General features: G+C 47.7%; 1 protein-coding gene across 1 annotated transcript; it reads right to left on the reverse strand.

Annotated features, from left to right (window-relative positions):
- Positions 1–1902: 1902 nt before the first annotated feature.
- Positions 1903–30589, reverse strand: LOC121871568. Its single transcript, XM_042374005.1, has 13 exons — positions 30472–30589; positions 23752–23876; positions 18416–18510; positions 16911–17127; positions 15885–16089; positions 14522–14602; positions 13021–13135; positions 11266–11377; positions 6095–6186; positions 5516–5626; positions 5271–5380; positions 4244–4419; positions 1903–3508 (listed from the first exon to the last, which is right to left on the reverse strand). The coding sequence occupies exons 1-13, from the start codon at positions 30575–30577 to the stop codon at positions 2249–2251; spliced, it is 2805 nt and encodes a 934-aa protein (XP_042229939.1). The 5' UTR covers positions 30578–30589; the 3' UTR covers positions 1903–2248.
- Between the last annotated feature and the right edge of the window lie 41500 nt (positions 30590–72089).

Genomic DNA, 72089 nt, shown 5'->3' on the forward strand with positions numbered 1-72089 from the left:
TGGGGGACTTTAACTATGGCGACATCGACTGGAGAAACGAGTTCACGCCAAATGACTTACAGTAAATACCCCGCTACTCTTTTTGTCGAAACTCTGAGATACTTTTCTGTTCCAACATGTTAAAGACCCGACACACAAAGGAGTAAACACCCAAGCCACTAGACCTCATCATAACAAACGAGGAGGGTATGGTGGCCAAGTTGGAATACCTAGCCCCCGTTGGCACCAGTCACCATGTAATGTTGTCATTCAGATTTAACTGTTACTTAGTTCATGACAAAACCAGGCTAAGGTGCAAATATTACAAGAGAAATTATGACAGGATGTGGGGTATCCATTGGCCTGACTCACTAAGGCATAAGAATGTTGACATTACTCTGAATATCATAGCTAGTAAAGTGAACCATTTGATCGAGAAATATATACCAAAGATCAAACCCAGTGCCTCTAGGAATACAAAGAGACCCCTACTCTGGTGGTCACCCATCCAACAACACCCTCACCCTGGTGGTCACCCATACAACCACACCCTCACCCCGGTGGTCACCCATGCAACCACACCCTCACCCTGGTGGACACCTATACAACCACACCCTCATCTATTGGTCAACCATACAACCACACCCTCACCCCCAAAATTAGTCTACGAATTTTACAATGAACAAAATTAATGATGGGAGGTTGTGTCTCGCGGGGCAGAAATACTCATGACTTGGCTGTTGTCGGTAAATTAGAGGAGGGAGGACTGTAAAAGAGGAGCGGAAACGTGCTTAGCCTCTACAACACCACCCACCTCTAGTGTACACGACGGTCAACACCAGCGAGTTAACTGCGGGGTGGTGGTGAGGGATGGTGGTGAGGAGTGATAATACGGGATGGTGGTGAGGAGTGATAGTGAGGGATGGTGGTGAGGAGTGGTGGTGATACATCCCCAGAGACACACACACACACGCAGTAAACTGGTACTTACACTTGCCTTTTACATACTGTATAAATACTTACCTGGAAGAGCCCCTGGGAATGCAACCGCCCCTTGCAGGGTCCCTGGGGGCTCCACCCCTTCTCAGAAGGCCGCTGGGGACGTCGATGACCCTGGTAGGGCCCCTCGGGGAGCCACCCCCCCCCCCCTCCCCCGGGAAGGGCCTCTGAGAGCGCCACTGTCCCTGGGGGAGCCTCTGTCCATGGGAGGTCCCCTGGAGGCGCCGCCATCCCTGGCAGAACCTATGGGGCACCCGCTATCCCTGGGAGGGCCCCTAGGAACGCCACCGTCCCTAGCAGGGTCCCTGGGGGCGCCACTGCTCCTGCGAGGGCTCCTGAAGATGCCGCCATCCCTGGCATGGCTAAGTGCGGTGGCGCTCCCATGGGCCCTCCCAGAGACAGAGGCTCCCCCAGTGGCCCTCCCAGGAACAACGGCGCCCTCAGAGGCCCTGGCAGGGGCGTTGGCTCACCCAGGGACCCTCTCATTGGCGGCGGTGCCTCCAGGAGCCCTGCCAGGGCCGGTGGCGCCCCCAGGGGCTCTTCCAGGGACAACGGCACCTCCAGGGGCCCTGCCAGGAGCGGCGGAGCCCTCAGGATACAGTGTTACAATGTAGGATACAGTGTTACAATGTAGGATACAGTGTTACAGGGCAGGATACATTGTTACAGGGCAGGATATAGTGTTACAGGACGGGATATAATGTTATAGCGTAAGATATAGAGTTACAGGGCAGGATACAGTCTTTCAGGGCGGGATATAGTGTTAGAGGGCGGGATATAGTGTTACAGAGCAGGATAAAGTGTTACAGGGCGGGGCCTAATGTTACAGGGCAGGATACAGTATTACAGCGAAGGATAGGGTGAAGGTACAGGTGACGGGTAATAAAAGTCCAGTGAAGATAAAAGAGTTTTATTCAAAGCTGACGTAGGTGTTGGGAAGGTTACCTCTCCGTCAGGCTGCTCCTACCTGCTGACGTGACGCTCCAGCAGGTCGCCATCGTCAGCAAGGTAGCGGTCCCAATGAGAAGTAATTTTCCGATCACGTTAACAATATCGCCAAAAAATATTGGAACAGGAAGATCTGGTGAGGGATGTGAGTCTTGGTATGATATAACTCATAAAGGTATATTACTCATAAGGTCCCTGAGATGATTATGAGCAACGGTGACGCCTGAGAGAGGAGAGCAGTGATGAGGGTTAATGAGTGTGACTAGTGAGTACAATGCTGAAACATTTTGGAAGCGTGAGATATAAAGTAGAGAGGTGAGGCTCAGAAGAGGGGGGCGTGGGGGTCGAGGAAGCGTCTGAGGAGTGGGGGTGAGGTGGGGAGGGTGATGGGGGGGCGGCGGGGGCTGGCCTGCCACCTGGGGATGGCCACGTTCTCCCGGTACCCGCCGATGGTCAATTGATTAACGTCGATCATCCTTATTCCCCGGGGGGTGGGGAGCCTCGCCCCCGCCTCCCCGCGGGGCGGCGTCGCCATGCGTGTCACATTAAAACCTCCACCCGCCACCATCCGCCGGGGCCGCGCCCGCTCAGGGGAGGAGGCAGGAGGCGCGAGGTTGTGGTGGGCGTGGGACACAGGATTGTGGTGGGCGTGGGACACAGGATTGTGGTGGGCGTGGGACACAGGATTGTGGTAGACGTGGGATGCAGGATTGTGGTGGACGTGGGACGCAGGATTGTGGTAGACGTGGAACGCAGCATTGTGGTGGACGTGGGACGCAGGATTGTGGTGAGTATGGGAAGTCGAATTGTGGTAGGCGTAGGGCGCCGGAATGTGGTGGGCGTGGTGACTGGCTTTACTCCGGCGCTGGGCGCGAGCGCGGCTGGGGGAGCGACTCTTAGTTTTCCTCTTGCGGCGCCTCTTGCGGGGCCGCGTCAGACGCCGGAAGTCGTAGTACCTGTAGGAGAGTTTGATGTCCCGGCGCTGGAGGGGCTGTTGTAGGTCCTGCCAAACCAGGGTGGTAGGCCGCGCCCGGGGGGCCATCACAGGAAACGTAGAGCGATGGCGGCGTTCGTGTGTCGTCCGCAGCGTCGGCAGTGACGCCGTCAGCGACGGCAGATCAGGCAGGCTACGTGTGTCGTCGTCAGAGCGTGACGGGTGGTGGATCTGCTGTCCGGGGAACAGCGTCATGTACGTCGTCCTGGGCTGTCGTGTGTTGCGCCCCGTCCGTCGTCTTCCCTCCAGCGCGTTGGAACCAGAGTCTCGTGGCCGCGCCCCTGGCAGACGGACGCTCCTCTCAGTACGGTCGTGGCCGTAGCGCAGCGTGTAGCCCACGTCGTCCTCATCGGCAGAGGCGGCCTTCTGCTTGATCCTGACCATAAGGCCGCTGGTATCGCTGAGGCCCTCACTGTCGCTGCTGACGGATGAAGCTTCGTCAGAGCTGACACTAGGTGCCGTATCCGTGGCCGCTGCCTCACTCCCGCCGGGCTCCTTTACATCCGGGGGCTCGGCCAGGGCTCGAGAGCTCTTCATCTTGGTGGTGTTGGACCACTTACTTCTGACGGAGCGCTGTGGTGGCCTTGCCTGCAATGTGACCAAGGTTGTAGCTACACTGTCAACAGGTGTTAGAGGAAATGTTATTCTACAACACCTGCCCCGTCACGGTGGGGAGGCCAGCGTGTACTGTACACTCTTAATGTACGGTGAAACTATCATTCTTAAATAAGAAACAATATTCAATGTATTTAAGTCTTATAAAGTGTAGACATCTTACTCCCTCAACTAGCCTCTCCCCCACTCTATCCTGTCTGCCTCGACATAAAATACATGCTGTGTTTTAGCTTCTATTTTCTCTCAGACGCTACACACTGTACTTAATATTCATCAGCTGCCTCGCACGTAAACATCGCTGCCAGTGTCGGGTGAGCCGCAGAAAATACAAATACATTCTCAGGTGAGGCTGCGTTCCCTAGCGTTCTAAAACATCACTCACGGTGGTGTTTCATATTTATCTAGCCTCAGCCTGAACGCGCCCGATTTTACTCTCCCTTGAATTATAGGTGGCAGATGGTAGGCGGTCCCAGGTGTGTTGTGAGCCTGCCTGGCTGTATGGATAGAAGAGGCTAAGGCTGGGACTATGCTATTACGTGACTAGGAGCCCACCATAGGCTCTGTTGTACTTAGTTCAGGCTCTATTATACACCACAGGCTCCATAATACTATACATAACATGCTCCTTTATGCATGCACACACACACACACACACACATACACACACACACACACACATATATGCTAGACACTCATATATTTACATACCTGCTGGACAGACAGGTGTAGGCGGGAGTGACGGGTGTGTAGAGGAGGGCTGGCTGGACCCTTACCCCTGGGCAGGTCATGTAAGGGCTGGGCTGAAGGGCTAGTGTAAGGTATCAGACCCAAAAACTGGTAATAGTCCAACACAGCCCTCACTATGTTACTGCCGGTACGTAGGTCTGAACACTGTCAAGGAACATTACTACTGCCTCTATAATGTTACTGTATTGTTACTAAACTGTTACTTAAGATCTGAACACTGTCAAGGAACATTACTATTGCTCTTATGCTGTTACTTTATTGTTACTTAAGGTCTGAACACTGACAAGGAGCATTATAACTGCATCATATACTTTACTGTTACTTTACCGATACTTTGTTAATAATTTCCTGGTGCTTTACTAATACTTAATACTTTACTGCTACTTACCTGATACTATAGGTACCCAAACACTGCTACTTATTATTGTTATTATTATTATTGTTATTATTATTATTATTATTATTATTATTATTATTATTATTATTATTATTATTAATTCTACTACTTCTAATCATCACTATCATCACTATCATCATCATCGTGATTCAATATCATTATCATCATCATCACCATCATCACCATTATCATCATCACTATCATCATCATCACTATCATCAGCATCATCACTATCATCATCATCATCATCACTAACATCATCATTATCACTATCATCATCATCATCATTATCATCGTGATTCACTATCATACTCATCATTATCACTATCATCATCATCATCACTATCATCATCATTATCATCATCATTATCATCATCATTATCATCATCATCACTATCATCACTATCATCATCATCACCAATATCATCGTCATTATCATCACTATCATCATCACTATCATCACCATTATCATCACTATCATCATCACTATCATCATCATTATCATCACTATCATCATCATCATCATTATCATCGTCATTATCATCACTATCATCATCATCATCATCATCATCAGTAGTAAGTAAAGGATACAGAGCTCTTCAGTATAGGGAACCACCTGGCCACGATGGTTCCTGTACCCGTAGATGGAAGTGTTGATAGAGTACACGTTGGCTGAGTCCTTCAGGTTATTACACAGCCACCTGCAACAGAGGTCATGGGTCAAGGGTCAGAGGTCAAGGGTCAGGATATAGAGGTTATTGGGGTGATTAGTATTATTATTTGGGGTTTATGTTACTGCAGCTCACTACACTACAGCAGGTGGGGGTCTTGGTTACCTGCGGGCGGTGTTAGCCTTGGCCGGGTCCTTGTTGTAGATGGTGTTGTAGTGGTTGTAGTCCTCACAGGCATGACTCAGCATCTTCGGGAACACTATGTGGCGCTCGTGTCTGTAGGAGGGGCAATAGGTGGTGGTGTTAGTGAGGGTCGTGTCTGTAGGAGGGGCAATAGGTGGTGGTGTTAGTGAGGGTCGTATCTGTAGGAGGGGCAGTAGGTGGTGGTGTTAGTGAGGGTCGTGTCTGTAGGAGGGGCAATAGGTGGTGGTGTTAGTGAGGGTCGTGTCTGTAGGAGGGGCAGTAGGTGGTGGTGTTAGTGAGGGTCGTGTCTGTAGGAGGGGCAGTAGGTGGTGGTTGTGGTGGCAGTAGAAGGTGATGTTAATGGTCGTGTCTGTAGGAGGGGCAGTAGGTGGTGGTGTTAGTGAGGTCGTGTCTGTAGGAGGGCAGTAGGTGGTGGTGTTAGTGGGGTCGTGTCTGTGGGAGGCACTGAAGGAGTGATGTTAATGAGGTCGTGTGCTGTGGGGTGTGGGGTTGGTGGTCTGTAGGAGGGGCAGTAGACGTTATGGTAGTAGTAAAACTCACCTGTAGACGTCGTCGTAGGAGTTACCGTAGATGAAGGTGCCGAGGAGGGAGGAGTGGGCGTGGAGGTCGAGTACGAGGTCCAACTCACACCACTGTGGAGGAGGACGAAGAGGTCAAGATCGTTTATAATGAGGTCAATTATGAGGGTCCAGGAGGAGGAGGACAAGGAAGAGGAGGAGGAGGATAAGGAAGAGGAGGAGAAAGAGGACAAGGAAGAGGAGGAGGAGGAGGATAAGGAAGAGGAGGAGGAGGAGAAAGAGGATAAGGAAGAGGAGGAGGAGCAGGTATAAAGACAACACAAACGGGTATACAATTTTCAATGTATAAGCAGAAAATACAGGTATATAAACAATGGTAAACAGTAAGGTAATTCGACCAATTCCCATTTGTGTATGAGAGAGAGAGAGAGAGAGAGAGAGAGAGTTAGAACTGCTTTAGTACCTCCACACCAGAGATTTCAATCAGTACCCGCTACCTAATCACAGAAAACGGAAGCCCAACAGAACATGGAAGTAACTCTAGCAGCCCTTTCACCCCGCCCCACTGCCCTCCACCCGCCCAGTCCCGCCACCCTGGTTGAAAATATATGATAAGTTTCGCTCAGATTTGCATAGGTATTGGGTCTTTTGTCTAAACTAATGGCGGACGCCGGCCATAGCGTCATATCGGAACACAGCCAAATATTAGCGCAAACACCGTGCTTGTTGCTGCTGGGGGAGGGAGCGACCCCGACACTGCTGAACCAGGAGAAGTTTGTTGCAAGACACGTCATATTGCCACACCCAACAAACGTATCCCAGGAAGAATGGCGAACAACAAATGTACAGTGACAGTAAACACACACACACACACACACACACACACAATACATGCTTGACAGAGTACAAACAGTGTACAGTGACGACAAACAAACACTCTGCCACGAGACGCAGTACACAGAGTTTGGCTACAGTAGTTTACTCACCGGAACAACCAAACAATGTTGTTTTGTTTAGCCAAAGAAAGTGTTTCGCATCGTCAAATAACGTTAATCGAAGAGGAAACAAACAGTAAACAGAGCGGATAACACAACCTGCAAACAATAAACCCAAACAAATTATTCCTACCTTTGTAAACAAGGCAATTCAACGACAAAATCTTTTATTTTACTTCTGAAAACAAGACACTTTAGACTGGAGAGCTAAATATCGACTGTAAACAAAAGCTGCAAACAACAACAGTGTTTATATTGCCATTGAAGTTGAAGTAAACAGATGATACGTAGCAGCGGCAAACAAGAATAATCATATATAAACAAGGCAAACAGGATGACCAAACAATCTCTCTCTCATTAAACTTGGAATGAAACAATTGGCGGAATGAACTAATACAAACAAGAGCCGCAAGCGTCAACCCAAACAATCATTCATACATACATACATACATACATTCTTCCCAAACATACGGTCATTCTCCCTAACATACGTCAAACCAAATATACGAACATACAACCATTCTTTACCAAACACACAAACATTAAAACCAAACACACAAACATTCTCCCTAAAACAAAGCAGAGAGGAAAATAGCCCGATACGCAATAACGCCCAAAACACGCCAATTCCAGCCCGCCAAACAAAGGCTCTCACGGCGGGAAATAGCGCGCGCCAAATCGTGTTCGCGAAATCGTGTATTGAGAGACGTGGAAGGGAGTGGTGCTGTGTATGCTAGGCGAGTCGTCAACCAGCCACTACACGCTAATCAATTGACTACCCCCTCTCCTCCCTCCCCCCCCCTGACCCCCTTACCTCTTACCCCTCATCTCTCACTTCCCCATCCTCCTCATCCTCACCTCCCATCCCTCCCTTCACATCCCTTCACCTCCCCTTCCCCATTCTCACCACCCACATCCTGTGATAATGTGAAAGTTGACGGGATTCTGTCAGAGAGAGAGAGAGAGAGAGAGAGAGAGAGAGAGAGAGAGAGAGAGAGAGAGAGAGAGAGAGACGCATAATAATTTCTCACATCTTAAAATGTATTTCTGTATCTTCGAATAACCTCCGTGATCCTATAGCATACTTAACCTATCCTTCCTATGACCTAGCCTTGTCATGACCTATCCTCACACCAGACCTACAAAACCGTCTTTAACAGTAAGCAGTAAGAGTTAATGTACAGCAGCACGAAGCGACGTAGCCAATAAACGCCTCATTTGCCTTGTATTACACCCATAAACGGAAGCTTGATCACGGAACTGTCTTTAACGAGAGAGAGAGAGAGAGAGAGAGAGAGAGAGAGAGAGAGAGAGAGAGAGAGAGATAATCACAAGATGAAGGGAAGAATGAAAAAATAATAAAACAAGGAATTAGGAATAAAGTGGAAAACAAAACAAAACAAAGAAACTACCAATAAAGTTGTTTAACAGATAAATAAAATGGGGTGTAAAATAGCCAGAGACTTTACCTTAACTAGACAGGTTCTGGGGGAGGGGGGAAAAGGGGGGGGGGATGATGAACGAGGTCTGAGAAGCCGAAGATCTCAATTGCATTCCTGAGGCGCCATAAACGTGGGGAGGGGAGCTTACTTATTACTCCCACCACCACTACCAGCAGCAGCAAACCTCCAACACCATCACCAACACGCCTCCAGCAGACCACATTATGTACACATCATGACCAACACACATCCAACACACCATCACCAACACACCATCACCAACACACATCCAACACACCATCACCAACACACATCCAACACACCATCACTAACACACCAACACCAACACACATCCAACACCATCACCAACACGCCTCCAGCAGACCACATTATGTACACATCATGACCAACACACATCCAACACACCATCACCAACACACCATCACCAACACACATCCAACACACCATCACCAACACACATCCAACACACCATCACTAACACACCAACACTATACCTTCACCACATCACACCAACATACTTCTAATACATCTCCAGCTCACCACCTACAACACACATCAATAAATGGGCAGCCACTGTTCAAACTGAACTAATACTCACACCCCTGACACTTGTTGAAGACACTGCTACTGATAGTCTCATCATCACTGACTCCTTATCCTCACTACTTGCTCTTGGTACCCGCTTGTCTCTGAAGTTAGACACAAGCAATATGTGTCTTGCTGACGGGGGTCAGGATCAAGCTGCTGTGGCCCCCTCTCACACAGGCCTCAGGCAACAAGTGTTGATGCCCTCACCAAACTCGCGTCTAACAAAGACACTGTTGAACATAATTTAAGACTGTCAAACAGAATCCTAAAATCTGTAATCAGGAAAGAACTTGTTGATGAATTTGAAGCCAGCAGACAAGTGCAAACAGGCATAAGACAATCCATTGTTTACCATGATGCGATGTATCAAGTAAAACATGTATATGAAGCAAGTAACAAGATCACTAGATTACAAGATGTTGTAATCTAGTGATGTTAAACTCAAAACCTTTCGAGGGCCAATTCTTATTTTAGTTACCCTCTTCAGGACCAACACAAGTGCTATATCACATATTTGTAGGACTGAAGTTTACAGCTTCACACATTGCCTTACTTGGCTTACCAGGAATACCCCATTTGGGTTTTTCTGATCTTAAGTATGTAAAATTAATTTTACTTAATAAATATAAAAAGCTAATATATATATATATATATATATATATATATATATATATATATATATATATATATATATATATATATATATATATATATATATATATATATATATATATATATATATATATATATATATTATTTTGGGGCTACAATTTATTATACAATTCCACTGATGTTTTGAAACTTAAGAGCTCAACCTTGTTATGACAGTTGTGTTATGTACACGCAGAACAAGAGCCAACATACAACTCACAACTTTGATCTCATTTTCCACTGCACTACAAGCGTTTTTCTTCCACATGTTTTTCTATATTTGGCTGCAAAGGTGATATTCCGAGTCGGAGAATAGCACCCAAGTCGGAGGACGGCAATACGGGTTCGGTATTTAAGATTTATTTATCTTCATCCGAGAGAAGAACTGTTCACACCCATAAGAACTTCCAAACTGAACAGCCCAAAGGCACACATTGTAATGAATGTGTGGTAATGGCTGCGGCTTAGTTTTTCAATTCTTTAGTGATTTCGATTTATAATCATTTCCCCTCTACAATAGTGTTATTACTAGCATTAACAATATAAATTCAATTATTGCCACAATGATTTAAAGATCATTTAGGAGTTTACTGACTCATTCATATCTGAATTTTTCTCTTCATATCTATTTCTATCATAATTTCAAGGGTTGATAAATTTTGCCGTCATCCCGCGGGCCACACCTGACCATTCCAAGGGCCACAATTGGTCCGCGGGCCATGAGTTTGACACCCCTGCAGGCCGGGCTGAGCGGCTAGAATAAGGTTAGGATATAAGTACCTCTGGCAGTATATCCCTCAAGCAGATGTGAACAACACTAAATGTAGTGTGTGGCCAGACATATGGCCACACACTCCAACACTACGTCTTAGACAGTGGAAAAAATATAACTTTTAGGAACAGATCAAGCACACTGTGTACAATGGTTCAGCACTTTACCTCTGATGACAAGATACAGTAAGGCCGCGTACACACTGAGAGATACATTGTTGCGCGACTGTTTCTAGACAATGTATCTTGGTGTGCACGAGGCATAACCGATAATATATTAAAACTGTATCCACGTCTTGCACCCACTGTATAATAGTAGCTAAGTCATCTCTTTTATCCCGAACTAAACAAACAATGCACAGGAAATACTCTGTAACATTCAACGCCACAATATCCTGACCACTCACTGGGGTATGATAAACTGACCTCTACTCTGTGAGCCTTTTTGTGCTAACGCTTACAGGATGTGTGAGGTACACAATAAACTAGCTGCTGTCAAATCAACACGCCCCCAACACCTCTACTACCACCATCACCAACACACCCCCAACATACCACCACACATCCCTAACGCCACTACAAACACTCCCAACACCATCACCAACACACCCCCAACTCACCACCACTCACACACCCCCAACACAGCACCTCCCCCACACCACGTCACCAACTTAAGGAGAACACCTCTTGAACAAGGCTGAGACAGAGGCAAACAAAGGACTTACCTGGGCGTGGTCAAGGTGTAAGAGGAGGTCCCTGGCGGCGTGGATGGTTGGGTGGCCCCACGGACTCGCCTCACCCCACGCTCGGTTCAGGTCGAATCCCATTAATGAAGACCTGACCAAAGGCAAGTTGATAGGGGTAAGGGAAAGAGGAGAGAGAAAGGTCATGTCTTAATATCTTAATATACCTGAAATTCAGTTAAGATTCATGAAAGAAAATTTGAACTACCTGAGTATAATTTTGTGCTAATGTAAGAATACAGGTAAAGTTATACTAATGAAACCTACCTGTAATTAAGGAGATACACACCAATACATTACCTATAGCTATTCATAGACACATTACCTATAGCTACTCAGATAGACACAATGCCTATACCTATTTAACCTATTTAGACACATTACCTATAGCTACTGAGATAGACACATTACCTATAGCTACTGAGATAGACACATTACCTATAGCTACTGAGATAGACACATTACCTATAGCTACTGAGATAGACACATTACCTATAGCTACTGAGATAGACACATTACCTATAGCTACTGAGATAGACACATTACCTATAGCTACTGAGATAGACACATTACCTATAGCTACTGAGATAGACATATTACCTATAGCTACTGAGATAGACACATTACCTATAGCTACTGAGATAGACACATTACCTATAGCTACTGAGATAGACACATTACCTATAGCTACTGAGATAGACACATTACCTATAGCTACTGAGATAGACACATTACCTATAGCTACTCAGATAGACACATTACCTATAGCTACTGAGATAGACACATTACCTATAGCTACTGAGATAGACACATTACCTATAGCTACTGAGATAGACACATTACCTATAGCTACTGAGATAGACACATTACCTATAGCTACTGAGATAGACATACATTACCTATAGCTACTGAGATAGACACATTACCTATAGCTACTGAGATAGACACATTACCTATAGCTACTGAGATAGACACATTACCTATAGCTACTGAGATAGACACATTACCTGTAGCTACTGAGATGAGCCATTACCTATAGCTACTGAGATAGGCACATTACCTATAGCTACTGAGATAGACACATTACCTAGCTACTCAGATAGACACAATGCCTATACCTATTTAACCTATTTAGACACATTACCTATAGCTACTGAGATAGACACGTACCTATAGCTACTCCAGATAGACACAGTACCTATAGCTACTGAGATAGGCACATTTACCTATAGCTACTGAGATAGACACATTACCTATAGCTACTGAGATAGACACATTACCTATAGCTACTCAGATAGACACATTACCTATAGCTACTGAGATAGACACATTACCTATAGCTACTGAGATAGACACATTACCTATAGCTACTGAGATAGACACATTACCTATAGCTACTCAGATAGACACATTACCTATAGCTACTCAGATAGACACATTACCTATAGCTACTGAGATAGACACATTACCTACAGCTACTCAGATAGACACATTACCTATAGCTACTGAGATAGACACATTACCTATAGCTAGTGAGATACACATTACCTATAGCTACTGAGATAGACACATTACCTATAGCTACTGAGATAGACACATTACCTATAGCTACTGAGATAGACACATTACCTATAGCTACTGAGATAGACACATTACCTATAGCTACTCAGATAGACACATTACCTATAGCTACTCAGATAGACACATTACCTATAGCTACTGAGATAGACACATTACCTATAGTTGCCGATATAGACGCCGTCGGGGTTGACCATAGGTACGATGATAAACACAATGTGTTCTCTGATTGTGTTGGCTTCACTACCTTGTCCCTGAAGCAGTTCTATCATACCTGTCACATACACACAGGTATACCTTAATTAACACATAGGTAAACAGGTAAACAAATAAACAAATACTAACAAACAGGTAAACAATTACTATAACCTAGGTAAAGAAGTAAATAAACAAATAAATAATATCTAGCAAACAGGTAAACAATATCTGGCAAACAGGTAAACAATATCTGGCAAACAGGTTACCAAATAAACAATAACTAAGAAACATGTAAACAAATAAACAATAACTAACAAAGAGGTAAACAACTAAACAAGGACAGAAATTGATTGAGTGAGTGAGTGACTAATCAGACAGTTAAGTGGATATATTAATGACGGGTGACGGGGATGATGGGTGACGGGTGATGGCTGTCCTGGGTGACGGTTGACTGAAGGACACGGTAGTGGTGGTGGTTGACTGGACACTGAGGGACAAGGGAGTAGCAACTCGATGGGAAATGGTACGTGTAATGGTCACTACAAAAGGTTAATGACATGTTACGTGTCCAATGTATTGCTAAAGTTTTAAATGTGGGAATTAAATGGAAAGCAGAGGTAGTAGTGTGGTGGTGTGGTATGGTGGTGTGGTATGGTGGTGTGAGTGTTGTGTTGTGGTATGGTGGTGTAGTAAGGTGGTGTGGTGTTGTGGTGGCGTGATAGTGTTGTGTTGTGGAGGTGTGATAGTGTTGTGGTGGTGGTATGCTGGTGTGGTGGTGGTATGGTGGTGTGGTGGTGTTGGTTTGGTGTTGTAGTGGTGTGATAGTGTTGTGTAGTGGTGTGGTAGTGTAGTGGTTTAGTATGGTGGTGGTGGTGGTGTGGTAGTGTAGTGGTTTAATATGGTGGTGGTGGTGGTGTGGTAGTATGTTGGTGTGGTAGTATGTTGGTGTAGTAGTATAGTGCCGGTGTAGTATGGTGGTGGTGGTGCTGTGGTGGTGATAGTGTGGTGGTGTAGTATGGTGATGTAGTGTGGTAGTGTGGTGGTGTAGAAAAGTGGTGTGGTGTTGTGGTGGTGTGATAGTGTTGTGGTGTAGTATGGTGGTGGTGGTAGTAAGGTAGTATGATAGTGTGGTGGTATGGTGGTGGTGTAGTATGGTGGTATCAATATCGTGGTGGTGTGGTAGTAGCATTGTGGCGTATTAAGGTGGTAGTGTGGTAATGACAGTAGTAGTAGTAGCGAATAAAATGATAATAAAGTACAATAATAACACCTATACTAATTAAATAAACAAAAATAACAAGACAATTAACCTGACACTAATAACATACACTTAAGAGAATGTATCATTATTATCTACGTAATTATCCACTACAGAACTAATTTAAGATGTTGAAAGTAAAAAAAAAAATAATGTATTGAAATTATCACTCAAACTCGTTACCACTAGCCACCGACGACTGACCCTGCACGATGAAGGAGGTGGGTGACTCGCCGCCGTGTACTCTGGCCATCACCACCACCACACGCCGGGGCAAACGAGTTCCTTCAGGATAATAAGACTGAGGTTAAACGTAGCTTGTAGCCTATATGACATTACGAATATACACACCATATACACACATGTCTAATTGTATGATTAATAAGTCATAGTTTAGATACGACAAATACACACACACACACACACATGACTCGCTAGTATACACACCATATGACAGGTGTACCAACAGGTGAGCGGCCATAACTACCTCGCCTGTACCTGTTTAATTATTTCATTAACATTAAAAGGTCATCACAGGTCAGAGTCTGAAGGTATACTCTGGCTGGAAGTGTGAGTGTTTGTTACCTCGTTAACGTCAGCTCAAATGTCAGGCACCTCGTCAGCTTGTCAGTTCTTGGTTTAGTTGGACAAATTTCTCAAGAGGTTTTAAACGGTAGAGTAACTCAGGTGTACAGTGTTACCTGAGTTACCTGGAATAATTATTACTCCAATCCTTCTTTATTTTTCTATATATTTGTGAGAAGAGGGGAGGGGAGGAGAGGGAGGGGAGGAGAGGGGAGGGAGGAGAGAAGAGGGGAGGAGGGGGGGGAGGGGGAGGAGAGGGGGTGGGGAGGAGAGAAGAGGGAGGAGGGGGAGTGGGGAGGAGGGGAGGGGAGGAGAGGGAGGGGAGGAGGAGGGGGGAGGGGGGAGGAGAGAAGAGGGGAGGAGGGGAGTGGGAGGAGAGGGGAGGGAGGAGAGAAGAGTGGGGGAGGAGGGGGGAGTGGGGAGGAGAGGGGGAGAAGAAAGGGGGGAGAGAGAAGAGGGGGAGGAGGGGAGTGGGGAGGAGAGGGGAGTGGGGAGGAGAGGGGGAGGGAGGAGAGAAGAGTGGGGAGGGAGAGGGGGGAGGGGAGGAGAGAAGAGTGGGGAAGAGAGGGGAGGGGGGAAGAGAGGGGGAGCGGGAAGAGAGGGAAGTGGGGATGAGAAGGGGAGGAGATGAGGGTGGAGAGCAGGGGGGGTGAGGTGGAGAAGGGGTGAGGTGGGAGGACAAGAGGAGGGAGGGGGGGTGGAGGAGGAGAGGGGTGAGGAGGAGAGGGGGGTGAGGAGGAGAGGGGGGTGGAGGAGGAGGAGGGGGGTGAGGGGAGGAGAGGGGTGAGGAGGAGGGGTGAGGAGGAGAGGGGGTGAGGAGGAGAGGGGTGAGGAGGAGAGGTGAGGAGGAGAGAGGGGTGAGGAGGAGAGAGGGGTGAGGAGGAGAGAGGGGTGAAGAAAAGCTTCAGTAGCAGAAGTAGAATGAAGAGAACATGGGCACACGTCAGCTGCTGTGTGGTGACGGTGTCTTTGAGGGACTTACTCAGTGGGACGGGGACGTGATCTTCGTCCTCGTCCTCGTCCTCGTCCTCGTTCTCGTCTTCGTCGGGGCGCTGAGGTGTTGGTAGGGAGGTAGCCGCCTTAGTAGCAGCCTCCACCGCCGCCCCCCGAGCCTCCACCAGGGCCTGCACGGGGCCTCGGTAGTTCTCGGGGCTGGTGATGGTGAGCAGGTCACACCTCCGCTTCATCTGTACACACACACACACACGTCAGGTACCTCCTAGTTAATTAACACCCCGTCCGGTAATTACTAGCTACACACACCTGCGTCACGTAATTACTAGCCACACACATACACCCGCGTTAGATAATTACTAGCCACACACATACACCCGCGTTACATAATTACTAGCCACACACACCTGCGTCACGTAATTACTAGCTACACACACACCTGCGTCACGTAATTACTAGCTACACACACACCTGCGTCACGTAATTACGAACAATACACCACTAATTCCGGTATTTAAGCAATAAAACACTTTGGATGGATAAATTGTTGAAATACTGTATGTTAATCAATGGACAAGTTTTCTCCTCACACAAGAGCACTTCAGCCAACACATCACACAGCTGGCAACATACACGTACAATGAACTAAACTAAACTGTCATTGTATTCAGTATAGCTTGAAAACCAACACCCAAATTTTGTTGTATTTAAACTAGAGACATAATTCAACTTTTCACGTATCATTTTATGTTAACTGTCTCATTTAACGTGGGATTATTATGTGTAATTTTAGTCAACGATACATTAACATACTCAGTGACGTCAGAAGTCGCCATATTGTTTGTTTACATTCATTGTCATTCCTGGTGAAACACGACCCGGTAAGTATTGTTCTTTAAATCCAGCTTGTGTTACCACGTTTATATACCTGTTGGAATATTATCCCGAGGTTTTATGATTTAGCCACACAATATAACCCGGAAAAAATAGTTTGATATTTAACACAATAAAACCTAAAAAAGGGTCGCATAGTTGATCAGAGGACCCGACCTACCACAGTATACGCCAAAGTGTGTCTCCAGTAGAAGGGTAGGTTCTTCTCGTCGTGCAGGCTGAGGAAGGCCTGTAGGCGGGCGTAGGAGTAAGGGTAGGTCAGGGAGAACTGGTACACGTCCTGCTCCACGTCGAAACACATAGCAAAGCTGAGGATGTAGTGACCACGGTGCTCCTCTGATCTATAGTAGTACACGTTCTCTGGCGGCAGTCTCGTCCTGCGCCAGGGAGAGTAACACAGGGTGAGGCAGGGAGAGTAACACAGGGTGAGGGAGGGAGAGTAACACAGGGTGAGGGAGGGAGAGTAACACAGGGTGAGGCAGGGAGAGTAACACAGGGTGAGGCAGGGAGAGTAACACAGGGTGAGGGAGGGAGAGTAACACAGGGTGAGGCAGGGAGAGTAACACAGGGTGAGGGAGGGAGAGTAAAACAGGGTGAGGCAGGGAGAGTAACACAGGATGAGGAGAGAGAGTAACACAGGGTGAGGCAGGAGAATGCTGAGGGTGAGGGAGGAGGCAACACAGGGTGAGGCAGGAGAGTAACACAGGTTGAGGAGAGAGAGTAACACAGGATGAGTAGGGAGGAGTAACACAGGGTGACACAACACTGACTCACAGTTTCCCTCACACTACACACTAAGGTCACCCTATCTACCCCCAGTACTGAAGCAACACCTGTCTACCAGTACTGAAGCAACACCTATCTACCAGTACTGAAACAACACCTGTCTACCAGTAAGAGAAGCAACACCTATCTACCAGTACTGAAGCAACACCTATCTACCAGTACTGAGCAAGCACCCTATCTACCTGTACTGAAGCAACACCTATCTGCAGTACAGAAAGCAACACCTGTCTACCAGTACTGAAGCAACACTGTCTACCAGTACTGAAGCAACACCTATCTACAATGCAAGCAACACCTATCTACCTGTACTGAAGCAACACCTATCTACCTGTACTGAAGCAACACCTATCTACCTGTACTGAAGCAACACCTATCTACCTGTACTGAAGCAACACCTATCTACCTGTACTGAAGCAACACCTATCTACCTGTACTGAAGCAACACCTATCTACCAGTACTGAAGCAACACCTATCTACCTGTACTGAAGCAACACCTATCTACCTGTACTGAAGCAACACCTATCTACCAGTAGTGAAGCAACACCCATGAAGCAACACCTATCTACCTGTACTGAAGCAACACCTATCTACCTGTACTGAAGCAACACCTATCTACCTGTACTGAAGCAACACCTATCTACCAGTACTGAAGCAACACCTATATACTGAGAGACAGACAACTGAATATATAAATACGAAGACTTAAAGATAAATGGATACTCAGATAAACAGGTAAATAAATGCATAGATAGATAGATAGATAATGAGAGATAAACAGATAGATACATAGACAAAATAGTGAGACAGGCAGACAGATACAGTGAAATATAAAGAAACATACAGAGAGAGAGAGAGAGAGAGAGAGAGACCATACTCACCATCTGGGGCGGGAGGTGGAGCGGACGAGAGGAGTGAGACCTTCACAGAACAGGTTACGGCTCTTGTGTATGTTGACCAAGTTGAAGATAGCACGCTGGGGGGTACAGGTGTTAATGACAGGTAATTAGTACATCACAGGTGTTAATGGCAGGTAATTAGTGTATGGCAGATGTTAATGAGAGGTTAATTAATATATCACAGGTATTTATGATAGTTAATTAGTGTACGTCAGGTGTTAATGACAAGTAATTAGTACATGACAGGTGTAAGTACAGCAAAAATACATCACCTTGCACCTGTCTACACACACACTACTCTGTACTCAATCATTTCTGCAATCTTCACCATGTTCTCTGTAACCTAGACTGTACCTTCCTCCAGGGACTGTAAAAAACCAAACCTATCCTAACCTAACCTAACACTAACCTAACCTAACCTTCCTCCGGGGACTGTAAAAAACCTAACCTAACCTAACCTAACCTAACCTAACCTAACCTAACCTAACCTAACCTAACCTAACCTAACCTCCGGGGGACTGTAAAAAAAACAAAAGTTAATCTTGTGTAAAATAACTAAAAAAAAAAAAAACACCGTAAAAGTTTAAGTAGTGGTAATCATAGAGTTAAATGGTGTAATTATGCTGGGGCGCTCAACGACGGGCTTCTGTGTGTATAATTTATGTATAGTTAACTTGACCTTACTCACATATTATAGAGAAATACACCAACGTTCATACACTTACACAGTAACAATGTCAACACCTGTATGTAGCTACACCTTTTTAATTAACGTACAGGTGTTATTAAGGCTTAGGTTAGGTTAATTAGGAATCTAAGTTAGGTTAGACAGAATCTAATTGGTTACACACACGTATGTTACTAATTCTCTACAACCAACCACAAGCCACCATTCAAGGCACGGCTAAGCGCTCATTGTGGCATTGTGTGGGCGGCACTGGGCGGTTTTGGGTACGAAACGCTCATTGTGGCATTGTGTGGGCGGCACTGGGCGGTTTTGGGTACAAAACGCTGGGTGTTTTGGCGAGAACGGTCAAAACAAAAAATATTGGCATTATTACATACACAACCACCCTCTGTGTAATACTGTATAATGTGAGGAGCACCTGGAGGCCACCTCAAGGGTCACCTCAAGGGCCACCTCAAGGGCCACTCACAAAACAACAATGGTCATTAACGTGTAATCAAGTCTCCTTTGACCCGCCAATTACTCCTATTTTACTCATAATTATCACAATGTTTACCTATGGTCCACACACACACTTCCACACGAGTCGTTGCTGTCCATGTTACAACTGATCCATGTTACACCAGGACCGTGTTACACCAGGACCGTGTTACACCTGACCCGTGTTACACTTGACCCGTTACACCTGGCCCGTGTTACACCTGGCCCGTGTTACACCTGGCCCGTGTTACACCTGGCCCGTGTTACACCTGATCCATGTTACACCTGACACGCATTACACCTGGCCCGTGTTACACCTGATCCATGTTACACCTGACACGCATTACACCTGACCGTATTTCACCTGGCCCGTGTTACACCTGACCCGTGTTACACCTGGCCCGTGTTACACCTGACCCGTGTTACACCTCCTCGTCACAACTATACAACAAATATAACACACGGAGGATAATATACGCATATAATGAGTTGAAGAGACGCATATAACGAGTATAATGGCGGTATATCACGAACTTTTAACACTCGTATTATAAGTATACTTGTTATGTTTATTCCCACTTAAACCACTAATGCAGACTTAAATACGAACCAGGATGTTATAAACTGTTGGACGTTACATGGTCGAGAAAAACTGTAAGGTAGGGAGAGGTAGATAGGTAGATTAAGGTAGAGATAGGTAGAGACAAAGAGATAGTGAGGTAGGTCCACACACGTTGATAGTGGGGAGCGTAAGTGAGTTTTGGGAGGCAGATGTTCTATAAAATGGGATTGAAACATAAAAGGCTTGGCCCCTGACAGCTGTTCTTGATGGAGGGCGTGTAGTGGTGGTTGGGCTCAGGACAGATGGACTATGACGGTCAATGGACAATGTTGGAAATTTTCAAGTAAGGTAATTTTTTTTCCCCTTGATTGTTTTATTTATTTATTTTTCTTTTTTTTTTGGCAGTGACTCAACACACACACCCAGCCCACAGTACACCCAACACCACACACCCAGCCCACAGTACCCCAACACCACACACCCAGCCCACAGTACCCCAACACCACACACCCAGCCCACAGTACACCCCAACACCACACACCCAGCCCACAGTACCCCAACACCACACACCCAGCCCACAGTACCCCCAACACCACACACCCAGCCCACAGTACCCCAACACCACACACCAGCCCACAGTACCCCAACACCACACACCCAGCCCACAGTACACCCCAACACCACACACCCAGCCCACAGTACCCCAACACCACACCCAGCCCACAGTACCCCAACACCACACACCCATCCCACAGTACCCCAACACCACACACCCAGCCCACAGTACCCCAACACCACACACCCATCCCACAGTACCCCAACACCACACACCCAGCCCACAGTACCCCAACACCACACACCCAGCCCACAGTACCCCAACACCACACACCCAGCCCACAGTACCCCAACACCACACACCCAGCCCACAGTACCCCAACACCACACACCCAGCCTACAGTACCCCAACACCACACCTAGCCCACCAAAATTCTGGCAACACCATACCCATGCCCATAAAATTCCCCAACACCACACACCCAGCCCACAGTACCCCTAACACCACACACCCAACCCACAGTACACCCCAATTGTATAGTATTATTGATCTTAATGGACTAATATGTTTTATTTTGTTGTTACTTGAAGGAAAACCAATGTGGACGCTGCCCACACAGGTATATATATTTCTAAGATATTCACCTGTATAGAGAGACAGGTATTGATGGCTTCGTGGGGTTACACACACACACACACACACACACACACACACACACACACACACACACACACACACACACACACACACACACACACACACACGCACACACACACACACACACACACACAGATAATAGAGAAATAAGTAACAGGTAACAGGGAAATAGGTGAGAGATAAATTGGAACTGTGAGGGATAATTGGCTGGTTAGTGAGAGATAATTGGGGTATTGGTGAGATTGTAGTTTACCTAATCTAACACTAACCTAACCTAACCTAACCTAACCTAACCTAACCTAACCTAACCTAACCTAACCCAAGGGAAGACCAAGGAGCAAGGCCCAACCAAAGCACAGAATAAAGACCTTGGACCAATCAGACTCCCTGTTCTGAAGTGAAGACCAATCATAACATAGGATAATAAGCAAGGCCGAGGACTAGGCCCAATCAGAGCAAAGGATAACGAGGAATAAGGTGACAACCAATCAACACTCGCCATGCCCGGAAACGAGTGGATTTTCTCTACACCCTTTTTTTTTAGCTCCGGCGCGTTGTGTGCGATAAATATGAAGCTCCCCAGACTACATAGCTCACCTGGTTAAGATATATACCTGAGTTATGTCTCCCTCACCCCCCTCCCCTTCTCCTTCATCCCCCTCCCCTCCCCTTCTCTCCTCTCCCCACCCAGGCCGCGGGGCGCTAACTTATTGTGGGAGATACGGCGGTGTGGGACAGAGGAGGAGGAGGAGGAGGACAAGAAAGAACGGAGGAGGCGAGAGGAGGAGGAGGGATGAGGAGGAGATATCAGAAGGTTGGAGGATGAAGGGAAAGAGGAGGAGGAGGAGAAGGTAAGAATGATGGAAGGAGGAAGAAGAAGGAGGAGGGGTGTAGGAAGAGGATGACGGAAGGCAGGAATGGGGGGAAGAGACAGAAGGTAGATGGGGGGGGAGAATGAAGAAGGAGGAGGAGGTGGAGGAGGAGGAGGGAGGAATAGTGGAAGGAGGAGGGGGAGGAGGAGGAGGAGGGGAGGAGGGAGAGAAAGGAGGTGTGAAGTCTATTCTTTCATTATTCTTATTTATCATTATTTATCGTCTGTCTGTTGTATCATTTTATTTATCTATCCTGTTGTGCTGTGTGGTGTTGTGTGGTGTGTGTGTTGTGTGGTGTGGTGTTGTGCTGTGTGGTGTTGACAGCTAGGCATGTTGTGTTGTGTTGTAGGTAATACAGTGTTGTGGTGTGTGGTGTTGCAATGTTAATAATAGTGGTAATATTTATTAGTAGTGTGTTGTGTGGTGTTGTGTGGTGTGTGGTGTTGTGTCGTGTTGTCAGACCCTCAAACATACTCAACTAGTAACATGCTTTCTAAGACAATAATTACTCCGCCTCGTCTGACCTCACTGATGAAACCATTTCGTGTGTGAGGGATGTGTGTTTTTAAGAACATGTATGTGTATCTGTGTAGGTATATGTACAGTCGCCTACACTTACACCTGGTACAGTGGTTGGCACATTTTGTGAGATGTGGCAAGTCTGTGTTTGTTTACAGTACATGTCTCAGAATGGCCCTAAGAAGTCTGGCAATAGTAGAAGCTAGATAATCATTCCACAGTGTTGCCACATCTCACAAAATGTGCCAGCCACGGTACCAGGTGTAAGTGCAGGCGAGTGAACATGTTTAAGGTGACTGTACAGGAGTTGAAATAATAAGATTTTAACCACCTGAACTTTTATCCCCCTAACTTATTTCACCTGAGGATTTAACACCTTACTGTTACCTGGGGATTAGGTTAGGTTAGGTTAGGTTAGGGTAGGGTGGTTAATCTTCAGGTGATCCTTACCTTCAACACACACACTCTAGCATTACATCTATTTATTAGTGGTGAGTCCCGAGGGTCCAGATTGGTCTTAATTATATCCAGTAATTACCACCAACCCACAGAGTTGAGTGTGTCATTATATATTCACGAGATTCTCACCCCTCCGGCACCTCTCGTACACCGTGTTGCCTCATGCGTGATGATAATGCTATGCAACTAAAGCTGAAACTACCATGAAAAGATTATGAGATTCTCGCCTCTTAGTCAATCGTACATGTACCGTATTGCCTAACCCCCAGATCTGTCAGTAAATGGTCACCTGGTTATATCCTCACCTGTCATATTCTCTCATACCCTCACCTGTCATATCCTCACCTGTCATACCCTCACCTGTCATGTCCTCACCTGTCATACTCTCACCTGTCATATCCTCACCTGTCATACCCTCACCTGTCATATCCTCACCTGTCATACCCTCACCTGTCATATCCTCACCTGTCATACCCTCACCTGTCATACCCTCACCTGTCATATCCTCACCTGTCATACCCTCACCTGGTCAGCCTTGGCATTATCGACGGTGAAGTTGAACCAGAGTCTGCAGCGCGGGTTACAGGTGTCAGGTCGTATGAACAGGTCGTAGTCGTACTCGGCCGCAAAGTCTATCCGGCCAAGGTTACCTGTGGAGAGTGACCTGGGGTTTACCTGAGTCATACCTGGACCTGGAAATGTGAGTATTGCGCACAGGTAATGAGCACCACAGGTAATACTGAGTAAAGGTGGTATTGAGCACAAGTAGTAATTGAGCACCATAGGTAACAATTGAGCACGACAAGTAGTATTGAGCACAGGGAGTATTGAGCACTGTAATAATTGGTATCCTATCTTCACTAGATTAATTATTGAGTAAGGATCTTGATTACAGATTAGAGATTACAATAATAGGGAGAGCTAATGATTAGAGCATTGAGATGATTGTGACTTACAATCCTAGTTAGGACTGGGTACTAGGAGGTAAACAAGAGGGCATTAAAGGAGGGTAAGATTGTAAAATTAGACCTAAACACCGAAAAAATTAAGGATTGTTAGATGAATCAGTCTGAAACAGGCTAATCGATGACCCCCTGACCAGGATTAGAATAGGATTATTATTACTAAAAATTCGCTAATCAGATAAATAATCACTTTTGCAGTACGATAGTTTGGGTCGAGTGAGATTGTGGAGTCGTCCATCTGATAACTACTGGCGGGCGTATGACTTAATTTTCACCCCCTCCCCCCCCCCTTAGATATAACTCCTTATTATTGTCACACCCCCTTAACCCCTTTGAACCATTAAGGGTATGCATCTCCCCACATACCAAGTTTGAAGGTCGAGCCAAGGGTGTAGGAGCACAAGAGAGAGAGTTACTTAATTCCGATGACTGAAAAAAGGCGAAAAAATAATTAAAAGAATGAAAACTAGAGATGAGGGAAAGAATTTGAGATCGAAGAAGAAGAAAGAAGAATGAAAGGATTGAATGAAAGAATGAAATGAAAGATGGGAGTTGAGGAAAAGTCGAAGGTCCACTGATTGTAAACCATGATTGGAAGGCTCAGGGATTAGGAGCCCCGTGGATTAGAGGTTGGGGTTGTGACTTGGTTGTTAAGCCCGATGATTAGAGGATTGGGCGACTGTGAATCACTAGTCTTGAGTGATTGGATGTGTTGATGTGATTCGACATGTACATTTTGATTAGAGGAGAGAAAAATACATACACACACACACACACACACACACACGTCACACACACACACACACACGTGTGCGTGTACACACACACACACACACACACACACACACACACACACACACACACACACACACACACACACGCACGCAAATGCATACAAACACACAGAAGCAAGCAAGCAAGAGACAATTAAGGGTAGAGACAGCAGGGAGGGAGAGTTAGGCAGGAGATAAACATTGTGATGGGGAGAGAGAGACACGGGGAGAGATTACAATAGTGTCTCTCTGATCACCAAGACGAACGACCACACACACACACACCTACTAACTGTCAACTGGGAACTCTCTTAACAACACTCCTATGACCATTTACTGTTCTAATACGTAATACAACATCAGACTAAGACACTGGTACAATGTTGTGGTAGTGTGTGACAAGTATTGTGTCGGTAAACATTAGGTGGTAAAGAGAGACTTAGATATACTGTAGATGGTAATGGTGTCTTGTCAACTTATTCTCGCCTTGATGACACATATGTTAGTGAGGCCAATCCTACGCCTGACTACTCGTGTTGTGAACTGTGTGTGTGTGTGTGTGTGTGTACAGTCACCCAGGTTCAGACTCGTGAACCCGAAGCCGTAGACACTGATTATTCTGTCCATAAATGCTTCGGATTCACGAGTCTGAATCTCCGGGTTCGTGGTTCAGGAGGTGAGGCAACAGGACTTTTGTGGTGTGACTCTACAGCCTCTGAAACCTTGCCTCTGTCACTGTGTTTCAGTATGTGATGTTGTTAAGTATTCTACGCGTACTGGAACACTGTGTTGTGGGTTGTGTGTTGTGATGACTTTGAAGTTACTGAATGAAGACATACCTGAAGTATATTCTATTTTTACCTCATACCTCCTACTTCAGGTCACTTAACGCTCCCCACATAGTCTACCTGTATAGCCACCTGGCGGGCGTGTCAGGTGTTACTCATATCATCTTAACTACCTGAGACCCACCTTCTGTACATCAGTGGACGGAACAATCGTACAGACCAATCAACAACCTTCTCCCCATACACGTGCACCTCACCAAACATAACACCTTCACGCCGGCTGTGTTTTGATGTACCCACGACCACCGGAATAAAAATGTTGGCATCTGTTTTTTTACTAACATGAACGACACGAAAAGTCCAACAGAATTTCAGACCTATAATCCAGTTTAACAATAACGGAAGCCCGAGCCGAAATGTAATTTTGTAATTGCGTTTAACTTGTGCGAAATGGCGGCCGTCAGGTCACAATTGTGAGGATCTCCATTAGATTACGACACCAAATTGTCCTGAGCTGACGCAGGGAATGAGCGGCGTGGAGGAGCACACCCGAGTGATGTATGGTGAGGCCGCCTTGGGGGGATACCTCGCCACCTACCACACACCATGTACCACACCTACCATACCTCCCACGACTACCACACACCATGTACCACACCTACCATACCTCCCACGACTACCACACACCATGTACCACACCTACCATACCTCCCACGACTACCACACACCATGTACCACACCTACCATACCTCCCACGACTACCACACACCATGTACCACACCTACCATACCTCCCACGACTACCACACACCATGTACCACACCCACCATACCTCCCACGACTACCACTAATACCAATGTAACACCTACTATACCTCCCACGACTACCACACACCATGTACCACACCTACCATACCTCCCACGACTACCACACACAACCATGTACCACACCTACCATACTCCCACGACTACCACACACCATGTACCACACCTACCATACCTCCCACGACCACACACACCATGTACCACAACCCACCATACCCCACGACTACACACACAATATATACACACCTACCATACCTCCCACGACTACTAACTATGAATTCACACCTACCATACTCTCCCGACTACCACAAACCATGTACCACACCTACCATACCTCCCACGACTACTACACACCATGTACCACACCCACATCTCCCACGATACCAACCAACACCCACCATATCTCCCCACTACCAACACCATGTACCACACCCACCATACCCCACGACTACCACACACCATGTACCACACCTACCATACTCCCAGACTACCACACACATGTACCACACCTACCATACTTCCCACGACTACCACACACCATGTACTACACCTACCATACCTCCCACGACCACCACACACCATGCACCACACCTACCATACCTCCACCCACCACACACCATAACCACACCTACCATACTCCCACACCACCACACACCATGTACCCACCACACCCACCATACCCACACACCCACCATATCGCCACCCACCACACACCATGTACCACACCCACCACGCACCCACCACACACCATGTACCACACCCACCATACCACCTACCACACACCATGTACCACACCCACCATACCCGCCACCACACCACATGTACCACCCACCATACCTCGCCACCCACCACACACCACCACACCCACCATACCTGCCACCTACCACACACCATGTACCACACCTACTCTATCACACCCCACATACACTAATAACACCTATGGTGGAGTAGCATGAAGGACCCTGGCTACAGCCTCCTCCCCTGGAGTCATGTGTGTGGTGGAGGACCTGCAGGCTACCAGAATACGCCCCTGGAAGAAGATAGCTGGGGCTCTGGGGAGGTAGGGGCCTGTCTGGGGGCTCTGGGAAGGGTATGGGCCTGCCTGGGGGCTCTGGGAAGGTGGAGGCCTGACGGGGAGCATGGAAGTCTGGGGACCTAGAGGGAGAGTGTCCCATGAGGATCGTCGTGCCGTGATGAACCTGACACACTGGAGCTGGCGAGGGTACATCACCCCTAGTGTGTGTGTGTGTGAGAGAGAGAGAGAGAGAGAGAGAGAGAGAGAGAGAGAGAGAGAGAGAGAAGGTATATATGGTTCAACTCTCGTTTGGACCATAACTTCAGGAAAGAGTTGGAATCACGGGATCTGAACTTTGCTCATAAATCGGCGGCTGACTTACGATGTGATAATTTACCGGCTGAGAATATGCAGGAGGTGGCGGCCACACCCTGCACCAGCATACTGATGAGTAACCCTGCCTGCCTCAGTCCCCATGAGTCCCCCTGCCTGTCTGCTCCAGTCCCTGTCTGTTTGAGTATCCCTGCCGACCTAAGTCCCTTATCTGTGACTCTTGAAAGAAGGAGATAGAGAGGTGGAAGAAAAAGAAAAGATTGAAAGAGAAGGAGTTGAAGAAGGAAACAGGAGAGAGAGGAGGAGGAGGAGGAGGAGGGAGGAGGAGGAGGAGGAGGAGGAAGACGTGTATCATGCAGCGTGAGGCAGGACACATTAGGTAAACAAGTATGGTGTCTGTGTTCATGTTGGTCCTGGATTATAAACTTACAACCTAATTACGGGAGGTGACCCAGCTGTCCCCCCCCCTCCCTCTCTCACCCTCCCTCATTCCTCTTTTCTTCTTCCCTCACTCTCTCACCATTCCTCACCTACTATCCTCCCTCACCTCCTTCACTCCACACTTCCTCACTCCACATCTACCCACACCTCTCACCCTCCTCAATCCACACCTCACCCCTACCTCCTTTCACCCGACACATCCCCCTCACCACCCCTACCTCTCCCTCCCTTCACCTCCATCACCTCACCTCCTCATCTCCGCTCACCTTCCTCAACCCTCCCCTCAACCCCCAGCACCTCCCCTAATATCACCGGCAGGAGGAACTTGTGGGTCTTATGGCCTGTGTTGGTATTTTTAGAAGGGGCCTTCTTTCCTCTTCTCAATCTTTCCGTCTCCTGCTTCTCTCTTTTCTCAACCCATCTCTCACCTGTCTCTCTCTCCCGTCTCTCACCTGTCTCAAAGGAGGCATCAAAACACAGGTGTCCTCTCTCTCACCCTACTTATCTCTCACCTGTCTCACTCCGTCTCTCACCTGTCTCAAAGGAGGCATCAAACACAGGTGTCCTCTCTCACCCCTACCTATCTCTCACCTATCTCTCCCTCCGTCTCTCATCTGTCTCAAAGGAGGCATCAAAACACAGGTGTCCTCTCTCACCCTACTTATCTCTCACCTGTCTCACTCCGTCTCTCACCTGTCTCAAAGGAGGCATCAAAACACAGGTGTCCTCTCTACCCTACTTATCTCTCACCTGTCTCTCACCCGTCCTCACCTGTCTCAAAGGAGGCATCAAAACACAGGTGTCCTCTCTCACCCTACTTATCTTCACCATCTCGCACTCCGTCTCTCATCTGTCTCAAAGGAGGCATCAAAACACAGGTGTCCTCTCTCACCCTACTTATCTCTCACCTGTCTCTCACTCCGTCTCTCACCTGTCTCAAAGGAGGCATCAAAACACAGGTGTCCTCTCTCACCCTACTTATCTTGACTTGAATTGAAACAGTTTATTTAGCCAGAAAAACACAGATACAGAGTGGATAACAATAACAATATTAACATGGCTGAGCCAGTTGAGAACATGAGCTCTCCTGTAGGCACCTGATATATACTATACATTTATCTCAAGGAAGTATTGTGTAACATTTAGTAACACCTGGAATAGTACAATAGCATGGTGGTAAAAAGAACATCTCATAATGTTACCACGGTTATCACTTCAATATTTATTTATTTTATTTACAGTAGAATTGAAAAACATAAGTATGATGGGGAGCAGTACAACCTGGGTCGTACAGTAATAAGGTTGAACAAGAGGACAGAGCTGTCAGGATTATGTCTAGTTGGCAAATGTGTTTATTGCAATGGTAATTTATTATCTATTTACATGATAATTTCAGACAAAACGGTTTTGATGGTACAATAAAAGAAGGTACTGTAAATATAGGAGGTGTTACAATAAATATTAATACTTAGACAATAGATATTTTTTAAGAGATGATTTAAAGGAAGGGAGCGTAGTCTTTGCTGATGGTGGGGGTAAGTTGTTTCAATACCGTGACATTTTTTGGAGGTCTGGGACTGAGAGGAGCGCATGGGGGGGTGGGGGTCTTAGTAGTCTTGGGTGCCCTAGTTGTATCTTTGATTATTCCAAAACTGGAAATAATTATTGTCAAGCAAGTGATTGATAGATTTGTAAACAAAGAGGCACAGCAGTAGGTGTTAATATCTTCGAATTTTAAAATTTTTAATTTAGCAAATTTTTCCTTTGCGTGATCTATTTTTTTTTCAAGTAGGTCATTGTCCGTACAACTCTCTTTTGTGCAGTAACCAGACATTGTGTTTTTGAAGAGCCAGGCCCACATAGTGTGTGACAGTGTATCAAGTGTTGGTAAACAAGATCATGATAGATTTCTTTCATTTCTGTGAGAGTGAGTGACTGTCGGGTGTGATACATGGTACCGCACTGTTTATTGACTTTACTGTGAATGGCTTGTTTGTGGTTTCTCCAGTTAAGTTTCTCATCAACAATAACTCCGAGGAATTTAGTATTTTGTCTGCTCACTCCGTCTCTCACCTGTCTCTCACCTGTCTCTCACCCTGTCTCTCACCTGTCTCAAAGGAGGCATCAAAACACAGGTGTCCTCGCTTGGCCTTGCCGGAGCACCCTGGCGGCCTCATCACCTGCCGGGAGATGTTGGAGAGTGTCCCCTCCATGTCGCTGTCGTCCGTGTCTGTTGGTGGAGAGAGAGAGTGGGATGAGTGGGGTGAGGGGTGGAGAGGGATGAGTGGGGCGGGAAAGATTAGAGGGGGTGAATGGGATTAAAGGGATGAGTGGGGTGAGAGGTATTAGAGGGACGAATGCTTAAAGGGAGGATTGAGGGAGGAATGAATGGGATAAGAGGGATTAAAGGGTGAGAGGGTTGAGTGACGTGAGAGGGATGAGTGGGGTGAGAGGGATGAGTGGGACAAGCAAAAGTGAAAAAGGGCGAGTAGGTTGAGTGGTGTGAGTGGGATGAGAGGGGTGATGGGGTGACTAGGGCGAGTGGGATGACGTTGATGGTGGGCCCAAATAATATCAGCAAACACGATATTTTCTCCTATGTACAGTAGAGATAGATAGATAGATAGATAAATAGATAGATAGATAGATAGATAGATAGATAGATAGATAGATACATACATACATACATACATTATAAATGGAGAGAGAGAGGGGGGGGGGGGAGAGAGAGAGAGTGTACACGTTCCCAACTGGTTCAACATGAATAGACATTGTTAGGTCATCTGTCTGGCTCCTGTTTTTATTTTTGTTAGACGTCATAACTCAGCCGACACAACACAATGTGTGTGTGTGTGTGTGTGTGTGTGTGTGTGTGTGTGTGATATTCCCCATACATTAATATCCGTTTAGATATAATTAGTTCACCCAAACAGCCACCAGAGGGAATAGCGTTCTGAAGCTAAAGAAAATGAATGTCATGTCAGGGTAGACTCATCTGTCCAGTTGTAACTCCCCCCGCCTCCACCCCCGCCACACACACCTCGCTTCATATACACCGTAAACATAGACATATATATTATACACACTGAAGTCATACACTACCCACATTCATACAAAATTCCCTAAGAGTAAAAACAATACAGGACTCTGAAATAACCGCTAATACAGGCTCTTACCACACCAGCTACAAGAGAGAGAGAGAGAGAGGCACCAGACACAACTTGCCTAAAGCAGATTGGTTCATAAATCATAATTGTGAGTTGGTGGCAGAACAGTTTATATTCATTGTTGTATACGGGCGTGAACACCACTATATGATGGAGGTGCTCTCACCCTCTCCATACATACATGCATACACTACTCACTCACACACACATATATATATATATATATATATATATATATATATATATATATATATATATATATATATATATATATATATATATATATATATATATATATATATGGAGGGAGTAACAAGATCACTAGATTACAAGATGATGTTACCGCAAGACTAAGGTCAAGATATACTACAAGTACCTCTGGCCACACTTGGGTGTGAAGGTGGATGGCAGGGTGTGAAGGTGGATGGCAGGGGTGAGAAGGTGGATGGCGGGGGTGTGGAGGTGGATGGCAGAGGGGTGGAAGGTGGATGTGAGGTGAGAAGGTGGATGGCAGGGGGTGTGTGGATGGCAGGGGGGTGTGGAAGTGGATGGCAGAGGGTGAAGGTGGATGGCGGGGGTGTGAAGGTGGATGGCAGGGGGTGTGAAGGTGGATGGCAGGGGGTGTGTGGAGGTGGATGGCAGGGGTGTGGAGGGGGTGGATGGCAGGGGTGTGGAGGTGGATGCAGGGGGTGTGTGGGGTGGATGGCAGGGGGGTGTGGAGGTGGATGGCAGGGGTGTGAGTGGATGGCGGGGGTGTGGAGTGGATGGCAGGGGGTGTGGAGGTGGATGGCAGGGTGTGGAGGTGGATGGCAGGGGGGTGTGGAGGTGGATGGCAGGGGGTGTGGAGGTGGATGTGGGGGGTGTGGAGGTGGATGGCGGGGGTGTGAAGGTGGATGGTGGGGGTGTGAAGGTGGATGGCGGGGTGTGGAGGTGGATGGCGGGGGTGTGGAGGTGGATGGCAGGGGGTGTGGAGGTGGATGGCGGGGGTGTGGGGTGGATGGCAGGGGTGTGGAGGTGGATGGTGGGGGGGTGTGGATGGCGGGGTGTGGAGGTGGATGGCAGGGGGGTGTGGAGGTGGATGGCAGGGGTGTGGAGGTGGAGGGGGTGTGGAGGTGGATGTGGGGTGTGTGGAGGTGGATGGCGGGGGTGTGGGGTGGATGGCAGGGGGTGTGGGGTGGATGGCGGGGTGTGGAGGTGGATGGCGGGGTGTGTGGAGGTGGATGGCGGGGTGTGGAGGTGGATGGCGGGTGTGAAGGTGGATGGCGGGGGTGTGGAGGTGGATGGCGGGGGTGTGGAGGTGGATGGCGGAGGGTGTGGGGGTGGATGGCGGGGGTGTGGAGGTGGATGGCGGGGGGTGTGAAGGATGGCAGGGGTGTGAAGGTGGATGGCAGGGGGTGTGGAGGTGGATGGCAGGGGTGTGGAGGTGGATGGCAGGGGTGTGGGAGGTGGATGGCAGGGGGTGTGGAGGTGGATGGCGGGGGTGTGGAGGTGGATGGCAGGGGGTGTGAAGGTGTGGATGGCGGGGGTGTGGAGGGTGGATGGCAGGGTGTGGGAGGTGGATGGCAGGGGTGTGAAGGTGGATGGCGGGGTGTGAAGGTGGATGGTGGGGGTGTGAAGGTGGATGGCGGGGGTGTGGAGGTGGGGATGGCGGGGTGTGGAGGTGGATGGCGGGGGTGTGGTGAGGTGGATGGCGGGGGTGTGGAGGTGGATGGCGGGGTGTGGAGGTGGATGGTGGGGGTGTGGGGAGGTGGATGGCGGGGGTGTGGGGTGGAGGGGGTGTGGAGGTGGATGGCGGGGGTGTGGGGGTGGATGGCGGGGGTGTGGAGGTGGATGGCGGGGGGTGTGGGGGTTGGATGGCGGGGGTGTGGAGGTGGATGGCGGGGTGTGGATGGCGAAGGTGTGAAGGTGGATGGCAGGGGTGTGAAGGTGGATGGCGGGGTGTGAAGGTGGATGGCGGGGTGTGAAGGTGGATGGCGGGGGTGTGGTGGATGGCGTGGGTGTGGAGGTGGATGGCGGAGGTGTGAAGGTGGATGGCGGGGGTGTGAAGGTGGATGGTGGAGGTGTGAAGGTGGATGGCGGGGGGTGTGAAGGTGGATGGCGGGGTGTGAAGGTGGATGGCGGGGTGTGGAGGTGGATGGCGGAGGTGTGAGAAGGTGGATGGCGGGGGTGTGGAGGTGGATGGTGGGGGTGTGGAGGGTGGATGGCGGAGGTGTGGAGGTGGATGGTGGGGGTGTGGAGGTGGATGGCGGGGGTGTGGAGGTGGATGGCGGAGGTGTGAAGGTGGATGGTGGGGGGTGTGAGGTGGATGGCGGGGGTGTGAAGGTGGATGGCGGGGGGTGTGGAGGTGGATGGTGGGGGTGTGGAGGTGGATGGAGGGTGTGGAGGTGGATGGCGGAGGTGTGGAGGAGGTGGATGGTGGGGTGTGTGGAGGTGGATGGTGGGGTGTGAAGGTGGATGGCAGGGGGTGTGAAGGTGGATGGCGGGGTGTGGAGGTGGATGGTGTGGGGGTGTGGGGGTGGATGGCGGGGGGTGTGGAGGTGGATGGCGGAGGTGTGAAGGTGGATGGCGGGGGTGTGAAGGTGGATGGCGGGGGTGTGAAGGTGGATGGGGTGTGGAGGTGGATGGCGGGGGTGTGGGGTGGATGGCGGGGGTGTGAAGGTGGATGGCAGGGGTGTGGAGGTGGATGGCGGGGGGTGTGGAGGGTGGATGGCGGGGTGTGGAGGTGGATGGCGGGGGTGTGTGGAGGTGGATGGCGGGGGTGTGAAGGTGGATGGCGAGGGGTGTGGAGGTGGATGGGTGGGGGTGGAAGGTGGATGGCGGGGGTGTGGAGGTGGATGGCGGGGGTGTGGAGGTGGATGGCGGGGGTGTGGAGGTGGATGGCAGTGGGTGTGAAGGTGGATGGCGGGGGTGTGGAGGTGGATGGTGGGGTGTGGAGGTGGATGGGGGGGTGTGGAGGTGGATGGGGTGGTGTGAAGGTGGATGGCGGGGGTGTGGAGGTGGATGGTGGGGGTGTGGAGGTGGATGGGGGGGTGTGTGGAGGTGGATGGCGGGGTGTGGAGGTGGATGGCGGGGGTGTGGAGGTGGATGGCGGGGTGTGAAGGTGGATGGCGGTGTGTGAAGGTGGATGGGAGGGGGCGAAGGCGGATTACAGGGTGTGAAAGTGGATGACGGGGGTGTGAAGGTGGGTGGAGGGGTGTGGAATTGGGTGGCAGGGTGTGGGGTGGTTGGCTGGGGTGTGGAGGGTGGGTGGCGGGATGTGGAGGTGGGTGTCGTAGTGTTTAGGCGGATGGCGGAGTGTGTGGAGGTGGGTGGCGGAGTGTGGAGGTGGGTGTCGTAGTGTTTGGAGGCGGAGGTGTGGAGGTGGGTGGCAGAGTGTGGAGGTGGGTGTCGTAGTGTTTAGGCGGGTGTGGAGGTGGGTGGCGGAGTGTGTAGGTGGGTGTCGTAGTGTGGAGGCGGATGGCGGTGGGGTGTGGACTTGACCGTTAACGTAATGGGCAGGAGGCAGAACCCACTTGATGTGAGGAGGCGGGCAATGGGCGGGTCAGAGGCGGGCGGTGGGCGGGTGAGGCGGCCAGGGGGCTGTTAAAGGGCAGGCAGGGGGCGGCACCACTTTTATCAGCGGCTGATAAGTGTTCCCCAGACACCATTTACCAGAGCCGACCAGTACCCCCACCACCCCTACACGCCGCCGCCCACCGGCCATATATACGTTCTGATCAACCATCTACACACACCTGATGGCCTCTACCTCTCAACCTCTGTGTAACTGAGGCCAATGTTTACCACGAGGCCTCAGGAGACACTCTCAACAAGAAACGTCACTTGCAACATTCTATCTGGGCGGTTTTCACCAATACAGAAGTGACACCTCATCTATAAAGATTTCGGGATACTGTACGTGGCCCATTGGAATTCAGGTCGTAATTCACTGTGGGAACTTTGGTCGTAACTCTCGGCGATCAATCTGGGGTTGGACTCATTCTTACGTGTTTTGGCTACAGGGTTTACTTGTGCAAACTTTACTGACCGGCTACCATCGCCACCCGACTACCACCATCCATCGCCCACTAGTCCACCAGCACCACCCACCACTAACACAACACCCACCAGCACACAGCCGCCCACACGTCCGTCACAAACTATTCCCAACTCGGGCACAATCAAGGAAGGAGACGTGAGCGGCCACCCACAACAATACTCTCTACAATGGTAAATAAAAGAAAGTCCTTTGTGGCCGAAACAAACGAACAGCTATGACGAGGAGGGAGGGAGAGAGGGAGGGAGGGCTAGATAGATGGATGGAGGGTGGAAGAGGAGGACGGAGGGAGGGAGGGAGGGACGGCTAGATGGACAGTAAGGGGGGGGGAGGGCTAGATGGATAGATGAAGGGTGAGGAGGGAGATAGGGAGGGAGGAGGGAAGGCTAGATGGATGGATGGATGGATGGATGGATGGATGGATGGATGGAGGAAGGAAGGGAGGGAGTAACAGAGAGAGGGAGTGATAGAGGGAGAAAATAAGGGAGGCTTTCGTTTCATCCCTCCACTAGTTAAAATATGCCCTCCAGACCAACACACACACACACACACACACACACACACACACACACACACACACACACACACACACACACCTATTGCTGTAAATGTATGTATATGTACAGTATGTGTACATGTTATGTACATAGGTGTGTTTGTATGTGTATGTATGTGTGTGCATATGTGTGTATATGTATGTATGACTGTATGTATGTATATGGGTGTCTGCATATATGAGGATGGGTGTGTGTGTGTGTGTGTGTGTGTGTGTGTGTGTGTGTGTGTGTGTGTGTGTGTGTGTGTGTGTGTGTGTGTGTGTGTTTGTGTATGCAGTATGTATTGTATATGTGTACGAATAAGGAACAAATATAAAACAAGTAGAAGGAGGAAATAAAACAAATATTAAAACAGAATAATGACAAAAGATGAAAATAATGAATAAAAAATAAATAAAATAAAATAAACAACAAAAAAACAAACATAACGGTAATAAAAGAAGAGATAAACAAGAGAACAATAAACAAGAAATAACACAAAAATAAGAGACAATACGAAAAACGACAAAAAAATCTAAATATCGAAAACGGCGAAAACAATCATCAAAAATAAATCACGGAAACAAAAAATAAATAAAATAAGAAATAAAACGAAAGAGACAAAACACGTAATAAAAGACCAATAAAGGAGAAATTAAAACAAAACAACAATAAACAACAAAAACCAAACAAAAAGGCATTTTTCGAGTATTGGTGAGTGTCGAGTCGCTGGCGGAGTTACGGGCATAGGGGAACTAGCAGGTTGGGGACCCAGGGAGACTATCTATGAGTTACGGGGACCCAGGAGACTATCTATGAGTTACGGGGACGGGAGACTATCTATGAGTTACAGGGAACCAGGGAGACTATCTATGAGTTACAGGGGACCCAGGAGACTATTTACGAGTTACGGGGACACAGGAGACTATTTATGAGTTACGGGGACCCATGGAGACTATTTATGGAGTTGCAGGGACCCAGGGAGCTATCTATGAGTTACGGGGCCCGGGGAGACTATTTATGAGTTACAGGGGACCCAGGAGACTATTACAGTACGGGGACCCAGGGAGACTATCTATGAGTTACGGGGACAGGAGACTATCTATTGAGTTACGGGAACCAGGGAGACTATCTATGAGTTACGGACCCAGGGAGACTATTATGAGTTACGGGGACCCAGGAGACTATCTATGAGTTACGGGAACCAAGGGAGACTATCTATGAGTTACGGGAACCAGGGAGACTATCTATGAGTTACGGGAACCAAGGGAGCTATCTAGAGTTACGGGGACCCAGGAGACTATCTGAGTTACGGGACCCAGGAGACTATTTATGAGTTACGGGGACCCGGGAGACTATTTATGAGTTACAGGGGCCCATGGAGACTATATGTGAGTTACGAGGACCCAGGGAGACTACTTATGAGTTACGGGGACCCAGGGAGACTATTTATGAGTTACGGGGACCCAGGGAAATTTAATATGAGTTACAAGGACTCTCACCACACACACACACACACGCACACACACACACAGGAAGGAGGGGGGGAGGAGGAGAGGCAGAGAGGAAGATGAGACGGAAAAAGGAAGAGAGGGAGAGAGGAGATGAGGAGAGGAGTGAAGGAGTATTAGTATAAGGGAGGAGAAAGGGAGAGTGATGAGAGGAGGGTGGTGAGGGAAGGGAGTGAGGAGAGGGGGTTAGGAAAGGTGAGGAGAGGGGGTGAGGGGAAGGTGAGGGAGAGGGTGAGGGGAAAAGTGAGGAGAGAGGGGTGAGGAAGGTGGGAGGGGGGTGAGGGGGGAGGAGGGTGAGGGGAAGGGGGAGGGGTGGGGGTGGGAGGGTGAGGAAGGGAGGAGGGGAGGAAGGTGAGGGGGGGGTGAGGAAAGGTGAGGAGAGGGGGTGAGGGAAAGGTGAGGAGGGGTGAGGGAAAGGTGAGGGAGAGGGGGTGGGAGGGGAAGGTGAGGGAGAAGGTGGGGAGAGGTTTGGGATGAGTGAGGTGGGGTGAGGATGAGGGAAAATATTAAGAGCTCCTCACTAGTTTATACATCACAAGAACACATCACTTCAGCCATCTTGTTACAGTATAGTTTGTTAGGTTAGAGTTAGGTTAGGTTAGGTTAGGTTAGGTTAGATTAGGTAAAGTACGTTAGGTAAGTTAGGTTATCGTTAAGTTAGGTTAGTGTTAGCGTTAGATTAGCGTTAAGTTAGGGTAGGTCATGTTAGGTTAGCTTCAGGTTATGTAATGTTAGATTAAATCAGGTTAGCTTTGGATAGGTTAGGTTAGGTTAGTCAAGTTCGATTAATTCACATCAGGGAACTTAACACATCACATAAACTAACCCGGGGTGCCTAATCTTCAGGTCATCTTGCCTGTGTTAGTATGAGGGTTTTTCGCCTAAATGTGTCTACTCTCGCCGTCTCTAATTCCCGCTGGTCTGGGATTCAATTATAAGTTCATCCGCCGGGTCGAGGGGCTAAGGCCTCCCACAACTTCCATAAAAGCAATCAAATCGGTATAATGCATCTGGGTGGCGGGGTGGGGGTGGCGGGGTGGTGGCAGGGTGGGGTTGGCGGGCGGCGGGGCTAGAAACTGTGAAAGGCTCTATTATAGTGGGTTAACCCTTCCCTCCCTTCCATCTTCTTTCATTCCTCCTCCTCCCTCCCACCACCGTCTTCCTTCCTTCCTTCCATCTTCTTTCATTCCCTCCCTCCTCCTCCCTCCACCGTCTTCCTTCCCTCATCAGTGAATCAAATTTCTGTGCTTTTGTCTGGCTAGCCGTGACCCATCCCCTCCTCCTCCTCCTCCTCCTCTTCTCCTTCCTCTTCTTCCCTCCTCCTCCTCGGCTTCCTCTCTTTTCTCCGTCATTTTTCTCAACATTTTATAATATATAACACAGTGCTGATTATAAATGCTGATTGTTTTAGAGGAGTTACCAGTGTGTGTGTGTGTGTGTGTGTGTGTGTGTGTGTGTGTGTGTGTGTGTGTGTGTGTGTGTGTGTGTGTGTGTGTGTGTGTGTGTGTGTGTGGAGGCCCAGGGCGGTAGCGTGGGGACCCAGCTGTCATCGAGTAATTAAAACGGACCAACAAATTACTTGGGCTTCGTCTCCAATCTAAAGTAGGAAGGAGACATAACTGCCTCCTCTTCCTCCTCTTCCTCCTAGTCTTCCTCCTCTTCCTCCTAGTCTTCCTCCTCTTCCTAATCCTCCTCCTCCTGATTTACAATACCAGCTGATGATAGAAAATGAGTAAAACCCACAATACTTTACAATACGTCCCTCCCCACCCTCCCTCCCAACCACCACCCAGCCGCTTTGTTTACGGTCACTGCGGTCGTAAATTCACACTTTGTTTTATTGTACCTGAAGAACTTAATTTAATCCTTAGGTGGTGGTTGTTGTGGCTACCTCACCCTGGCAAGGTTTTATACCAGATCAACTCGGGTTCTCTCTTAGCCGTATAGCACTCTTATACCTCCCCCCTTATATACCATCCACCATGTGGGCGAGAATCGTAAAACCGCAACATGTTTAGGTTAGGTCTTATGTCTCGTGGTAATAAGGCTTTTAGGGGGTGGTGTTTAAGTCTCGGGGCATTATAGTGAGGTCCAACACGGTTATGGCTATACTGTTGTAGGTTAAGAATGATTAAGAAGTGTGAATTATGTGAGAGAAAGAGAAAGAGAGAAGAGAAGAAGAAGAGAAGAAAGGAAGTAGCTGATAATACTGTTAATAATAATAACAACAACAATAAAATACAAGCACCTTAGTTGTTGAAATACAGAAAGTCTCTTGAACAACTAAGTTAAAACAACAACAATAACAAACACAGAATAAACAAATATTGATTACAAAAAATAACAAATAATAAGAAAACAGAGGAATTATATAAGAACATAATTATAAAGTAAACAAAATATAATCAATAATAAATACTACTAATAAACAAGATTTTCAATAACAATAATAAACAATAATGTACAAAGATAACTAATAATTACAGGAAAAAACACAGAAAAGAAACACTACAATATAACACCATTCATAATAACCCAACACTACTAAATACATGTTATGGTATCGACTAAAAAATATATTCACCCATTTAACTAATCAGGGTCAAGTCTTTAAGTGTAATTCCGACGCCATATTTAACCTTATCTCTCACTCTATCGTTATGGGAGAGAGAGAGAGAGAGAGAGAGAGAGTACGAGTGTCTGAGGATAGGATGGAGGTGAAGCAGTACGCCTCACACTATTGTTAGGTACCAACCGATGCGCGTGTGGTGTTTACTCAGGTCTACGGCTGGGTGCACATTTTCCCACTGAGGAGACGTGTAAACAAATCACCTGAGACGCTAGAGTTGAGGTGGAACGGTTGGCAGCACTGCACTAAATGGATCATTGCCACAATAGCCTGTTATAAATACGGGTTGTGGTGTGGGACTGTGGTTATGTACGAGTTATGAAGTGAGTGCTATAAATACGGTTTGTGGTGTGGTACGGTGTATGAGTTATGAAGTAAGTGTTGTAGATACGGGTTGTGGTGTGGTACTGTGGTTGTGTACGAGTTATGAAGTGAGTGCTATAAATACGGTTTGTGGTGTGGTACGGTGTATGAGTTATGAAGTAAGTGTTGTAGATACGGGTTGTGGTGTGGTACTGTATAGTAGTTGTTTATGATTTATGAAGTGGGTGTTATAAATACAGGTTGCGGTGTTGTGTGGTACTATGCTTGTGTACGTCTCATAAATACGGGTTATAATGAATATATCTTATCAGTATGAACGCATTACATTACAGGAATTATATGAACACTTTATATCAGTTTTCCAAATCATCGTCTGAGAGAGAGAGAGAGAGAGAGAGAGAGAGAGAGAGAGGAGGAGAGAGCAGACAGACAGACAGGTAACCCATTAACAAGTCCCTCCGTCCCATCTACTCTACATAAATAAACTCGCCTGAAAACAATACATATCAATCACCTTCACACAGCAATAACAGCAACAATCACGGCGCTGTGTAGTTGAATTTGGTCGCTGATGAAGAGTCGAGAGAATTGACCCGTACATGTAAACAATGAGAATAAACACGATTTGTCAACTGTATCAGAGGGGCTGCCAGGTAATGTTTTTCATTAATTATCTGTTGGAGAGATATATGTTGCCATGTGGTAAACCTTGCCATGGTATAAAGCCCAGGAGGGAGGGAGGGAGGGGATTTATGGCAACCAAGGAAGAAGGATTATGGGTAAATAGTGAGTGAATTATGGCAACTATTAGGTGGTTATGGCAACTGGTGAGTAATTATGGCAACTGGTGGGTGAATTATGGCAACTGGTGAGTGAATTATGGCAACTGGTAATGTGGGATTATGGCAACACGTGGCTGTGAGGTAAGGTAAATGTGACTGTGGTAAGGTAAATGTGACTGTGAGATTATGGCAACCAGTGAGTAGATGGGATTATGGCAACCAGTGACTGAATTACGACGAGTGAATTATTTAATGGGAACTAGTGCTTCTGGGATAATGACAACATGTGATTATGAGATTTGGCAACCAGTGGGTAAGAATATGGCAACCAGTGGGTAAGCATATAGCAACCAGTGGATTAATTACAAGCCGTCTGATATTGCTCCAATGAATTACTGAATTATGGCAAACGGGATGACTGAGAATAGAAGGTGACTGGGATTATGGCAAGTACTGAATGTGTGACTATGGCAACCAGTGTGTATATGGCAACCAATGTGTTACCATGGCAACCAATGTGTGACTTTGACAACCAATGTGTGACTATGGCAACCAATGTGTGACCATGGCAACCAATGTGTGACTTTGACAACCAATGTGTGACTATGGCAACCAATGTGTGACTATGGCAACCAATGTGTTACCATGGCAACCAATGTGTGACTCTGACAACCAATGTGTGACTATGGCAACCAATGTGAGCTATGGCAGCAGTGTGTGACCTGGCAGCCAATGTGTGACCCTGGCAACAATGCGTGACTATGGCAACCAATGTGTGACCATGGCAGCCAATGTGTGACCATGGCAGCCAATGTGTGACCATGGCAACCACTGTGTGACCATGGCAACCAATGTGTGACTATGACAACAATGTGTGACTATGACAACCAGTGTGTGACTTTGACAACCAATGTGTGACCATGGCAGCCAATGTGTGACCATGGCAGCAATGTGTGACTATGACAACCAATGTGTGACTTTGACAACCAATGTGTGTGACCATGGCAGCAATGTGTGACCATGGCAACCAATGTGGACTATGACAGCAATGTGCATGGCACAATGTGTGTGACCATGGCAACCAATGTGTGACTATGACAACCAATGTGTGACTATGGCAACCAATGTGTGACCATGGCAACTAGTAAACTTTCCTCTACATTTCCTAAACACTCAAAAATAAGTTCCATATAGGGAAGAATGACAACACTACTAAAAAAACATTATCTTAGTGAAATATCAATAAAAATATTAATATATAAAATAATACTGTAAGTACTGATTTTATAAAAAAATACCATTATACCTTAATTATATATATATATATATATATATATATATATATATATATATATATATATATATATATATATATATTATAATTATATCAGGTTTTATAATTAATAGACTTAATAAACAGATAAATTAGTCCTGTAATTATATAACTTGTGGTGCTTGAATGTTAGTACAGTGTTATTATACAGTATAGTGAAGCTGTAATACACTGTCCCTACCAAGCGGTGATAACTACGGTGCTGACTCTATTATTGTTTATGTCTTTGTGTGGTCAGCCCAGCCCTCTACACTGTCAGTTCAGCCTAAACACTGTCAGCTCAGCCCTCAACACTGTCAGTTCAGCCCTCAACACTGTCAGTTCAGCCCTCAACACTGTCAGTTCAGCCCTCAACACTGTCAGTTTAGCCCTAAACACTGTCAGCTCAGCCCTCAACACTGTTAGCTCAGCCCTCAACACTGTCAGTCCAGCCCTCAACACTGTTGCTCAGCCCTCAACACTGTCAGTCCAGTCCTCAACACTGTCAGTTTAGCCTAAGCTGTAGCTCAGCCCTCAACACTGTTAGCTCAGCCCTCAACACTGTCAGTCCAGTCCTCAACACTGTCAGTTCAGCCACACTGTCAGTTAGCCTAAACACTGTCAGCCAGCCAACACTGTTGCTCCACTGTCAGTTGTGGTTGTGTTGTTGTCAGTTTCTCAAACTGTCAGCACAGCCCTCAACACTCAGTTCAGCCCTCAACACTGTCAGTTCAGCCCTCAACACTGTCAGCTCAGCCCTCAACACTGTTAGCTCAGCCCTCAACACTGTCAGTCCAGTCCTCAACACTGTCAGTCCAACCCTTAACACTGTCAGTCCAGTCCTCAACACTGTCAGCCAAGCCCTCAACACTGTCAGTTCAGCCCTAAACACTGTCAGTCCAGCCCTTAACACCGTCAGCCCAGGTTCTTGACAACACGCAAGTCTCTACAAGGTAAATGAACATTCAGGCTTCATGTAATGCCAGGATGGTGGTGGTGGTGGTGGTGGTGGTGGTGGTGGTGGTGGTGGTGGTGGTGGTGGTGGTGGTGGTGGGGCAGGTGCTGGCGGCAGGTGGTGGTAGATGGCAGTGATGGAGGTGGCGGCGGTCACGCACCAGCCTCCAACATGTTCATTAATAAATCAATGGGTGTGTTGGGGGGGAGGGAAAGGGGGAGGAAGGAGGAAGGAAGGGGTTAGGAGGGTGAGAGTAATTCCCAGCTGCCGTCCAGTAAAGGGTGGAAGAGGAAGGGAGGGGGAGGGGTGGGGAGGTGACAGGCTATCATGGGGGGGGTGCCGGGCGTAAGCAGAATTACATAAGACAAACTATTACCTTTCATCCTCTCCTGACTCCACCTTCCCTTAACCCCTCTCTCCACTCAACATCCCTTCCCCTTTCCCCTACCTCTTTCTCTCCTCACTCTCCTCATTCCTATTCCTTCCCTCACCTCCTCTAACCCCTACACCTACACCCCACCTACCCCCTCCTCCCCTTACCCCTTCACCATAACCCCTCCTCCCCTTACCCACTTAACTCCGTTCCTCCCACCGTTCACCCCAAACCCTGTCGGCCTAGTCCATACCACCCCATCCCTACCTGTTCACCTTCCCCCAACCTTCCCCCATCACCCCTGCCTGTCACTCCCCTTACCTTCCTCCTTCTACCCCCTCACCCCTACCCTCTTCCTCCCTGGTCTCTCACCCCTAGCTTTAACATTATCATTCAGCTGTGAAATGAAACCCGCTACTAAAACTCGCCGACTCTGCTGACTTTATTGGTCCCATCGGCGGTATGAATTATTCAAATGAGGCGTATCTAGGAAATTCATAAGCTGGCGTGGCTCTGGGCCTTGGCGTGGGTGAGAGAGGCGTGGTGGGGCGTGGGTGAGAGAGGTGTGGTGGGGCGTGGGTGAGAGGTGTGGTGGGGCGTGGGTGAGAGGTGTGGTGGGGCGTGGGTGAGAGGTGGTGGGGCGGGGTGAGGGGGTGGTGGGGCGGGAGTGAGAGAGGTGTGCGTGGGGGCGGGGGTGGAGAGGCGTGGTGGGGCGGTGGGAGAGGCGTGGGGACGTGGGTGGGAGGCGTGTAGGGACGTGGGTGAGAGGTGGGTGGGGCAAGGGTGGGAGGTGGTAGGACGTGTGGTGGGAGAGGCGTGTGTGGTAGGACGGGGTGGAGAGGCGGTGGGCGTGGGGAGGCGTGGCAGGGGCGGGGTGAGAGGCGTGAGGCGCGGGCGACACACACACACACACAAAACAAAAACTGTTCTGTTCTGCACCCCTGGGTTCAACAGCCTACACAACGACTACTGACTGAGGCCGTGTTCATTTGGTAAGGTTGGTAATTTCTGATTGTGTGATACATTGTGTAACTATGTATTATGTATATTAACAGGGATACATATAAAACCCGTGACTCATGAGTGAAGTTCAGAATTATTGGTCCGGTGTCATAGTATAATACCGAAAAGGAGCAGAATTTTTTTTTTTTTTTTTCGACTATACAACTCTCTTGTCCTCTGCACGCCAACGCCAGCATCAGTAACCAACGCCAGTATTAGTGATTAACGCCAGTAGTCAACGCCAGCATCAGTAACCAACGCCAGTATTAGTGATTAACGCCAGTAGTCAACCCCAGCATCAGTAACCAACGCCAGTATTAGTGATTAACTCCAGTAGTCAACGCCAGCATCAGTAACCAACGCCAGTATTAGTGATTAACGCCAGTAGTCAACTCCAGCATCAGTAACCAACGCCAGTATTAATGATTAACGCCAGTAGTCAACGCCAGCATCAGTAACCAACGCCAGTATTAGTGATTAACGCCAGTAGTCAACCCCAGCATCAGTAACCAACGCCAGTATTAGTGATTAACGCCAATGGTTAAAGGTTCAACGCTAAGAGTTAACGAACGTAATCAATTACCACCGCTTTCCTGACTCCTAATTAGAGCAGGTCCAGCATCTGATTATGCCGAAGTAAACATCGTCTTTGAGTTACATGTGTTCATTCTCTCCCCTAACTGGTGTTAAGTAAACGTATCTAGTTAAGGTAGAATCTCTCAACACAATAACAACAAAGAAATCATCATATTTTGTTCCCATTATTAATTAAGTTTATAACACTGAGGCGGTCATTAACGCAGGTCCGCCATGTTGACAGTGGTTAAGGAGGGTGTGTGTGTTGCTCTTCAGCTGTGAGTGTCAACAAAACCATCCCTGAATTTATGTCTGGGTTTAACAAGAAGGAATTACCAAGAGATATACACTCAAAGTTTGGCCAAGTGGTTTGTTCTTGTTAAAATCAGACCATGTTGTTCAGTGGTGGTAATGAGCGGTTCCTACAACACCCAGGTCACTATCTCCCACTTCCCGTCTTACAGTGAAGAAAAACAGGAAGAGACAAAACACTGTATTCTAAGATGTCTATACGGGGTAACAAAACAACACTTATCCTCTACTACAGAAGATAATAGTACAGTTTGGTGAGACCCTCGTACAGCCGTCAACACCTCTCCCTTGGATGTGTCTTATAATGTAAATTATTCACTACCTCCCTCCTCCCTGTGTGCTGGTGGAGAACACATCCTCACTGAAGTGTCTCAGATTTTAATAAGAACAGCCTGAAGTGTGGCAGCGATCAGTGGGCCGTTTATGGTGAAATCTAAGAAAATTCAGTGCTGGTGTAGTTCTCAGTTACCGGAGCACTTTAGGAGGCAGCGGCATAAGCAAATTCTAAATAATGGAAATAGAAAGTCACATCTTGAAATGGCTTCATATGAGAGGAATATTACGGTATGTTCTTATTTGTTGAGTGTTTATGAGTAAACCCTTCACCTGCCGGGTCTCGTCCAAGGCTGTGATTGGGTCTCTCACCACAACAAATGCATAAATACCTGAACAAGAACAACAACAATAATAATAATACTAATATGTAAAAAAAAAAAAAAGTGTGGAGCAGGAAAAGACAATATCTACTCAGTGTTCAGGGAAAATGATCCCAATTTTCCGTGAATGAGCCTTTTGTGCCGTGTGAGGCGGCGGCCCTAACCCAGCCAGATGGTTCCTCACTTTATATACTGTACTGTATAATATAGATCCTGGGGAATATATACAAACAGAGCACAATATAGACAGTGAGGCAGATATAGGACATAATATATCCAGAGTGGCGGCAGGTGAGGACATAAATTACCGACACATTATATTTTACAGTGTGGAAACATCATTAGAGAAAAGTAAATGATTAATAGCGAGAATAAAAGAGAGTTGTTGTTGTCCGTGTAAACATCAGACCAACACATTTACACGTTTATTTACCCTCATTTACACTCAGCTCTTCATGTGATGGTGTAAAAGTTAACAGTTGTTGTAGCGGGTTTATGAAGCTATCAACACCGCTATAGTGAACATAATATAAAGGTGTTACAGTGAACGTATCTAACACCACTACAGTGAACGTATCTAACACCACTACAGTGAACGTATCTAACACCACTGCAGTGAACGTATCTATCACCACTACAGTGAACGTATCTATCACCACTACAGTGAACGTATCTATCACCATTACAGTAAACGTATCTAACACCACTACAGTGAACGTATCTAACACCACTACAGTGAACGTATCTATCACCACTACAGTGAACGTATCTAACACCGCTACAGTGAACGTATCTAACACCACAACAGTGAACGTATCTATCACCACTACAGTGAACGTACCTAACACCGCTACAGTGAACGTATCTAACACCGCTACAGTGAACGTATCTAACACCACTACAGTGAACGTATCTAACACCACTACAGTGAACGTATCTAACACCACTACAGTGAACGTATCTAACACCGCTACAGTGAACGTATCTAACACCGCTACAGTGAACGTATCTAACACCGCTACAGTGAACGTATCTAACACCGCTACAGTGAACGTATCTAACACAATATCTCGCGGTTGGGTCCTACACACACACACACACACACACACACACACACACACAAATCTACGTGATTACTTTTAATGAACGAGACAATTGTAGCGAGATATTTGGACTTGATTAAATAAGCGAGACACAGGTGAGAGGTTTACCTGCCTGGCCCTAGTGAACAGTCTTAAAACTTCATTACTCGTTAGTGAAGGAATATAACAGTTTATTCAGGTGTAATGTATGGAGTTAAGCTAGAGTCTTTGTTTAAGATTGACGCCATTTTGGGGGGGGGGATTTTGTGTTGTGAGGTGAGTGTAAGTTTTTGATAGATAGATAGATAGATAGATAGATAGATAGATAGATAGATAGATAGATAGATAGATAGATACAGACAGACAGACAGACAGACAAACAGACAGGCAGACAGACAGAGAGACAGACAGGCAGATAGATAGATAGATAGATAGAGAAAACCTACCTGAGAAGTGACATTAATTAAGACCATTAAATATAAAGTCCTTAATAACTACCTGTCCTCCAGTCTCTTACAATAACACAAACAACAAATAATAATCACAAAAACATCAATTAATTCTCAAGTTTGTCTTAAAAAAATTCTAGACTGGGAATATTTTTTTCTTGATGAGTTCGTCTTGATTTTTTTTCCCTGTTTTTACAAGAGCAAGTCAGTTACACCCTGGAAATTGAGATAGCCTTTTGGGGTGAGGGAGGGGTGGGTGAGGGGAGGGGGTGAGGGAGGGGGTGAGGGAGGGGTGGGGTGGGGGAGGGGGGGGTGAGGGAGGGGGGGGGGAGGGGAGGGGGGTGGGGGGGGTGGGTGGGGAGGGAGGGGTGAGGGGAGGGGAGGGAGGGGGTGAGGGAGGGGGTGAGGGGGAGGGAGGGGGGTGAGGGGTGAGGGGAGGGGAGGGAGGGGTGGGGGGTGGGGAGGGGAGGGGGTGGGGAGGGAGGGGTGAGGGGTGGGGGTGGTGAGGAGGGGTGAGGGAGGGGTGGGGAGGGGGTGGGGTGAGGAGGGAGGGTGGGGAGGGAGGGGTGAGGGGAGGGGAGGGTGGGGTGGGGGAGGGGTGGGAGGGGGGGGGGAGGGGGGGGGGAGGGGTGAGGGGTGAGGGGAGGGGTGAGGGGTGAGGGGTGAGGGAGAGGTGAGGGGTGAGGGAGGGGGGGGGGTGAGGGAGGGGGTGAGGGAGGGGGAGGGGGAGAGGGAGGAGAGGAGGAGAGGGAGGGAAGGGGAGGGAGAAGAAGGGAGGTTGGTGAGAGGGAGGAGGTTAAAAGGAAAGAGGAGGGGAAGGGAGGTGTAAAAGGGTGTAAGGGGTAAGGGAAGGTGAGACGGGGGAGGGTGAGAGGGATGGGAGGAAGGGAGGGGAGGAGGCTGAGAAAAGTAGGGGAGGGGTGTGAGAGAATGGAGGGGAGGGGGTGTGAGAGGAAGGAGGAGGTAGGAAGGAGGGGAGGGGGGGGTGAAGGAGGGGAGGGGTGTAGGGAAGGAGGGGAGGGGGGTGAGAGGAAGGAGGGGAGGGGTGTAGGGAAGGAGGGGAGGGGGGGAGAGGAAGGAGGGAAGGGGAGAGGAAGGAGGGTGTGTAGGGGAAGGAGGGGAGGAAGGAGGGGAGGGGTGGGGGAAAGGGGAAGGAGGAGGAAGGAGGAGGGGTGAGGAAGGAGGGAGGGGGGGGAGAGGGGGGTGTTGCGGAGCGCTAATATTAATTATACTTTGAGAATTTATACAAGGGAGGGGGGGTGGGGAGGGGCAAGGGTGTGGAGGGAAGGGGGGAACAGTGTGGAGAAGAGGGGGAGAGACAGAGGGGTGTGGAGGGGAGATACAGAGGGTGTGGAGGGGGAGACATGGGGGTGTGGAGGGGGGAGATACATGAGGGGAGTGTGGAGGGGAGATACATGAGGGGTGTGGAGGGGGAGATACAGGGGAGATACATGGGGTGTGGAGGGGGGGAGATACATGGGGGTGGAGGGGAGGAGGGTGTGGAGGGGAGAGATACATGAGGGTGTGGAGGGGGAGATACATGAGGTGTGGAGTGGAGGGGAGATACATGGGGGTGTGGAGGGGAGAGATGGGGTGTGGAGGGGAGACATGAGGTGGAGGGGGAGATACATGGGGTGTGGAGGGGATGGGAGTAGTGGTGTACAGGTCGGGCAAAGTCCACATCCAAACCCTCGACCCCGAATCATGAACCCTGGTAGTCTGTGAGGTCTTAGTGGTACCAAGGTGTGTCTCTCTCTCACTGTACTTTTTTCTCTTGTCCTTCCTCCTTATACAAAACAGACTGACACACACACACACACACACCTCTTTCTCCCACTCTTTCAACAAGTCACACTCTCCTCTCTCAACAGCAGTCACACCCTCTCTCTGTCTCTCTCAACAGCAGTCACATCTCTCGTTTTCCAATAATGAATCTGGCACTGAACAGCCACCTCGCTTTGGCAGGATGATTAGTGCCTGGTCTCTCTCACTGGCACACAATAGCGTCTTCTCGGCTGACGGCTGACACCCAGATCAGCTGACGTGGTTGTGTTTACCTAAATCAGCTGATGTTATGTTTACCTATATCATCTGATGTTGTTTTAATTACCACGAACCTATGTTTACCTATAACAGCTGATGTTGTTTTAATTACCACGAACCTATGTTTACCTATATCAGCTGATGTTGTTTTAATTACCACGAACCTAGAGTGTTATTTTATATGTATGTCCTCGTATGGTATGTATGTATGTATGTATGTATGTATGTATGTATGTATGTATGTATGTATGTATGTATGTGTCTGTGTCTGTCTGTGAGTGTGTATGTGGGAGGGGGGGGTGGCTCTTGAGATACACCAATTCCGTTTATCTAATAGTGCCAACACAGACTGGCATTAATGACGGTAGTTGTGTGTGATATAATTTATCTCAATGACGCACCTGTGCTGTATGCTAATTAGGATTGAGAGGACAATATAACCTCTCCAACTAATTACCTCACTAATGACTCATTATACCTAAAGACAAATGATCATTACCAATCTGAATGATCTTATGTCTGAGTTCCTTTTACCTGAGATTATCTGATTAAGATATGTTTCGTTACCTGTAAGTTATGTTTAATAAAGAATAACTGCAATAATTCCCCTAACGACCTTAAGAAATAGTTACATAGTAGTTATTACCTTGTTTAATATATATACTGTTACTAGGTGACCTCCTGTAACTGGCCTGTGACGTCATACAGGTGTCATATTATTATCACGACTGGTTGATTGATTGGTAGTTTACCTGTTTCTCTCTCTCTCTCTCTCTCTCTCTCGCTAACCGTGTGAGTCCATCCCTCTTTCTCTCTGCCTGTCATTCCGTCTGTCTGTTTCTCTCTCTCTTCATGTCACACCACCTCTCTCTCTCTTTGTGGGAATTCATCTCTATTTTCCTCCAAGCCAAGCCAGCCCAGACCAGGCAGGGCATGGCTGGGAATACAGGTCAGGGCCATGCAGCTGTGAGGGCAGGCAGGGTCGGGGTGCGGGTGGTAGAGGGCAGGTCAGGAAAGATGCGGCTGGTGAGGAGGGCAGAGGCGGGCGGGGCGGGTGCTGCTGTGGAGGACAGATCGGGGGCCTGGGTGCGGCTGGTGAGGGCAAGTCAAGCTGGGGGTGGTGCGGCTGTGGAGGACAGGACAGGGAAGGGGTGCTGGTGGAGGGCACGTCGGGGGGGTGCGGCTGTGGAGGACAGGGACAGGGTGGGGCTGTGGATGGCAGGACAGGGGTGGGGCTGTGGATGGCAGGACAGGGGTGGGGCTGGATGGCAGACAGGGGCTGTGAGGCAGGACAGGGGTGGGGCTGTGGATGGCAGGACAGGGGTGGGGCTGTGGATGGCAGGACAGGTGGGGCTGTGGATGGCAGGACAGGGGTGGGGCTGTGGATGGCAGGACAGGGGTGGGGCTGTGGATGGCAGGACAGGGGGGGGCTGTGGAGGGCAGGACAGGGGTGGAGCTGTGGATGGCGAGCAGGGCTAGGCAGGTCAGGGCAGGACAGGTGGGCTGTGGATGGCGAAGGCAGGACAAGGCAGGTCAGGACAGGGGTGGGGCTGTGGAGGGCAGGAAACGGCTGCCACATAATGTTGTTCATCATAAAATGTAAATTGGATTACAGTGTTACACGTGGACCCCCATGATGGAATTACCTGCTAAATATAATTATGATAATGACCGGGAGAGACTTGATAACAGTTCCGCCTCCCTCACACCTCTGGCTTGGCTGAGATAAGATTAAGTGATGCTTAGTTTAGGTGAAGTCCGGGTCGGTCGAGTTTGTTTAGGCACTAGCGTAGGTTGGTTAGTTTTAGCTCGTTCCAAGTTAGGTTAGTTTAGGTTAGGATAGTGTTAGATTAAGTTGGGATAGGTTAAGTTAATATTAGGTTAAGTTAATTTACGTCAAGTTAGGTTAGGTTTGGGTTAAAATACCATAGTACTAGACTTATCTATTTCATATAGGATATCACAAGTTAAATAACAGCATAGGCTTAACCCCCTGTGCAGTCTGTGGTGGTGCACACTGTTAGCCCTTAGTGCCACTGCTGCCTGTGCAGTAGCAGTCTTTTGCACACTGCTAGCCTGCGTGGTGTACACTGCTAGCCCTGGTGCACACTGCTAGCCGTGGTGTACACTGCCAGCCTGGTGCACTGCTAGCTGTGGTGTACACTGCTAGCCCGTGATGTACACTACAGCTCCGTGTACACCCCAACCCTTGACGTACACCTCGCCCTTGCTCTACACCTCCTGACCCTTGCTCTACACTCCTTGGCCCTGCTCTACACTCCTGGCCCTTGCTCTACACTCCTGGCCTTGCTGTACACTCCTGGCCTTGCTCTACACTCCTGGCCCTTGCTCCACACTCTTGGCCCTTGTTTCCACCTCCTGGCCTCTTGCTCTACACTCCTGGCCCTTGCCTACACTCCTGGCCCTTGCTCTCTCCTGGCCTTGCTCTACACTCCTCTGGCCCTTGCTCTACACTCCTGGCCTTTGCTCTACACTCCTGGCCCTTGCTCTACACTCCTGGCCCTTGCTCCACCTCCTGGCCCTTTGCCCCACACTCCTGGCCCTTGCTCACTCCTGGCCCTTGCTCTACACTCCTGGACCCTGCCTCACCTCCTGGCCCTTGTTTCACACTCCTGGCCCTTGCTCTACACTCCTGCCTTGCTCACACTCCTGGCCCTTTTTCTCACTCCTCCTTTTTTGCCTCTACACTCCTGGCCCTTTTGTCTCCACCCCTGGCCCTTGCTCTACACCTCTGACCCTTGCTCTACACCTGGCCCTTTGCTCTACTCCTGGCCCTGCTGCCACCTCCCTTGCCCCACCCTGGTGCTCTAACTCTGGCCTTGTTTCCCCTCTTGGCCCTTGCTCTACACTCCTGGCCTCTGTTTCACACTCCTGGCCTATTGCTCACACTCCTGACCTCTTTGCTCTACACCTCCTGGCCCTTGCTCTATTTCTGGCCCTTGCTCTTCTTGGCCCTTGTTTCTACACTTGGCCTTGCTCTATACTTCTGCCCTTGCTCTACACTCTTGGCCCTTGCTCTACACTCCTGGCCCTTGCTCTACACTCCTGGCCCTTGCTCTACACTCCTGGCCCTTGCTCTACACTCCTGGCCCTTGGTGTACGAAAATTCACTGAACATACACAAAAATATACATAAATTACTTATCACTGACAAAAATATTTAACTCAAATTAAAGTCAATATTTGTAGCCAAAATTACCCATTACCTGAGTCAACACGAGGAGAGTACGAAGAGTCGGCCAGGTAGAGTCAGTTTTGAGTACGGAGAGTCGGCCAGGTAGAGTTTGGTGGGGTGGGTGTGGGTGGTCGGAGGTAGAGTTTTGAGTACGGAGAGTCGGCCAGGTAGAGTAAGTTTTGAGTACGGTGAGTCGGCCAGGTAATCAGGGCACCACTAGTATCTTAACCACTGCACCACTATAACCCACTGACGTCTTGGAGGAGGAGATGTAATGTTAAGTTATGTTATAGTGATCCTGTGGCTCAGGTTTACCCACATGGGTCTTAATTCCCTCCGTCAACACCGGCTGTTTGTTGACACCCGCCAGCCCACCTCTGCAAACCCTCGCGCAAATTCTTCTAAAAAATAAAATAAAACGATTCCATTTGTTTTCCGTCTCTTATACAAACCAACAGCAACGTCAGCACTTGTATAAAAGGAAATAAGAGACTCCACAATACGTTGGTTCTTGACTACGTAATGTAAATTGGTCTTGGATGAGATGGTTGAAATAATTCCCGTCGGTTTCATTACTGGAACGTTGTGTTGTGTCAAGCGAGCGTTCACAAATGAGAGAATTTTTTCCCTCCCCTCCCTTAACCATGGAAGTTTAACCAACATATTAACCGAATAAACATAGAACATAAATATAACCTTTTAATGTTGAGGTCTGAGAGTAATTAGATATTTCTGCTGTAGGAGTCTTTGAGGAGCGTGAACCGGGTAGGTGGAGGTACTGTACCTACCTGTCTCTTGTAAGTTTTAATACAAGCTATTATAGTTTTTAATTAATTACTCTCTCTCTGTTTCGTGTTGTCTGCGATATGCTATTTTCTATCTCACTTTCACTAAATTTATCTCACACAAAATACACACAATAATGGCTGCCCTCGTGTAACGAGGATGGCCGGCCCAAGGGCCACCTAGGCGTGAATTTGTTTGTGTGTAGAGCTGTCGCCAACACAACAAACACCCCTGAGTTAACGAGCTGCATGACCCAGTGTCAAGAATAGTCCGAGAAGACCGGACAACTCGCCAACTGCACTGGCTAACCATTACCCCGGAACACGATCCACAAATCGATTAACATCCAGGTCCCCAATTACTGCTGGGTAGACAGAGGCAAAACAAGTCCAATACCCATAGTTTCACCCTGCCCGGGATCGAACCCGGGTCCGCTCGCTTATGAGGCGAGCATGCTGACCACACACACACACACTCTTGACACTAACACACAAAACCAAACACACAAATACAAAGAAAATAAACACACTGAACTACACAAACACACATAAACACATAAAAAATACATCAGCGTGCTGCTTGTGTTTGTTAACTGTTTTAATTGGTTGCTAACACTTGTTTGTGCTTGATACACTCAACCCCCAAGAGTCAGTCCTCCTTAGACCCCACAGCCAGTCCCTCCTCCTAGACTCCCACGAGTCGTCCCTTCCTCCTAGACCCCACGAGTCAGTCCCTCCTCCTAGACTCCCACGAGTCAGTCCCTCCTCCTAGACCCCACGAGTCAGTCCTCCTAGACTCCCACGAGTCAGTCCCTCCTCCTAGACTCCATGAGTCGTCTCCTCCTAGACCCCCCACGAGTCAGTCCTCCTCCTAGACTCCACGAGTCAGTCCCTCCTCCTACCCCCAGAGTCAGTCCCTCCCATGACCCCACGAGTCAGTCCTCCTCCTAGACCCCCACGAGATGTCCTCCTCCTAGACCCCACGAGTCAGTACCCTCCTCCTAGACTCCCGCAAGTCAGTCCCTCCTAGACCCCACGAGTCAGTCCCCACCTCCTAGACTCCCGCAAGTCAGTCCCTCCTCAGATCCCACAGTCAGTCCCTCCTCCTAGACCCCCAAAGTCAGTCCCTCCTCCTAGACCCCCAAGTCGTCCCTCCTCCTGACCCCACGAGTCAGTCCCCTCCTCCAGATCCCCACGAGACATTTCCCTCCTAGACTCCCACAAGTCAGTCCCTCCTCCTATACCCCCCATGAGACAGGCCTCGCCTAGACTCCCATGAGACAGCCTCCTCCCTCCTATACCCCCACGAGCTCCTCCTCCTATACCCCCAAGAGACAGCCCTCCTCCTCCTATATCCCCCCACGAGACAGCCCCCTCCCTCCTATAACCCCCACGAGACAGCCTCCTCCTATACCCCCACGAGACAGCCTCCTCCTCCCATACCCCACGTGCAGCCTCCTCCTCCTATACCCCCCACGAGACAGCCCTCCTCCTACACCCCCACGAGACAGCCTCCTCCTAGCACCCCCACGAGACAGCCTCCTCCTCCTATACCCCCACGAGACAGCCTCCTCCTATACCCCCCAAGAGACAGCCCCTCTCCTCCTCCCCTATGCCCCCCACGAGACAGCCCCTCCTCCTATACCCCACGACAGCCTCCTCCTATACTCCACGAGCCCCTCCTCCCTCCCCCCCACGAGACAGCCTCCTCCTCCATACCCCCACGACAGCCTCCTCCTCCCTATACCCCACGAGACAGCCCTCCTCCTCCTATATACCCCCCACGAGAGACAGCCCCTCCTCCTATACCCCCAACAGACAGCCTCCTCCTCCTATACCCCACGAGACAGCCCCTCCTCCTCCTATACCCCCACGAGACAGCCCTCCTCCTCCCATCCCCCCACGAGACAGCCTCCTCCTCCTATACCCCCACGAGACAGCCCCCTCCTCCTATATCCCCCACGAGACAGCTCCCTCCTCCTATACCCCACAGCCTCGCTCCTCCTCCCACCCCCACGAGACAGCCCTCCTCCTATACCCCCCCACGAGACAGCCTCCTCCTCCTATACCCCCCACGAGACAGCCTCCTCCTATACCCCCCACAGAGCAGCCCCTCTCCCTATACCCCCCACACGAGACAGCTTCTCCTCCTATACCCCCCACGAGACACCTCCTCCCACCCCCCACAGACCCTCCTCCTCCTATACCCCCCACGAGACAGCCTTCCTCCTCCATACCCCCACGAGACAGCCCCCCTCCTCCTCCCTATAAGAGACAGACCCTCCCCTCCTCCCCCATGAGACAGCCCCCTCCTCCTATACCCCCCACGAGACAGCCTCCCTCCTATACACCCCACGAGACAGCCTCCTCCTCCTATACCCCCCACGAGACCCCTCCTCCTATACCCCCACGAGACAGCCCTCCTCCCTCCACCCCCCACGAGACAGCCTCCTCCTCGGCACTTACTGGATACGCTTCTCCTCCTATACCCCCACAGACAGCCTCCTCCTCCTATACCCCGAGACAGACCCCTCCTCCTATACTCCCCAGCAGCCCTTACAGAGCCCTCCTCCTTCCCTCACGAGACAGACCCTCCTCCTCCTTAGACCCCATGAGACAGCCCCCTCCTCCTCCTAGACCCCAAACAGCCTTAACAAAATATACCATCACTGTTCTCTCTTGTCCTCATACAAAATCTGTTCCTCCCGGCTGCCCCTTACGACCAAGTTACTGTGCGAAATGCTGCCGAGATGTCCCCATAACTTCGAACTTTGCCAGACGCCTCCAATCCTGAACTTTGCCAGACGTTACTTCCCCTAACTCGAACTTACCATGATGTTGCCCTATGTACCTCCCCTAACTCTGAACTTTACCATGATGTTGCCCTATGTGTACCTCCCTTAACTCTTTGCCAGACGTACCCCTAATCTCGAACTTTGCCAGACGTGTACCTCCCATATAACACGGAACTTTACCATGATGCTGCCCTATGTACCCCTGTTCTTACCATGATGTTGCCCTATGTACCTCCCCACCCTAAACTTACCATGATGTTCTATGTACCCCCAACTCTAACTTTACCATGATGTTGCCCTATGTGTACCTCCCCTAACTCGGAACTTTGCCAGACGTGTACTCTAACTCTGAACTTTACCATGATGTTGCCCTATGTGTACCTCCCCTAACTCTGAACTTTGCCATGTGGTACTCCCTAACTCGGAACTTTGCCATGATGTTGTCCTATGTGTACCTCCCCTAACTGAACTTGCCAGACGTGTACCTCCCAAACCTGAACTTTGCCATGATGTTGTCCTCGTGTACCTCCTAACTCCTTTGATGTACCTCCCTACCCAATTTTACCACGACGCTGCCCAGACGTTCTCTCTCTCAGCGGGAGGAAAAAATATGTTTAGGAATATGTGAATGTGTTATGAGACCGCTACATGATAAAGCAGTTCCCCGCCAGCACCACCAACCTGCTCTTCGTCTTTTATACCAAGTTATCGTACTGGTTCATCCATGTCTCACGATACAATGCCACCCAACAAGAATCCCGCAATTTTAATAATATTTTTTTTTTAACAACTAAGTTTTTTTTAGTGAACCAGTGTATTTTTTAATAACCTTAATATATTATTCTATATTGTGTGTAAGTTTGTCATTATATTTGTAAGTAGATGTTGACTTGTTTTTGTCGGATCCAAAGTTAAAGTGTTTATAAGTGTAGTATATGTTCCACAGTTTTTCACTTAACCGTAGTTGTTAAGTATTAAGGATTAAAGTTTGCTACAATTAACATATTCTAAAAAAAAAACATTATAAATTATTCCACTTAGCTAAAATTACTTACGCATTATAACAACATCAGTCACCTGTAGAGACTTAACTCACGAGAATAAAAATCACTAATCAAATATACTAATTAGCATACACTCACTCACCTTAATGAGAACAAAATAATAATAATTTCCAACAGCACCAAATTTGTTTAATCACACTGCCAGATGAAATTATTTTTACCTGAAGAAAAATATATCAATACGTCAAGCCACAGAGACACTCGTAGGGGTAAGAGGTGGGTGGGGGTGGGGGCGGGACATGAGGGTGAGAGATAGGTCACCTACTGTAGTGTCGATTATTAACACTAGAATACACCTGTAGAAGGTCCATCTACCTGGGAGGTAGGAGAGGGGAGCTGTGTTCACGGTTGATTATATGTAGAATGTTTGTATGATTACAGTAGGTTTCTGGTTAATATGGTATGGGTATGAGTTGGTATGAGGACGAGTTATGGGACGAGTTGGCATGGGGACGAGTTGGTATGGGGACGAGTTGGTATGGGCGACGGGTTGGTATGGGGACGAGTTGGTATGGAGACGAGTTGGTATGGGGACGAGTTGGTGGAGACGAGTTGGTATGGGGACGAGTTGGCATGGGGACGAGTTGGTATGGAGACGAGTTGGTATGGGGACGAGTTGGTATGGGCGACGGGTTGGTATGGGGACGAGTTGGCATGAGGACGAGTTGGTATGGATGACGGGTTGGTATGGGGACGAGTTGGTATGGGGACGAGTTGGTATGGGCGACGGGTTGGTATGGGGACGAGTTGGTATGGGGACGAATGGGTTCCAGCACGAGTTCACTGTTCCCTGTCAATTTGTACCATTTACTGTTTGGGTAGACTTAAGTCAATCTGTCTATTATCTTCACTCGAGAACATTCATTTATACTAATTAGTGAATAAGACACACACACACACACACACACACACACACACACACACACACACACACACACACACACACACACACACACACACACACACACACACACACACACACCTAACCTTCACTCATGACCTCACCAGAAACAAGCGCCTCTTCAACCTTACCCCTTATTCTCTATCTCTTATCTTGTTGACGTCTGCATAATATCATTCACCTCTGTTGCCTCTGATTTTTATTCCTTGTTATGCCTCTTTCTTCCTTTCCTAACAACAACAAAGATGGGGAGGAATTTTTTTTTTCCTATCTCTTTTATGTCTCTAGGAAGAATTTTTTGATGACTCTATTGTCCTCTTTTATTTTGTTGTTGTCGTCTTCACCACAGCTGTGATACACGACCACACCTCCTCCTCTTAGATGTCTCCTCAGTATTATATATTCGGTTTAATATAGTCACCCCCCACCCTCCCACCTTGTATCGTTTTCGTATGCTATTTTTTTCTCTTTCGTTTTTTTTTTTGCTTTCAGAGGTCAAGGTCACATCAGTTGGCATGAGATTGGCACTTCCCTTGGCACCTCCCTTAGTACTTCTCCAAACTCCTTTACGACTTCCCTTGGCACCTCCCTAAGTACTTTCCCTTACATCTACCTTTACGACTTTCCTTGGCACCTCCCATGACACTTCCCTTGGCATATAGCTTAGTACTTTCCTAGGCACTTCCCTTGGCACCTCCCTTGAATGCCATCCACGAGTCTCTTGAGGGTCGCTGGCACTGTACTGACTGACATGCATCATAGCCAGAGTTACGTGTCTTGTGTTGGAGAAGATATTGGTGGAGATATTAGAGTCTTGTATCTTGTGTTGAGAAGATATTGGTGGAGATATTAGAGTCTTGTATCTTGTGTTGGAGAAGATAGTGGTGGAGATATTAGAGTCTTGTATCTTGTGTTGAGAAGATAGTGGTGGAGATATTAGGAGTCTTGTATCTTGTGTTGAGAAGATAGGTGGAGATATTAGAGTCTTGTATCTTGTGTTGGAGAAGATATTGGTGGAGATATTAGAGTCTTGTATCTTGTGTTGGAGAAGATATTGGTGGAGATATTAGTGTCTTGTATCTTGTGTTGGAGAAGATATTGGTGGAGATATTAGAGTCTTGTATCTTGTGTTGGAGAAGATAGTGGTGGAGATATTAGAGTCTGTATCTTGTGTTGGAGAAGATAGTGGTGGAGATATTAGAGTCTTGTATCTTGTGTTGGAGAAGATATGGTGGAGATGTGTCTTGTATCTTGTGTTGGAGAAGACACCATTGTCCACCCTCTCAGCCCCACAACGCACTGCGCCTTCCTCTCAGCCCCAACGCATGCGCACTTCCTCTCAACCCTAGAACACATGCGCACCTCCTCTCAACTTAGAACACAGCGCACTTCCTCTCAACCCTAGAACACATGCGCATCAGCCCTGGCCAGTGCAGCTCCCCTCAACACACGCATGGCGGAGTGACATGAGCGGTGGGGGTGGGGGGAGACCAGGGGAAATACATCACCACTATGTCCTTCCATTAATATTCGTTCGTTGCTGGTGACGAGGTGTGTGTGTGTGTGTGTGTGTGTGTGTGTGTGTGTGTGTGTGTGTGTGTGTGTGTGTGTGTGTGTATATGTGTGTGTGTGTGTGTGTGTGTGTGTGTGTGTGTGTGTGTGTGTGGTATACATTGTCGGGTTTTGTTTTGTTTGAGGTTTAAAGTTTAACTTAAACCCAACTTAATTTTAACCAAACCTTAACCAGAGTTGAACCTGGACATTATCCTGAACCTAACTTAAAGCAGAACCTAAACCCTTAACCTCACCTAAGCTAACCTAATCTACCCTTAATATAATCTATCCTTAACCAAATCGAACCTAACTTTACACCCTAACTCAATCCTTAGCCTAACCTAACCTCGTCCTTAGACACATTTAAAAGATGGCATGACAAAGAAAGGGCCAGCAAACGCGTCACCCTCATTCACGTGGATTATGGTATTAGAAACCCTCATACGCGTGGGTTGTACACAGAGCCCCTCAAGCGTGGTTAGAGCTACTCAGCACCACAATTAGCGGCGCCTCACGTCAACACCTGATTAATGGCCGTAAAGAGTTTAACTTAACACAAGAACCAATATTCATTTTGTTGACACTAAAATGTGGCGCCGGAGGAGGAGGAGGAAGAAAGGCAGGAGGGCATGGGTGAATTACTGAGGAAAATAGAGAGGAAGAAGAAGAAGAAGAAGAAGAAGAAGAAGAAGAAGAAGAAGAAGAAGAAGAAGAAGAAGAAGAAGAAGAAGAAGAAGAAGGTGTTAAAGTAAAGAAATATGGGAAGGAGAAGAAGAAAGAAGAGGAGAGGAAGAATAATAGAATTGGGAAGAGAAGGAAAAGGAGAAAAGGGAATATAGGAAGAATATGAAGAGGAGGAGGAGGAGGAGGAGGAGGACATGTCAAGAAAGTATTTCATAGTCTTGGACTTAGAGGTCGGTGAGTCAGGGAGATTCCTGACCCACCACCTAAATTGTCTGGTGGTGAGAGAAGTGAGAGACCTAGGTGAGAGAAGTGAGACACCAGTGAGAGACCTAGGTGAGAGAAGTGAGACACCAGTGAGAGACCTAGGTGAGAAAAGTGAGAGACCTAGGTGAGAGAAGTGAGAGACCTGAGGACCTGCCTGATCCAACACCTAAATTGTATGGTGGTGAGAGAAGTGAGACACCTAGGTGAGAGAAGTGAGAGAACCGAGAGAACACGCCGAGGGAAGCAGGAGGGAGGAGAAAGAGGAAGACAAAGGGTAAGAGCTAACGATGAAGGTGGAAGAGAGGAGGAGGAGGAGGAGGATGAAGAAGAATGGGAGAGGAAAGAATTGGGGAAGAAGGAGAGAAGGAAGGAATGGAGGAAAACAAGGAAAAAGTAAAAGAAGAAGTGTCAAATAATTGTTGGGTTAAGTTAGGTTAGGTTAAGTTAGGTTAAGTTTGGTTAGGTTAGATTAGGGGTTAGGTAAGATTAGGTTAAGTTAGGTTAGGTTAGGTTAGGTTAGGTTAGGTTAGGTTAGGTTAGATTAGATTAGGTCAAGTTAGGTAAGATTAGGTTAAGTTAGGTTAGATTAGGTTAGATTAGGTTCAATTTAGTGTTAGACAATAATCCAACACATAAACATGTTCTCTGCAAATGTCTAATGAGGTCACATGTAGTTATCACGTTTGTTATAATGAATACTTATATACCCTAATTATTTACAGTTCACAGTTATATATTATTATTATTATTATTATTATTATTATTATTATTAATATTATATATATTATTATTATTATTATTACCTATTATTATTATTATTAGTTTGTTATTATTATTATTATTAGTATTGCTGCTTTTATTATCATTATATTTCTCTTCTTCATCTATTTTCCTTTCATATCTCCTTATTATCTTCTTTCTCTCTCTCTCTCTCTCTCTCTCTGTTTTTCTATTTATCGGGTCATTTGCCTCATGATGCAAGAAGAATATTCGAATCTCCGGGGCGGAAGGGTGGAAGAGGCAGCAGGGGGAATAATTAATGGGAGAGGGGGAAGGATGGAGAGGAGGGAAGGGGAGGAGATGAGTGGAGAAAGTGGAACAGAGGGAGAGGGAGGTGAATATGGAGGGTGGGAAGAGGAAGCATAGTGAATGGAAGATGTAAAGGAGAGAGAGAGAGAGAGAGAGAGAGAGAGAGAGAGAGAGAGAGAGAGAGAGAGAGAGAGAGAGAGAGAGAGAGAGAGAGAGAGAGAGAGAGAGAGAGAGAGAGAGAGAGAGAGAGAGAGAGAACGCTAGACTAGGGAATGTTTCGCTTAATATGACCAACCGGGAACATACTGGTGTGTGTGTGTGTGTGTGTGTGTGTGTGTGTGTGTGTGTGTGTGTGTGTGTGTGTGTGTGTGTGTGTGTGAAAAGTGGAGAGAGGAAGGAGTCAGGGAGGGAGGGACAGAGGAGGGAGGGAGGGAGTCAGGAAGAGAGGGGGTAAGGAAGGAGGGGAGGGAGGTAGGAGGAGGAGGGAGGTAAGGGAGGTAGGAGGAAGGGGGGTAAGAGAGGGAGGGAGGGGGTAAGGGGAGGGGAGGAGGTAGGGAGGGAGGAGGAGTGGGTAAGGGAGGGAGGAAGGGGTAAGAGAGGGAGGGAGGGGGGTAAGGGAAAGGGAGGGAGGTAGGGAGGGAGTCAGAGAGGGACGGAGTCGTGGAGGGAGGAAGGGAAGGAGTCAATGAGGAGGAAGAAAAGGAGGGAGGAATGAGGAGGGAAGGAGTCAATGAGGAGGTAGGGAGGGAGTCAGGGCAGGAGAGTCAGGGAGGGAGGAAGGAGGGAGGAGGAAGGAGGGGGAGGGCCTACAAAACCTAAGAATGGAGCAGCAGAAGGAGAGTCGCCTTCCAATACGTAAAGTTTTGAACCGTCATGTTTTATGACTGAGTGTTGTTTAATGTATACAGTGATTATATGGGGCTCTTGTGCTGCTAATAACTACTACAGCAACAATAACAACAACTACAACTACTAGCAACTACAACAATAACAATTATAATAACAACAACAATAATTATAATAACAACAACAATAATTATAATAACAACAACAATAATAATAATAATAACAATAATAACGAAAATAATATCAATAATAATAATAAAAAAAATAAAAAATAATAATAATAATAAGAATAAGAATAATAATAACAACAACAACAATAACAACAACAATAATAACAACAACAATGAAAAAGACAATAGTAATAATAATAAAACAAGATAATTAACAATAACTTTACACCTTTTTCTCATTTACAGTTTATCATATTTTTGGTGGACGAGGCGGGAGTAAAGAGAAGGTGAGAGAGGCATGGCGGACTAACACAGCTTGAGGCGGCAGTCCAGGAGAGGGGGAGGGGGGGTAGGGGGAGGGGAGGGTGGGGGAGAGGGAGGGGTGGGGAGAGGGAGGGGAGGGGGGAGGAGGGAGAGAGGGGAGGGGGGGAGGGGGCACTGGTGTTTATTAATGATAACACTCTACAACTCACCCCATATAATCGTGTCTGTTTGGTGTCTGTATGAGGTCGTCTGGTGTCTGTTTGATGTCTGTCTGGTGTCTGTATGAGGTCTGTCTGCGTCTGTATGAGGTCTGTCTGGTGTCTGTTTGGTGTCTGTCTGGTGTCTGTTTGGTGTCTGTAAGGAGGTCTGTCTGTGTCTGTATGAGGTCTGTTTTGGTGTCTTGAGGTCTGTCTTGTGTCTGTATGAGGTCTGTCTGGTGTCTGTATGAGGTCTGTCTGGTGTCTGTCTGGTGTCTGTCTGTGTCTGTCTGGTGTCTGTATGAGGTCTGTCTGGTGTCTGTTTGGTGTCTGTTTGGTGTCTGTCTGAGGTCTGTTTGGTGTCTGTCTGGTGTCTGTATAAGGTCTGTCTGGTGTCTGTCTGGTGTCTGTGTATGAGGTCTGTCTGTGTCTGTCTGGTGTCTGTATAAGGTCTGTCTGGTGTCTGTCTGGTGTCTGTATGAGGTCTGTCTGGGTCTGTCTGGTGTCTGTAAGGGGTCTGTCCTGGGTCTGTATGGTGTCTGTATGAGGTCTGTCTGGTGTCTGTCTGGTGTCTGTATAAGGTCTGTTCGGTGTCTGTTTGGTGTCTGTATAAGGTCTGTCTGGTGTCTGTATGGTGTCTTAAGGTCTGTCTGGTGTCTGTTTGCGTCTGTATGGAGGTCTGTCTGGTGTTTTGTCTGGGTCTGTATAAGGTCTGTCTGGTGTCTGTTGGTGTCTGTATAAGGTCTGTCTGGTGTCTGTCTGGTGTCTGTATGAGGTCTGTCTGGGTCTGTATAAGGTCTGTCTGGTGTCTGTATGGTGTCTGTATAAGGTCTGTCTGGTGTCTGTCTGGTGTCTGTATGAGGTCTGTCTGGTGTCTGTCTGGTGTCTGTATGAGGTCTGTCTGGTGTCTATTCGCTACACTACACCTACACTATCACGGTCTCCTATGTTATTTAATTTAAGACCAAATTAGAGACCAACTACAGGTGTGGAGGGGCAGGTGTGGAGCGGCAGGTGTGGGAGCGGCAGGTGGGAGCGGCAGGTGGGAGGGACAGGTGGGAGGAGCAGGTGTGGGAGGGTAGATTGTGGAGGGGCAGGTGGGAGGGGCAGGTGTAGAGGAGCAGGTGTGGAGGGGTAGGTGTGGAGGGGTAGGTGGGAGGGGCAGGTGGAGGGGCAGGTGTGGGAGGGGCAGGCGTGGAGGTGCAGGTGTGGAGGGGCAGGTGTGGAGGGGCAGGCGGGAGGGGCAGGCGTGGAGGGGCAGGTGTGGAGTGGTAGGTTGTGAGGGGGTGGGTGTGTGGAGGGGCAGGTGTGGAGGGGCAGGTGGAGGGGCAGGAAAGTGTGGATGGAGAGAGGAGAGACGAGGAGTAGTGAAGGAAGATTGGAAGGATGGAGTGCAACGGTGCCAGACCTCGTGGGGGAAGGTTAGTGGGTTGAGTGCCACGGGAGGAAGAGGGCCATGCCACAGGGAGGAAGAGGGCCAAGTGCCACGGGAGGAAGAGGGCCGAGTGCCACAGGAGGAAGAGGAAGAGGCCAAGTGCCACAGGAGGAAGAGGAAGAGGGCTGAGTGCCACAGGAGGAAGAGGAAAGAGGCCGAGTGCCACAGGAGGAAGAGGAAGAGGGCTGAGTGCCACAGGAGGAAGAGGGAAGAGGCCGAGTGCCACAGGAGAAGAGGGCCAAGACAGGAGAAAAGGGGGCCAAGTGCCACAGGAGAAAGGAGGAAGGGGCCAAGTGCTACTGGAGGAAGAGAGGAAGAGGGCCAAGGGTAGACAAGAAAAAAGTGCTACAAGAGGAAGAAGAGGCACTGTGTGGTACTCCAGAGTAGCGGGGTGAGAGAGAACAGCCCTAGGTGAGAGAGAACAGCCAGTGAGAGAACAACCTCTTGGGTGAAAGAGAATCTGCTCAGGGGTGAGAGAACAGCCCCAGGGGTGAGAGAGAACTGCCTAGGTGAGAGAACAGCCCTTGGGGTGAGAGAACAACCCTGTGTGAGAGAGAACTACCCCAGGGTGAGAGAGAACTACCCCAGGGTGAGAGAGAGAATCATCCCAGTAGAGAGAATTGCCTTAGGTGAGAGAGAGTACCAGTGCCCCAGGGTGTCACAGGGCCCCAGCACAATCAAAAACAAGAGTGCCACTGTAAAAAGAAAATACGTGTTTTTACCGGAGACAAGGATAACAGTGATTGTCCTCTCTCACACGTCTCCTCCTACCCCTTTCTTCTCACACAAACAAGGAAAATTATCCACTCTGTAGCCACACTATATAATGACTGCTATGCAACACCTACTATACTAATTCCCTTCACTCTCCCCACTACAGAACTAAAAACAATATGCAATTACATTTACCAACACAACAGCGGTGTGACCAAAATGGGGAGGGAGGGGGAGGGGGGGAGGGGGGGAGTCAGAGGTAGACAAAGCCAACAATCACGTGTTATTTTGGTTTTATCCCAAGCCAAGTTAAATGTTACTTTTCAACCAACCAGCCAAAGTATGTAAACAATAGAGAGATTTTTTTTACTGTCTACCGCTTAACTTATTTAACGTAATGATAAAAATAGTTTGTGGAAATAGTTTGAAATCTTAACCTAATGTACTTATTACTTATTACGTGAGTTAGTATTACTTGAACATCATACTAACACATACAGTACAGCCTAGTATTGTGCTCACGAGATGTACAGATAGTCAAAAAAAAAAACTATCCGTACTTGGGTTTTGATGAATTTCAGAATGAACACTGTGACTCCTGTTGTCTCGATAGGGTTGTCAAAATCCTTCGTCCGTTGTGTCATATTTTATCAACACAATTATGTATAGATAGTTTTTGAGTGACTGTACAGTAAACAAACACGTGACACAACACCTCCGATGGTCATCATTATCGTAATATTTCATTCATTTCTCGTTTCCACGTATTGTGTTGACCTGGTTTGTAATGTAATATAGAAGAAAATAATCAGTGTTTAAATACAATAACCCACACGTAAGGTAGTTTATGTAGACACCTAAACTCTATGTACTATATACCCAGTTTAGGTTAAGTGTGTTAAGAGGATTACTAGTGGCAAATTATACTCCCCCGTCAGATGTGTCAAAAACAAAAACAAGATATATTCAACCCAAAACAACACTATCTTCACCAAATCATATTTATTCAGCCCAGAGGGGAGCCTTTGTACAGGGGGTTAATAATCTAAAAGACCGAACGAAAAGGGACATTAACTTCAATTTGATAACGAGGCTGCTGAAAGGTTATATATGGCAAGGACTGATGTATGGGTCAGAGGCGTGGACACTTTCAGCAGACACCAGAAAGAGGTTGGTGGCCTTTATGTGGTGTTATAGGCGAATGATACGAATAAGTTACACTGTCATGAAAACCAATTAAGAAGTAATAAAAGCAAAATCTTCAAGAGAAATAATGTACTTGAAATGTACAGAAAAGAAAAATAAGATATACTTTGGTGATACAATTAAGGACTTGGGGATAATAACAGAAATATTAATGGGCAAAGTTGAGGGTAGGAGGGGCAGAGGGAGAGACTGGGATGGATGGATGAAATTAAAACTGGGTCCTATAGAGACATAAAACCTTAGAGGATTGGTAAAACAGCCTGAGAACGTTTAGAGTGGAGGACTGTGGTCACCAACCTTCAGATATGGACGGTACAGGACCTGGGAACAGGTTTCTCGTTGGTAACCACACACACACACACACACACACACACACACACACACACACACACACACACACACACACACAAGATGTGGTGGCAGGAAATTAGGAGGGAGGTGTGGGAGGCTGTGACGTCACTTGGTTCATTACCTTGATGGGTCAAAAGTATTAATTATTCGGTGGTGATGGTGGTAGTGATGGTGGTGGTAGTGGTGGTAGTGATGGTGGTAGTAGTGGTGGTAGTGATGGTGGGTGGTAATGGTGGTGCTGGTGATGGTGGTAGTGATGGTGGTAGTGATGGTGGTAGTGATGGTGGTGGTAGTGGTGGTAGTAGTGGTGGTAGTAGTGGTGGTAGTAGTGGTGGTGGTAGTGGTGGTAGTAGTGGTGGCAGTGATGGTGGTGCTGATGATGGTAGTGATGGTGGTGATAGTGGTGGTAGTGATGGTGGTAGTGATGGTGGTAGTAGTTGTGGTAGTAGTGGTGGTAGTGATGGTGGTAGTGATGGTGGTGAGTAGTTGTGGTAGTAGTGGTGGTGGTAGTGGTGGTAGTGATGGTGGTGCTGTTGATGGTGGTAGTGAGTGGTGGTGGTGGTGGTAGTGATGGTGGTAGTGATGGTGGTGGTAGTGGTGGTGCAGTAGTGGTGGTGGTAGTGATGGTGGTGATAGTGGTGGTAGTAGTGGTGGTAGTGATGGTGGTGCCGTGATGGTGGTGATGAGTGGTGGTGATGGTGGTGGTAGTGGTGGTAGTAGTGTGGTAGTGATGGTGGTAGTAGTTGTAGTGTAGTAGTGGTGGCAGTAGTGGTGGTAGTGATGGTGGTAGTAATTGTGGCAGTGATGGTGGTGGTAGTGGTAGGAGTAGTTGTGGTTGTTGTGGTGGTAGTAGTTGGTGGTGATGGTGGTAGTGATGGTGGTAGTAGTTGTGGTAGTGATGGTGGTAGTAGTTGTGGTAGTGATGGTGGTAGTAGTTGTGATAGTGATAGTGGAGTAGTAGCTGTGGTTGTTGTGGTGGTAGTAGTGGTGGTAGTAGTTGTGGTTGTTGGTGGTTGTGGTAGTAGTAGTTGTGGTAGTAAGGTTGTGGTAGTAGTTGTGGTAGTAGTGGTGGTTGTTGTGGTGGTGGCATTATTGATGGTGGTAGTAGTTGTGGTAGTAGTGGTGGTGGTAGTAGTGGTGGTAGTAGTGGTGGTGGTAGTAGTGGTGGTAGTAGTTGTGGTAGTGATGGTGGTGGTAGTAGTTGTGTGGTAGTGATGGTGGTAGTAGTTGTGGTAGTAGTGGTGGTGGTGGTAGTGGTGGTAGTACTTGTGGTAGTAGTTGTGGTAGTAGTGGTGGTTGTGTTGGTGGTGGTGGTAGTGGTGGTAGTACTTGTGGTAGTAGTTGTGGTAGTAGTGGTGGTTGTGTTGGTGGTGGTGGTAGTGGTGGTAGTACTTGTGGTAGTAGTTGTGGTAGTAGTGGTGGTTGTGTTGGTGGGTGGTGGTAGTGGTGGTTGTGGTTGTGGTTGTTAAAGGGTTGTTGTTGCAGGGATGATGGGAAGAGGTAAGAGGAATGTGGAAGGGGAGAAAGAGGAGGAGGAAGGGAGAGAAGAAACGAGACATGGAAAGAGGAAGAGGAAGAGGAGGAAGGAGAGAAGAAGCAGAGACATGGAAAGAGGAAGAGGGAGGAGGAGGAAGGGAGAGAAGAAACGAGACATGGAAAGAGGAAGAGGAAGAGGAGGAGGGAGGAAGAGAGAGACAGAGGAGAGATGGGGAGAAGATTAGGAGGGGAGAGAAGGAGGGGAGGAGTAGGAGGGGAAGAGTAGAAGTAGGAGCAATGGAAGGAGGAAGGGGCGGGTGGAGTAAGGGGATGGTGGAAGAGGAAGAGGGAAGGAATAGAAGGAAGACGAGGAGGAGATGGAAGAGAGGAGGCAGCAAAAACAAAAACAGGAGGAAGAGAAGAAACGTGGGAAGAGGTGGTGGAAATGAGGAAGGAGGGGAAAGGGAAGAGAAGGGAGGGAAGAGAAGGCGGGAAACAGGTGATGAAAGTGAGGGAAGAGGGAGGCGGAAGGACGATAGAAGAGGGAGAGAGAAGGGGGAGACAGGAAGAGAATGAGAAGTGAGAGGACATGAGAAAGAAAGCAAGAAAAAGAGAAGAGGGGAGAAGGGAGAGGAAGACGAAAGACACTTGAGTTAAGTGGAGTCAAGTAAAAATAAAATATGCGCAAAGTTGTGAACTGGTCAAGCTTTAATGGAGAGAGAGAGAGAGAGAGAGAGAGAGAGAGAGGGACTGCCAGTATAATGAGGTGAAGGGTGGGGAGTGAGTGTGAGGTGTGAGGAATGTGAGGTGAAGTGAGGAATGAGGGGTGATGTGGAAGGGTTAGATGTAAGGGGTGAGGTGTGAGGGGTGAGGTGTGAAGGGAGATGTATGAGGGGTGAGGGGTGAGGGTGAAGTGTGGGGGTGAGGTGTGAGGGATCAGGTGTGAGGGTGAGGTGGGGAGGGTAAGGTGTGAGGGGTAAGGTGTGAGGGTAAGGTGTGGGGGTCAGGTGTGAGGGATCAGGTGTCACATTACCTGGCGCGGTACAACTTTCTATAACTCTTTCATCACCTGAGCTCATAGTTGTTAACACCATCATGGTCACGAGTTAGAAAGTTGTTAGGAAGTAGAAGTTGTTGGTGAAAGAAGTAGAGGAGGGAGAGAGAAAGTAGAAGTTGGAGAAAGTAGATAGGAAGGGAGAGAAAGGTGTTGGTGAAAGTAGTTGGGGAGGGAGAAAGTGGGTGTTGTAGAAAGTAGTAGGGAGGAAGAGAAAGTAGTAGGGAAGGAGGAGAGAAAGAGGTGTAGGAAAAAGTAGGAGAGATATATAGTGTGTTGGTGACGATAATAATAATAATAATAATAATAATAATAATAATAATAATAATAATAATAATAATAATAATAATAATAATAATAATAATAATAATAATAATAATAGTAATAATAATAAAAAAAAAAAAAAATAATAATAATTATAATAATAATAATAATAATAATAGTAATAATAATAATAATAATAATAATAATAATAATAATAATAATAATAATAATAATAATAATAATAATAATAATAATAATAATAATAATAAACACATTGCTGCTTCCTGGATAACACATACAATCAGTACTTCACCGTCTAGTTGGTTACTCAGGGCTTGAAGACGATGGTTGGAGTTGTGGTAGTGTGTGGTGGTGGTGGTAGTGTGGTGGTGGTAGTGTGGTAGTGTGTGGTGGTAGGTGTGTGGTGGTGGTGGTGGTGGTGTGTGGTGGTGGTGGTGGTAGTGTGTGGTGGTAGTGTGTGGTGGTGGTGGTGGTAGTGTATGTGGAGGTGTGGTGGTATGTGATGGTTGATGATGGTGGTATGTGTTGGTAGTGTGTGGTGGTATGTGTTGGTTGATGGTGGTGTAGTGTGATAAGTGTGTGGTGATGGTGAGGTGTGTGGTGGTAGTGATGGTGATAGTAGTAGTAGTAATGGTAATCATGGTGGTAATGGTAGTAGTGGTGGTTGTGGTAGTATTAATAGTGGTAGTTGTGTGGTGGTAGTAGTAGTAGTCGTAATAGTTGTAGTAGTGATAGGTCCTGCCACCACATACCTGCAAAACACACATTAACATCACTCAAAAACCACCACACACACACACACACACACACACACACACACACACACACACACACACACACACACACACACACACACACACACACACACACACACCAGTTAACACGTGCAAGTATACAGAGATAATAATGTTACCTGAAGCGGCTAATTACACTACAAGTCAGGTAAGAGAGTGGAATTTACCGTAAGTTTAAAATCACGATTCTTAAAGTTTCCATTAAAGAACTGTCTTATGGTAATGTAATTATATTTAGTTTGTAGGTTAATTTGTATGGTGGAGGTGAGACAGTTACACTACAGTCGTTATACAGTTAGATGATACAGTCAGGATGAGCGTGTTGACTGTCTGGAGAAATTTGGTTCGTAGTGTTGTAATGTTTGTTGCGTTGTAGTTGTGTTGTGTTGTGTTGTGTTGTGTTGTGTTGTGTTGGTGTTGTGTTGTGTTGTGTCGTGTTGTGTTGTGTTGGTGTTGTGTTGTGTCGTGTTGTGTTGGTGTTGTGTTGTGTGTTGGTGTTGTGTTGTGTTGTGTTGGTGTTGTGTTGTGTTGTGTTGTGTTGTAGTTGTGTTGTGTTGTGTTGTGTTGTGTTGTGTTGTGTTGTGTTGTGTCGTGTTGGTGTTGTGTTGTGTTGTGTTGGTGTTGTGTTGTGTTGTGTTGTGTTGTGGTTGTGTTGTGTTGTGTTGTGTTGTGTTGTGTTGTGTTGTGTTGTGTTGGTGTTGTGTTGTGTTGTGTTGTGTTGTGTTGTGTTGGTGTTGTGTTGTGTGTTGTGTTGGTGTTGTGTCGTGTTGGTGTTGTGTTGTGTTGTGTTGTGTTGTGTTGTGTTGTGTTGTGTTGTGTTGTGTTGTGTTGTGTTGTGTTGTGTTGTGTTGTGTTGTAGTTGTGATATAAATAAATGCTGGTACCTGTCACCTTATCCTGTGAGTACCCCTGTTGT

The sequence above is a fragment of the Homarus americanus genome, unplaced genomic scaffold (assembly GCF_018991925.1).
Source record: "Homarus americanus isolate GMGI-L3 unplaced genomic scaffold, GMGI_Hamer_2.0 scaffold32229, whole genome shotgun sequence".
Taxonomy (NCBI): domain Eukaryota; kingdom Metazoa; phylum Arthropoda; class Malacostraca; order Decapoda; family Nephropidae; genus Homarus; species Homarus americanus.

Coding starts and splice junctions, on each gene's coding strand:
- LOC121871568 (XM_042374005.1), bottom strand. CDS start 30,577: ATGGAGGGGACACTCTCCAACATCTCCCGGCAGGTGATGAGGCCGCCA. Junction 23,877..30,471: donor TGATGCCTCCTTTGAGACAG/GTGAGAGACAGG, acceptor CACTCTCCACAG/GTAACCTTGGCCGGATAGAC. Junction 16,090..16,910: donor ACACTTTGGCGTATACTGTG/GTAGGTCGGGTC, acceptor GTGTGTGTACAG/ATGAAGCGGAGGTGTGACCT.